This window comes from Scyliorhinus torazame, chromosome 22 (genome assembly GCF_047496885.1).
Source record: "Scyliorhinus torazame isolate Kashiwa2021f chromosome 22, sScyTor2.1, whole genome shotgun sequence".
In the NCBI taxonomy this organism is placed as follows: Eukaryota; Metazoa; Chordata; class Chondrichthyes; order Carcharhiniformes; family Scyliorhinidae; genus Scyliorhinus; species Scyliorhinus torazame.
In genome coordinates, this window is record NC_092728.1 from 35,621,540 (window position 1) to 35,691,298 (window position 69,759).

The 69,759-nt window shown below is 60.9% G+C and overlaps 1 protein-coding gene across 1 annotated transcript; it reads left to right on the forward strand.

The window, feature by feature from the left end:
- The first annotated feature begins 19,687 nt into the window (after positions 1-19,687).
- Positions 19,688-36,421, forward strand: LOC140399004 (uncharacterized). The gene is made up of 2 exons (XM_072488046.1): positions 19,688-20,802; positions 35,115-36,421. Exon 2 carries the CDS (start codon positions 35,125-35,127, stop codon positions 36,205-36,207), a length of 1,083 nt encoding a protein of 360 aa, XP_072344147.1. The 5' UTR covers positions 19,688-20,802; positions 35,115-35,124; the 3' UTR covers positions 36,208-36,421.
- Positions 36,422-69,759: the final 33,338 nt, after the last annotated feature.

Genomic DNA, 69,759 nt, shown 5'->3' on the forward strand with positions numbered 1-69,759 from the left:
GGTTAAGAGGAGACTTAATAGAGGCATACAAAATGATCAGAGGGTTAGATAGGGTGGACAGTGAGAGCCTTCTCCCGCGGATGGAAATGGCTAGCACGAGGGGACATAGCCTTAAACTGAGGGGTAATAGATATAGGACAAAGGTCAGAGGTAGGTTCTTTACGCAAAGAGTAGTGAGGCCGTGGAATGCCCTACCTGCTACAGTAGTGAACTCGCCAACATTGAGGGCATTTAAAAGTTTATTGGATAAACATATGGATGATAATGGTATAGTGTAAGTTAGATGGCTTTTGTTTCGGTGCAACATAGTGGGCCGAAGGGCCTGTACTGCGCTGTATTGTTCTATGTTCTAACATGGCACTGTTCACACCCGCTTACCCAATCATCAATGTTATGTAATCCCGTAGTGCCGCAGTGGTAAGGTGATGTGGAATTGTTGCCGGGAACGCGGTGCGGGGGGGGGGGGGGGTTGGTGTGCGGTGCCCGTGTGCAGGGCTGACGGTGCAAGTGGCAGTGTTCAGCGAATCCCACCCCCCACAGTGCGTGAACCGTGCGGCCACCAACGCGTCGCGTGCCCGCTGTCCCCGGCGGTGCCGTCGCGCAGCCTCCTGGGCGTAACGAGAAGCCGGGCAGTGTCTGCGTCCTACGCCCCTCCCCCCACCATGATGCGCCCCATCCTCCGCATCCTCCTCTTCCCCATCCCCCTCGTTTGCGTTGGCTCCGGTGCCGTCGGGTCCTCCCTCCGGCTCCTCCACCAGGTCATCTCCCCTCTGCATGGCAATGTTGTGCAGCGCACAGCAGACCACAACTATGCGACCGACCCTGTCGGGCCCCCTCCTGATCGGTCCAGGCATCTGAAGCGCATCTTCAGCAGCCCGAAGCACCGCTCACCGCACCCCTGGTTGCTGCATGTGCCTCGTTGTATAGGCTCTCCGCATTGGTGTGAGGCCTCCGAATTGGCGTCAGCAGCCATGACCTCAATGGATAGCCCTTGTCGCCCAGCAACCAGCCCCTCAGCCAGGGGGGGGCATCCATCGAACATTGCGGGGATGAATGACTTTGCTAGAATGTAGGCATCATGCACACTGCCGGGGTACTTTGCACACACGTGCATGATCTTCATGTGGGGGTCGCACACCACCTGAATGTTCATGGAGTACGCGCCCTTCCTGTTCATGAACACGTCCCTGCTGTCTGCAGGTGGGCACATGGGGACCATCGGTATCCCGGCCACCTTGGCGAATCCACGTGCCCGTGCTTCCTGCTGTGCTCGGTCCTCGGGGAATTGAATGTACCTGTCCGCGATGGCGTACAAGGCGTTGGTGATGGCCCTGATGCACCTGTGGACCGATGCCTGTGAGATCCCGGATAGGTCCCCGCTCGGCGCCTGGAAGGAACCGGTAGCGTAAAGGTTTAGGGCCACCGTCACCTTGGCGGAGACTGGTATCGCGTGTCCTCCTCCCGTTCCACGTGGTGCGAGGTGCACCACGAGCTGGCATATATGTGCGACCGTCTCTCTGCTGAACCGTAGTCTCCTCCAGCATGTGATGTCCGTTAGGGCCTCGAACGACATTCTGTCACGGTACACCCTCGGCCTTGCTGGCCGCCTGTGGCGCCCTGGCACCACCATCAGTGGATCCTCCTGCTCCACCTCCTCCTCCTGCTCCCCCCCAAGCACTTCTTCTGCATTCCTCGCCGTCTGGCGGTCAATGTTCCCCTCGGCATCCCCCTGTACATTCGGGTCCTGAGCGCCTGCGGCCTGCGCGGCGACGACGGGCCACTCCGCGGCCATCCCATCTGCTTGCATGGGATACCTGTGTGCCCTGGTCGCGCTGCAGACATGCAGCCAGCCTAACACCTGGTCACTGTCTGCGCCCATCTGTCACTTCACACCGTACTGCACACCAGTGTGCCACTCGCCTGTGCCCATCAGCCACACGCACCCTGCGGCCGTGTCCTCGTCACCGTCCTGCCATATCAGGTCGGCTGACATGTGCCATCCGCGGATGGACGATACCATCCAGACTCTCCCTCACCCCCTCCCACCTGCACACTCTCCCTCTCCCCTCCCACCTGCACACTCTCCCTCATCCCCCCCACCTGCACACTCTCCCTCCCCCCTCCCACCTGCACACTCTCCCCCCCACCTGCACATTCTCCCTCTCCCCCCCCACCTGCACACTCTCCCTCATCCCCCACCTGCACACTCTCCCCCCCTCCCGCACACTCTCCTCCCCCCCCACCTGCACACTCTCCCTCTCCCCCCCACCACCTGCATACTCTCCCTCATCCCCCCCACCTGCACACTCTCCCTCCCCCTGCACTCTCCCTCCCCCCTGCATACTCTCCCCCCCACCTGCATACTCTCCCTCTCCCCCCCCACCTGCACACTCTCTCTCTCCCCCCCCCACCTGCACACTCTCCCTCTCCCCCCCCCCCATCTGCACACTCTCTCTCTCCCCCCCCACCTGCACACTCTCCCTCACCCCCCCCACCTGCACACTCTCCCTCTCCCCCCCCCCCCCCATCTGCACACTCTCTCTCTCCCCCCCCCCACCTGCACACTCTCCCTCACCCCCCCCCCCCCCACCTGCACACTCTCCCTTCCCCCCCCCCCACCTGCACACTCTCCCGCACCCCCCCCTTTGGCCGCAGCCTTCTCAGGGAAGCCGACCCGGGCTCCGGGCACTGCGCTATAGTCCGCTCACCTCCTCCCTGCTCAGCAATAGCAGGTGTGAACGGTGACGGCGTGAACTGGGGTCACGCCGTCGGGACTTCGGCCCATCCGGGCCTGAGAATAGCAGGGGTGCCGGAGAATCGCCGTTTTGGGTGTCTCGGGGGATTCTCCGGCCTGCGGCCCGTGAAACTCGACCGGGCCATTCCCGCCGCTTGGGAGAATCGCGGGAGGGCGTCAGACCGGCGTCGTGGGAAATGTTGGCGGCTCAGGCGATTCTCCCAACCGGCGTGGGAGTGGAGAATCGCGCCCAGGGTTAGAACAGGGACAGGAATGGTTGTTGGAAGTTCCGGGGTATAGATGTTTCAGTAAGAGCAGGGAAGATGGTAAAAGAGGTGGAGAAGTAGCATTGTTAATCAAGGATAGTGTAACGGCTGCAGAAAGGCATTTCGAGGGGGATCTACCTACTGAGGTAATATGGGCCGAAGTTAGAAATAGGAAAGGAGCGGTCACATTGTTAGGAGTTTTCTATCGGCCCCCAAAATAGTAATAAAGATGTGGAGGAAGAAATTGCAAAACAGATTATGGATAGGTGTGGAGGTCGCAGAGTAGTTGTCATGGGTGACTTTAACTTTCCAAATATTGATTGGAACCTCTATAGATCAAACAGTTCTGATGGGGCAGTTTTTGTACAGAGTGTGCAGGAGAGTTTCCCGACACAATATGTGGATAGGCCGACAAGAGGTGGGGCCACATTGGATTTGGTACTGGATAATGAACCGGGCCAAGTGTTAGATTTGTTTGTGGGAGAGCACTTTGGAGATAGTGAACACAATTCGGTGTCTTTCACTATTGCAATGAAGAGGGATAGGGCCATACGGCAGAGCAAGGTTTATAATTGGGGGAGGGGAAATTATGATGCGATTATGCAAGTATTAGGGAGCATAAGATGGGAACAGAAACTGTCAGGGAAAGGCACAAATGAAAAGTTGAGCTTGTTCAAGGAAAAAATACTGCGTGTCCTTGATAGGTATGTCAGGCAGGGAGGAAATGGCCGTGTGAGGGAACCATGGTACACAAAAGAGGTTGAATGTCTTGTCAAGAGGAAAAAGGAAGCGTATGTAAGGATGAGAAAACAAAGTTCAGTTGGGTCGCTTGAGGTTTACAAGGTAGCAAGGAATGAGCTAAAAAAAGGGCTTAGGAGAGCTAGGAGGGGGCATGAGAAGCCCTTGGTGGGTCGGATCAAAGAAAACCCCAAGGCTTTTAACTCTTATGTTAAAAATAAAAGAATGACCAGGGTGAGGTTAGGGCCAGTCAAGGACAGTAGTGGGAACTTGTGCATGGCGTCAGAAGAGATAGGAGAGGCGTTGAATTAATAGATGTGCAGGTTAGGTGGATTGGCCATGATAAATTGCCCTTAGCGTCCAAAATTGCCCTTAGTGTTGGCTGGGGTTACTGGGTTATGGGGAGAGGGTGGAGGTGTTGACCTTGGGTAGGGTGCTCTTTCCAAGAGCCGGTGCAGACTCAATGGGCCGAATGGCCTCCTTCTGCACTGTAAATTCTATGATAATCTATGAATACTTTTCTTCAGTGTTCACCAAGGAGACGGGCCATGTTTTTGAGGATGAGAGTGTGATACAGGCGGGTAGGCTGGAGGAGGTAGATGTTCCGAGAAAGGATGTATTAGCAATTTTGAAAAACCTTAGGGTCGACAAGTCCCCTGGGCCAGATGGGATATATCCTAGGGTTCTTTGGGAGGCAAGGGATGAGATTGCAGAGCCTTTGTCTATGATCTTTGGGTCCTCATTGTTCACAGGGATAGTGCCAGAGGAGTGGAGAGTGGCGAATGTGGTTCCTCTGTTCAAGAAAGGGAATAGGAATGATCCTGGTAATTATAAGCCGGTTAGTCTTACTTCGGTGGTCAGTAAGTTAATGGAAAAGGTCCTGAAGGATAGGATTTATGACCATTTGGAAAGATGCAGCTTAATCCGGGATAGTCAACACGGATTTGTGAAGGGTAAGTCTTGCCTCACAAATTTGATTGAATTCTTTGAGGAGGTAACTAAGTGTGTAGATGAAGGTCGAGCAGTTGATGCCGTATACATGGATTTTAGTAAGGCGTTTGATCGGTTTCCCATGGTCGGCTCATGAAGAAAGTAAAGAGGTGTGGGATAGAGGGAAATTTGGCCAATTGGATAAGTAACTGGCTATCACATAGAAGACAGAGAGTGGTGGTGGATGGAAAATTTTCAGACTGGAGACCAGTGGTGTACCACAGGGATCAGTACTGGGTCCTCTGCTATTTGTGATTTTTATCAATGACTTGGAGGAGGGGGCTGAAGGGTGGGTCAGTAAATGTGCTGATGACACCAAGATTGGTGGAGTAGCGGATGAAGTGGAGGGCTATTGTAGGCTGCAAAGAGACATTGACAGGATGCAGAGCTGGGCCGGAAAATGGCAGATGGAATTAAACCCTGATAAGTGCGAGGTGATTCATTTTGGTGAGAAAAATTTGAATGCGGATTACAAGGTCAACGGCAGGGTTCTGAGGAATGTGGAGGAACAGAGAGATCTTGGGGTTCATGTCCATGGATCTCTGAAAGTTGCCACTCAAGTGGACAGAGCCGTGAAGAAGGCCTATAGTGTGTTAGCATTTATTGACAGGGTGCTTGAGTTTAAGAGCCGTGGGGTTATGCTGCAACTGTACATGACCCTGGTGAGACCACATTTGGAGTATTGTGTGCAGTTCTGTTCACCTCACTATAGGAAGGATGTGGAAGCATTGGAAAGGGTGCAAAGGAGATTTACCAGGATGCTGCCTAGTTTGGAGGATAGGTCTTATGAGGAAAGGTTGAGGGAGCTCGGGGTTTTCTCTTTGGAGCGGAGGAGGATGAGAGGCGATCTCTACATCCCTTCTTGAACAAGGGGACATTTGCTATCCTCCAGTCTTCTGGCACTATTCCTGTAGACAAAGATGACTTAAAGATCAAGGCCAAAGGCTCAGCAATCTCCTCCCTAGCTCCCCAGAGAATCCTAGGATAAATCCCATCCAGCCCAGGTGACTTATCTATTTTCACACTTTCCAGAATTGCTAACACCTCCTCCTTATGAACCTCAAGCCCTTCTAGCCTAGTAGCCTGAATCTCAGTAGTCTCCTCGACAACATTGTCTTTTTCCTGTGTGACTACTGACGAAAAATATTCATTTAGCACCTCTCCTATCTCCTCGGACTCCAAGCACAACTTCCCAATACTGTCCTTGACTGGCCCTACTCTTACCCTAGTCATTCTTTTATTCCTGACAGTTCAGTATTTAGGATTTCAGCTTCAGCAAGGGCAGCGGAGGCTTGGGTCTGAAAGAATACAGGCTATAGCAAGTGTTCCAACTCCGCATACAAAAAGGGAGGCCCTCACCTTCCTCGGCATGGTGGGCTATTCAGGCAGTGAATACCAGACTTTAGGGAGATGGACACGGTACTGCGCATGGCTACCCTACAGGATGCCCCTTCAGTTTTTACCTGGATCCCAGAGAGGGAGCAAGCATTTCGTAATTTGAAACAAGCCATGATTAGCGCCCCTGCCTTGGGACTTTCTAATTTAAGCAAACCCTTTACTCTTTATTTGAATGAAGCAAGGGGATTTGCAACAGGGGTCCTGGTGCAAGAGCATTGAGGAGGGAAAAGACCCCTTGCCTATTACTCGGTGGCCCTATGTGCTGTTATAAAGGGTATGCCAAATTGCTTAAGAACGGCCATAGAAGAAAAAAAATCCGTTTTGCTGCTGCTTAATTCATCTGCAACATAGCATTTTACTGCGGCTCGACGCACTGGGTACGAGGTAATCCTTCTCTCTAAGACTAACTTTGTCTACAAGCGAGCACCAGCTGTCAACCCTGCTACACTCTTACCCGCGCCCTTGGATGAAGAACATTTGTTTCATCATGACTGTGTACAATTGGTTGAAGCCACCACAACCCCTCGCCCTGATTTATTGAGTCACCCACTTGAAAATCCAAACATCATTTTTCCTAGCCGGCTATGCAATAGTAACTCCATTCGAGAAAGTGGAAACTTTTGCTCTGCCTTCGGGAACGTCTGCTCAAGCGGCCGAATAGTTTGCCCTTACTAAAGCATGTATTCTAGCTGAAAATAAAAGTCAATATTTATACTGATTCCCGATCCGCTTTTGGGGTAGTCCATGATTTTGGCCAATTATGGAAAAGCAGGGGATTCATAACTTCCTCCGGCCAACCTATTAAACATGCTAAATTGGTTTTACATTTACTAGATGCTGTTCAGCCCAGCAAGCTAGCTGTTTTAAAGTGAGAAGCGCATACTACTGCAACCCCTTGACCTGATTTATTGAGTCTCCCACTAGAAAATCCAGACATCATGGGCGTCATTCTCCGACCCCCCGCCGGGTCGGAGAATGGCCGTTGGCCGCCGTGAATCCCGCCCCCGCCGAAGTCTCCGAAGGGAGAAAAGTCGGCGGGGCGTTAATGGCGCCGCTGCCGCGGAGAATGTCACGGGTCTGCGCAAGGCAGCCGATTTTCGGCCTGCCGATATTCTCCCTTCCGGATGGGCCGAAGTCCCGTCGACGTGATGACCGTTCACGTCGACGTGAATCAAACCTCCTTTTCATCGGCGTGACCCGGTGCTCCAGGCTCACGCCGACCAGCGAGGAGGTGAGTGACGGCCTGGGGGGTTGGCTCTGGGCAGGAAATGGCGTGGCCGCAGACTGATTGCGTGAGGAGAGGTGTGTCTCGGCTTGTGTGTGTGTGCGGCGGGGGGGGGGGGGGTGGTTAGAGTAGGCTGGGCTCCGGGGGAGTGCCGGGAGGGGGTCCGTGCCGGGGTGGAGGTTGGGGGGGGTCCGTGCCGGGGTGGAGGTTGGGAGGGGGGGTCCGTGCCGGGGTGGAGGTTGGGAGGGGGGGTCCGTGCTGGGGTGGAGGTTGGGGGGGGGGGGGGTCCGTGCTGGGGTGGAGGTTGGGAGGGGGGGTCCGTGCTGGGGTGGAGGTTGGGGGGGTCCGTGCTGGGGTGGAGGTTGGGGACGGGGTCCGTGCCGGGGTGGAGGTTGGGAGGGGGGTCCGTGCTGGGGTGGAGGTTGGGGAGGGGGTCCGTGCCGGGGTGGGTGATGGGAGGGCAAATGAGTTGGTCCACCTGGCCAGGTGCCAGCCTCCAACAGTTGGACCCATGCGGTCCATGCCACCTGGCTGGGGGGGAGGAGGGGATATGGGCAATGATGACATGTCGTCGTTCCCCTCCCCCCCACCAGGCCGTCATGTTTTCAGACCATCCAGCGATGTTGGCCGCCGTGGTGGGCAGCCGCTCATGTCTATGTTGCCCTGGATGAGGAGGAGGAGCGTGCCAGAGAGGCGGCGCAGGCTGCCGCAGAGGGGCAGGCGGCAGCCGCCCAGGCTGGAGGGACACCTGACCGACAGGACGAGGAGGGGGAGGACATCGCGGCCCCACGGCAACGGAGGCACCCGAGGGCGCCCCGTGTGTACCGGCCCCGGCAGTCATACCAGGACCTCACGGACCGGGAATGCAGGAGGAGACTCCGGATGAGCCGGGAAACCGTGGCACACATCTGCCACCTGCTGGCACACCTGTCACCGCGTGGCACTGGCGGGGGACACCCTCTCCCCGTGTCCGGCAAGGTTACGGTGGCCCTGAACTTTTATGCAACGGGGGTCATTCCAGGCACCGAGTGGGGACCTGTCCGGCATATCGCAGACATCGGTGCATCCGGGCAGTGACAGATGCCCTTTATGCCATGGCGCACCGCTACATCCGCTTCCCCGTGGACCGGGCCAGCCAAGATGCCCGGGCCGTGGGCTTCTCTGCCGTTGCCGGGTTCCCCATGGTCCAGGGCGCGATCGATGGGATGCACGTCGCCGTGCGGCCACCTGCAGAGAACAGGGCCGTGTTCACTAATAGGAAGGGGACCTATTCAATGAACGTACAGGTGGTCTGCGACCACCGCATGATGATCCTGCACGTCTGAGGCCCGTCACCCAGGCAGTGTACACGACTCATTCGTGTTGTCGCGGTCATCCATCCCCGGCATGTACGAGGGACGCCATCCCCGGCTGAGGGGCTGGTTGCTGGGCGACAGGGGGCTACCCATTGCGATCGTGGCTGATGACGCCTATACGGAGGCCACGCAATGAGGCGGAGAACCGCTACAATGATGCCCATGTAGCGACAAGGGGAGTGATCGAGAGGTGCTTTGGCGTGCTGAAGATGCGTTTCAGGTGCCTGGACCTCTCTGGGGGCGCCCTCCAGTATCGGTCAGATAGGGGTCGGCCGCATCATTGTGGTGTGCTGCGTCCTGCACAACATAGCCCAGCAGAGGGGCGATGTGCCGCAGGCAGAGGAGGGCGGAGTGGAGGAGCAGCAGGAAGAGGCCCAGTCCTCCCCAGATGAGGGGGATGGGGGCAATGGTCAGGGCAGACGGGGTAGACACAGGCGGGTGGCTGTCCACCGTTACCGGCTGGCCCAGCGGGCACGGGACAGACTGATAGACGCCCGCTTCACTGACTAGATGGCGTGGGAATCGGGTAGTATGGCCACAGACCGCACACCATGACAACAGCTGACCACCCACACCCCCCATCCACCCAGCACCCTCACCCCCCCTCCCCAACCCCACCCGCATGCACACCCCCCCCCCCCCCCCCCAATTGCCGATCCACCGGCGGCACAACGGGCCGGGCTCACCCAGTTGCGGGTGGACACGTGTCTATCGCAGGCCATGGAGGATGATGACAACCCGCCTCCGATGAGCTCCTGGCTCTACATCGTTGGACTATGTCTGACCCATGGCCACAGTACCACCATCCACCCGGACCATCCCTGCATGCGGCTGTGACACTGCAGCGCACGGTCCCGTCCTCTGCCCGGGGGATGTTGATGGCGGCCCAGGGGGAAAGACTCACCTGGGGCTGAGGTAAGACCACCCGTTACACACACACTTGTGCTCAACGTACATGACACGCCCGCACACTTTGGACAGAGCACAAAGGCAGCTTCGATAGTGTAACATTGACTTTAATAACCAAAGGAGTTCATGCACGTGCCCTAGCCCCTAAAACTCATCTGTGCCCTGCACCCGTGCCAACTTACTCAGTGTCTAATTGTTTGGCCTTACGGGCCCTTTGACTACGTCTACGTGGTTCCCCAGACGGTACAGCAGAACTGGAGGTGGACTCCTGTGATTCCTGCCCTCTGACACTGGATCCCTTTGGCGGCCGTTTCCTGGGGCGTCCTGGCCTAGATGGGCCAGGCTGCGGCCCGGGCGACTGGGGATGGCGAGCTGCCAGCCTGTCCTGCCCGTTGCCCACCCGATGCACCTGGGACGGAAGGGGGGGAGTCCGAGGTGTCGCGGGTGTACCGGGACCTCCCCTACAGAGGGAGCCGGGACGGACCACACCACCTCCTCCTCCCTCGGGGTGCCCGATGGCCCCCAGGCCTCTACATGGGTGGGGGATGCGAACGGACTGGCCATCCGACGCGCCCCCGACATCTGGCGCTGCCAGTCCTGGAGGCCCGTGCTGGTATCGACAGGGGTCTGCAGGTTTGCAGCCATGGAGCCCAGGGGGGTTGTCGAACCCTGTCTGTGACAGTGCGACGCCGGCTCGCACATGGCCACTGGCGCGATGCCCTCAGCGATGGCCTGCTGAGACTGGGCCATGGCCTGCAGAGACTGGGCCATGGCCTGCAGAGACTGGGCTATGGCCTGCTGAGACTGGGCCATGGCCTGCTGAGACTGGCTATGGTGTTGAGCGCCTCTGCCATCTGGCGCTGGCTCATGGCCTCCTGTGAGAGGGCAGCCATTTCCTGGGCCACAGACGCCGCCTGCACGGAAGGCCCCAGGCCTCGCAAACCGTTCCCCATGTCTGACACCGTCGCACCCATTGCCCTCCACCGCGGACGCCACCCGTGCGGTGTCAGCCTGGGTGGCACGCATGACCGGGACCACTCCCAGCTCCTGGACGCGGGTGGACTCCTCCACCTGCGACCGCAGCCGCCGCAAGCCACCCGTCACCCTATTCGCTCGTCTCCGTTGTCGGTGGTTGCATCGGATCTATGTGTGGGTGTGGTAAACTGCAGGAACCCGGGATCCATCTGGGCGGCAGATGTTCGCTTGGCCTGGGCTGCCCTCCGACCGCCCGGTCCCTCTGCTGCTCCTACCTCCACCTGCTGTACCGGGGCGGCTGTGTTGTGCGCACCAGTGAGTGTACCAGATGCCTCATCACTAAAGTGCCAACCGTGGTGAGTGTTTCTGCGATGGTGGAGGGTGTTGGTGACAGCAGTGGCGTTGTGTCGTGCTCTTCGTCCCACTCTGAGTCCATGGCACTTTGGGTGGGGGTTCGTCTCCACCCATCCACTCTGAGTCACTGTCCGGTATTTCGTCTTCCCGGGTAGGGGTGTCCTGGGTAGTGCTGTCCGGGTAGTGCTGTTCCGGGTAGGGGTGTCCTGGGTAGTGGTGTCCTGGGTAGGGGTGTCCTGGATAGTGGTGTCCTGGGTAGTGGTGTCCTGGCTCGGATGTGAGGGGGCCTGTGGCTGCCCCCCCTCATCGCTGGGTGGTCGCTCCCGCACGTGACGGGGGTGTCGTCTCCCTGTTGCTCCAGGTCTCTCCGTCTCCCGTGGTGTGCGAGGGGCATCCTGCGGGCGTCGCATGCTGGAGGGTCCGGGTCTCTCCGTCTCCCGTGGTCTCCGAGGGCATCCTGCAGGCGTCGCATGCTGAGGGTCCGGGTCTCTCCGTCTCCCGTGGTCTCCGAGGGGCATCCTGTGGGCGTCGCATGCTGGAGGGTGCGGGTCTCTCCGTCTCCTGTGGTCTCCGAGGGGCATCCTGCGGGCGGTGTGCATCTGCGGGGATGGGTGCCTGGACGTTTGGTCCTGCGATACACAATGAAGCATGCATGGTTAGACATCAGGCAGTGATCAGGTGATACGGGGGAGGGGGATATAGGGGAGGGGGAATATGGGGCGGGCTGTTGGTGGCTCACTTGCTCGTGGGGCCCCGACCTCTGCATCAGCAACCTCCCGGTCCTCAGGTCCGCCAGCCAGTTCCAGGGCCCTTTCCTCGTGTACGGTCAGTGGCCTCTCATCAGCGGGCCCTCCTCCAGTCCTCACATGCTCCCTATTGTTGTGTGCGCGCTTCTCCTGTGGGGGGGGGGGGGGGGGGGTGGTGGCAGGGGTAAAAGGCAACAGTGTTAGGCAGGTATATGAATGCACACCATCGGTTGCGCGTGCATTGCAGAGGTTAAGGTTAGGGCTGGATTCACTTGGGGATATGGGGGGAGGGGGGGATATGGGGGAGGGGGGATATGGGGAGGGGGGGATATGGGGGAGGCTCACCCTGCCTGCTCTGACGAGGTCGTTCACCTTCTTGTGGCACTGGGTGCCTGTCCGTGGTGTCAGGGCCACAGCGGTGATGGCCTCTGCCACTTCCCTCCACAGACGCCGGCTGTGGCGTGGGGCAACTCTGCGGCCGTGCCCGGGATACAGGGCGTCCCCTCCTCTGCTCCACCGCGTCCAGGAGCGCCTCCACATCGCGTGACTCGAACCTCGGGGCTGAGCGACGGCCAGCCATCCAGTCGGGTGTTGCGGTCGGGTGGGGGGGAGCTGCGTGGCCTTATGAGCCGTCACGCCGTGCAGCGCGTATGACGCTGCACGACGTGAACCATTGCGCAAGCGCGGATCCCGTCACGTCGCTGCTAGCCCATTTCGGGCCGGAGACTATCGGCCCATTTTTATGACGTGACGCAAGTGGGATTTGCGCCGTTTTTTGCGCCGATCGGCAGACTTTCCGCCGATAACGGAGAATTTCGCCCCATCTTTTTCACCAATGGGTCAGCAAACCGACCAAATGATATGGCCCTCCTGGCCGGCTATGCAATAGTAACTTCATTCTAAGATAGTGGAAGCTTTTGCTCTGTCTTCGGGAACATCTGGTCATGCGGCTGAATAGTTTGCCCTTACTAAAGCATGTATTCTAGCTACAAATAAAACAGTCAATATTTATATGATTCCCGATCCGCTTTTGGGGTAGTACATGATTTTGGCCAATTATGTAAAAACAGGGGCTTCATAACTGCCTCTGGCCAACCTATTAAACATGCTAAATTGGTTTTAAATTTACTAGATGCTGTTCAGCTGCCCAGCAAGATAGCCGTTTTAAAGTGTGAAGCGCATACTACCGCAGACGATGAAGTCTCATGCGACAATAGATTTGCTGATAAAATAGCAAAGGAATTGGCTCTCAAACAGCAGCCACAACTGCAAGCGGCTGCAGTTGAACTTCCATCCACCATAACAGAACCAAAGTTAAAACAGGCACAGGAGCAAGCCTCCCTACAGGAGCATCGCTCTTGGCTAAAAGCAGGTTGCTATCAAGACAATTTTGATAGGTGGATAAGGGCTTTGAAAATAGACCAATTGAAAATGAGAGTATGAAGCTATCAGAGAAATTATACTTTTGGAGGAGTTTAAAAATTCAATTCCTGATGTAGTGAGAACTCATGTGGAAGAACAGAGGGTTGAAGCTGCGAGATTAGCAGCAGAAATGGCAGATGATTATGAATTAGTTCATAAATCAAAGCTTGGTTTCCGACATCAGTTTCAGCCTGTGAGGGATAGAAACTGGGGACATGAGAAATACTCAAGTGGTAAAGGTAAAGGTGATCTGATGGGAGATAATAAGGAGAGTGGACCTCAGATTAAAAAAGAAATCCAGGAGGGTGGAAAAGAAATGAAAAGTTTCAAATGTTTTCACTGTAATAAACTAGGCCATGTAAAGTCAGTGTTGGTGGTTGAAGAAAAGCACTGGAAAGGCTGATGTGGTAAAACAGGATAAGACTGTGGGGTTTGTTAAAGTGGTAAAGGAAAACCCAGGTGAAGCGAAGGAGGTGCAAAAGATTGTACAGATTGATCAAGAGTTGATTGATAAGAAGGTGCCAGATCTTTTGAAATAATTTACTTGTGTGGGTAAAGTTTACTCATGTGTATCAGGAGGAGCAGGTAATGAAGTCACAATTTTAAGAGATACGGGAGCTAGTCAATCTTTGATGGTTGGAGATGAGGAGTTATGTAGTCTGCGAAGAATGTTGCCAGAAAAGGTGGTAATATGTGGAATTCAGAGTGAGAGGAGTAGTGTTCCATTATCTTTGGTAAGGTTGGAAAGTCCAGCGAAGAGTGGTGAAGTGGTAGTAGGAGTAATAGAGAAATTATCTGGTCCAGGAATACAGTTTATCTTGGGTAATGATATAGCTGGATCGCAGGTGGGAGTGATGCCTACTGTGGTTGATAAGCCAGTGGACAATCAGGCAACTGAAGTGTTGAAGGATGAATATCCTGGGATTGTGATACCAATGGGTATTAACAGTGACAGGGGAACTCATTTCACTAGCAAATTGACCAAAGCCCGAACAGAAGCCATGGGATTTGATTGGAAATTGCATATCCCATATCAGCCACAATCCTCAGGAACGGTGGAAAGGGCAGATGGAATAATTAAAACTGCAGTTACAAAAGTGTGTCAACAAAATGGGCTGCTATGGCCAGATGCCATACCCATAGTAATGTATGCCCTGAGAAATCGTAATACAGGTTTAAACCCGTATGAGAAAATAATTGGAAAGTCCCACGACAACTGGAACTAAACCCCCAATGACTCCAGCGGCAGTAGCCATAATGTGGGCCGATGAGACATCACTAAAGTATGCCCAGGCCATGTGTGAAACCGTTGAAAAAAAACAAAAACATGAAAAGGTGCAAAAGGCTCAGATGCATCCAAAAGAGGGAAGTACACACCCTTTAAACCTGGAGATCAAGTGTATGTGAAAGCACTAAACAAAGATTATTTTTCTCCGAGGTGGAATGGACCCTACCAAGTGCTGCTAACAACCCGAATAGCCGTTAAAGTAAAAGAGAAGCTAGATGGGATCCACGCAACTCGTGTAAACTACATCATAAGGAACTTTGAAAGTACTAGTGAGACGCTAACCTGAAGAGAATGACGGCGTTGATGTTTTTATATTATCATATTAATCCAACATCATGTAGAGGGTAAATTGCATACTGACACCTTAATATACATGTCTCACTTATACGCAGAGAGGGTAAATAAATCTATTTGTTGGGTTTGTACACAAATTCCCAGATGCTTGGAGGAGGGCTTCCCTGTGCGACCTATCCCATTCGCCAGTAAAGAGGTAGCAGAATGGTCTCTAAGACAAAATAGTACAGGACGTGGAGAAGATACACAGAATATGTTCGATTGGAGATTAGCTGGATACGATATGAATAGGTTTGAGGAATGGTGGGGGCCTAGGTTTAATGTAACACGTCAAACGGCCTGTTTGATCCTTCCCAATTACACTGGAGTCCCAAAGAACAAAGAAATGTACAGCACAGGAACAGGCCCTTCGGCCCTCCAAGCCCGTGCCGACCATGCTGCCCGACTAAACTACAATCTTCTACACTTCCTGGGTCTGTATCCCTCTATTCCCATCCTATTCATGTATTTGTCAAGATGCCCCTTAAATGTCACTATCGTCCCTGCTTCCACCACCTCCTCCGGTAGCGAGTTCCAGGCACCCACTACCCTCTGCGTAAAAAACTTGCCTCGTACATCTACTCTAAACCTTGCCCCTCTCACCTTAAACCTATGCCCCCATGTAATTGACTCCTCTACCCCGGGGAAAAGCCTCTGACTATGCCCCTTATAATTTTGTAGACCTCTATCAGGTCGCCCCTCAACCTCCTTCGTTCCAGTGAGGGTAGCATATGCTTTAGGAAACAAAACATATGGGACCTACCCAGTCGGCACAAGTCAGTGCGACCAGACCTTGAATTGGCAACCCCCTATGTTTCACCTTACAGCTAAAGGACTATTCGTCTTTGGTTGGTCAGGAGTTGAAAATCAAACTAGTGGAGGCTCCTGGGAAGGGGATCCGATTAGACTAATGATGACTGATAGTAAAGGAAACCTGACCGCATATAATGGCACGTATTTTATCTGTGGCCATACCAGATAATTGGGAAGGCTCCTGCTATTTGGGATAGGTAGTCCCTTATGTACATCACGTCCAACAACTAAAGGACCACCCCCATCACAGGATGACACGCAGTGTTATGACATGGGCACAAATGCTGTGAATCATGATACCACTATTAGGAATAGCCACTAATGCATACGAACTACGCAAATTAAGAGACATCCTTGAGCAGGTAGCTAATGACACTGCGGAAGCTGTTCATCAAATAGAGACTGAGATGGTTGCTATAAGAGCAGTTGCCCTACAGAATAGGATGGCCCTTGATTTCTTGTTAGCAGAGAAGGGAGGTACTTCTGCCCTGATTGGCAGTGACTGCTGCACATACATCCCTGATAACTCAGGGAAAATTGATAACCTGGTGGATCACATTCGTCGAGAGGTTGCACAGTTGCATGTGGATGAGGGATGGGACTTTGGCTTTGGGTGGTTGGGAACATTAGGACAGAGGATTGTGATTTGGATTATAATCATTATTGTAAACCTGATTGTCGTATGGTTACTGTTTAAATGTTGCTCGGGATGTTGTCAGGGCATGGGGGCGCGGATGTCAGCTTTGCCTCCATGGTCCCAGCCACTTAACGAACAGGTGTCTATCATACGGCCATTCCCCGTACATTATAACCCACCCTTTGCTGCTGAGGACACTGTGATGTACTAACAATGTGTTGATCATATGATCAACAAGGAGGGAATTGTAGAAGGAACTTTAGTTGGCGGATTAGTTGCCTTAATACCCTGTATTCCTCATCAACTGGCTGCTTGACTATATTTCATGGCAATAGGCACTTGGCAAAGCATGATGGATATATTAGCTTTATTTCAGTCAAGAAGTTCTGCATGTAATAGGCAGAAGGTCAGACTATGTAAACAAGTGCAAAGCTGCACATTTTGCTGAGAGTAGACAATTATTATTGTTCTTAGGCTGGGAATTCAAGGCCTGTTGTTTAAATCTGCGCACCTTTCTGTGTCTGGGCTTATCAAAGGAATGCCTCGTTTTTTCTAAATATTGCTTATTAAACCATATAAAGTACTGCTATACTCTTGTAAGGTGGGGACAATTAGAAGGACGGTGGTCACTCTAACTCCCTCCATGAACTTCATGTTATAATAAAAGACCTTTTGCGAAACCTCGAAGTGCTGGCTATTTTTTTCCCACAACAGCCAGTCTCCCTCTGAAAACCGTATGTAGCTCTCATTTTGGCAGGGTGGGGTCTGATAGAGCCGGTACTTGGATCAACGCTGAAAATAAATTCCCCCCACAACCCGACAGTCACGGAGGAACTACCCCCGCCCCCGCACTCCACAAGCGTTGGGGTGCCCCCCCACCCACACATAAGGGACCCCCCCCCACCCCCACCCATTGGGCTCAACTGAGTGCCCACTTCTGGCACTGCCACCTGGGACTGACAGAGATCGTAATCCGACATCTCATTTGCACAAATCTTGCTTTTGGCCACTTGCAGGATTTAGCGCCCATTACGGGATTTGCAGCCGCGAAATCGCAGCCCCGGGGATCAAAGAACAATCCCAGCTTTCACCCATACCCTCCACCAGCTTTCACTCATACCCTTCACCAGCTTTCACCCATACCCTCCACCAGCTTTCACCCATACCCTCCACCAGCTTTCACCCATACCCTCCGCCAGCTTTCACCCATACCCTCCACCAGCTTTCACCCATACCCTCCACCAGCTTTCACCCATACCCTCCACCAGCTTTCACCCATACTCTCCACCAGCTATCACCCATACCCTCCACCAGCTTTCACCCATACCCTCCACCAGCTTTCACCCATACCCTCCACCAGCTTTCACCCATACTCTCCACCAGCTTTCACCCATACTCTCCACCAGCTTTCACCCATACACTCCACCAGCTTTCACCCATACCCTCCGCCAGCTTTCACCCATACACTCCACCAGCTTTCACCCATACCCTCCGCCAGCTTTCACCCATACCCTCCACCAGCTTTCACCCATACCCTCCTCCAGCTTTCACCCATACCCTCCTCCAGCTTTCACCCAAACCCTCCAACAGCTTTCACCCATACCCTCCACCAGCTATCACCCATACCCTCCACCAGCTTTCACCCATACCCTCCACCAGCTTTCACCCATACCCTCCTCCAGCTTTCACCCAAACCCTCCACCAGCTTTCACCCATACCCTCCACCAGCTTTCACCCAAACCCTCCACCAGCTTTCACCCATACCCTCCACCAGCTTTCACCCAAACCCTCCACCAGCTTTCACCCATACCCTTCACCAGCTTTCACCCAAACCCTCCACCAGCTTTCACCCAAACCCTCCACCAGCTTTCACCCATACCCTCCGCCAGCTTTCACCCATACCCTCCACCAGCTTTCACCCATACCCTCCACCAGCTTTCACCCATACCCTCCTCCAGCTTTCACCCAAACCCTCCAACAGCTTTCACCCATACCCTCCACCAGCTATCACCCATACCCTCCACCAGCTTTCACCCATACCCTCCACCAGCTTTCACCCATACCCTCCTCCAGCTTTCACCCAAACCCTCCACCAGCTTTCACCCATACCCTCCACCAGCTTTCACCCAAACCCTCCACCAGCTTTCACCCATACCCTCCACCAGCTTTCACCCAAACCCTCCACCAGCTTTCACCCATACCCTTCACCAGCTTTCACCCAAACCCTCCACCAGCTTTCACCCAAACCCTCCACCAGCTTTCACCCATACCCTCCACCAGCTTTCACCCATACCCTCCACCAGCTTTCACCCATACCCTCCACCAGCTTTCACCCATATCCTCCAGCTTTCAACCAAACCCTCCACCAGCTATCACCCATACCCTCCGCCAGCTTTCACCCATACCCTCCGCCAGCTTTCACCCATAACCTCCGCCAGCTTTCACCCATACCCTCCGCCAGCTTTCACCCATCCCCGCTCCAGCGCCGATCCCGCCCCAGCAACCGATCCCCCCTCCAGCGCTGATCCCGCCTCATTTCTGCTCCAGCACCCATCCGGCCCCAGTGCCGATCCCACCCCATCCCGGCTCCATGCCGATCCCGCCCCATCCCCGCTCCAGCGCCGATCCCGCCCAACCCACCCACGCTTCTGCGTCAATCCCGCCTCATCCCCGATCCTGCCCCAATCCCGCTCCAGCACCGATCACGCCCAATGCACTCTCCAGCACCGATCCCGCCCAATCCCCGCTCCAGCGCCGATCCCGCCCCATCCCCGCTCCTGCACCCATCTCGCCCCATCCCCCTCCAGCGCTAATCACGCCCCATCCTCGCTCCAGCGCCAATCACGCCCCATCCCCGCTCCAGCGCCGATCCCGCCCCATCCCCACTCCAGCGCTGATCCCGCCCCATCCCCACTCCAGCGCTGATCCCGCCCCATCCCCGCTCCAGCACCGATCCCACCCCACCCCCACTCCAGTGCCAATCCCGCCCCATCCACGCTCCAGCGCCAATCCCGCCCCATCCCCGATCCCGCCCCATCCCCACTACAGCGCCAATCCCGCCCCATCCCCGCTCCAGCGCCGATCCCGCCCCATCCCCACTCCAGCGCCAATCCTGCCCCATCCCCGCTCCAGCGCCAATCCCGCCCCATCCCCGCTCCAGCACCGATCCCGCCCAATCCACCCACGCTCCAGCGCCAATCCCGCCCCATCCCCGATCCTGCCCCAATCCCGCTCCAGCGCCGATCGCGCCCAAAGCACGCTCCAGCACCGATCCCGCCCAATCCCCGCTCCAGCGCCGATCCCGCCCCATCCCCACTCCTGCACCCATTTCGCCCCATCCCCGCTCCAACGTCGAACCCGCCCGCTTTGGGACCGCGCGGCGACGGCTGTGACGTCACTATGTTGATGGACGGGGCTTTAGCCAATAAGAAGCGCCGGACGGGCTCGATCGCTGGAGCGGCGGCTCCGGAGGCTTAGCCAATGGCAGCGCAGAAGGAGGCGGGAGCGAGAATCTGCCTCCCTTTGTCCGGGGGAACCGGAGTCAGAGTAGGAAAAACTGCAGCAACCTGGAATATCCTTAAATATATAAACCTAGCCTGGAATATCCTGAAATAGACACAACCTACCTGGAATATCCTGGAATCGAGACATCCCATCCTGGAATAGACATATACCAGCTTGGAATCTCCAGGAATATCCTGTAATAGATACAGCACCTGGAATATCTTGAAATACACATACCAGTCTGGAATATCCTGGAATAGACAGATTACAGCGTGGAATCTCCTGCAATAGATACAGCACACGTGGAATATCCTGGAATAGACACATACCACTCTGGAATATCCTGGAATAGATACAGCACACCTGGAATATCCTGGAATAGACACATCCCAGCCTGAGATAGACATATACCAGCTTGGAATATCCTGGAATAGATACAGCACACCTGGAATATCCTGGAATCGACACATCCCAGCGTGGAATATCCAGGTTTAGACACAACCCAGCATGGAATATCCTGGAATACACACATATCAACCTGGAATATCCTGTATTAGATACAGCCCAGCCTGGAATATCCCAGAATAGACACAACCCTTCCTAAATTATCCTGGCAAAGGCACATTCCAGCCTGGTATATCTTGGAATAGACACATCCCAGCCTGGAATACCCTGAAGTGGACACAACCCAGCCTGGAAAATCGTGGAATAGACACATCCTAGCCTGGAATGTCCTGAAATAGACACATCCCATCCTGGAATATCCTGAAATAGACAAGTCTAAACCTGGAATATCCTGAAATAGACACACCTGAGCCTGGAATATTCTGGAATATTGAGACCTGAACCTGCAATATATCCACCGCTACCTGGAGTAGGCAGCAATGGACCAACCCAGCCTGGAATAGGTCGACCCTTGCCTGAAATATCTTGGAATGGATGCAATCTATTAATCCAGCACCATCTCTAACTCAGCTTCAATTCATCTTCAATTTGAATTTGGATTCATTCCGTCGCCAGCTGTAACCCATCCAGTTGCACAGTTGATTTATTGACCGGAGATTTCAGTTCACAGTGTGGACCCAATCCTGAAGCTTTGTGCTTGGAACAAAGCTGTGAGTGAAATTATTTCCTTTTACTCTTTGGCCTGGACTTGGAATTTTACACAACACCCTCTGGGATCTTAAAGGGGCAGGCTGCATCCTTCCTTGGGCTATAAGTGATTACTAGATTTTTGAGTGAAGTGACAAAGTGATTTGAGGAGTCACTTCAAATTCCATTTTCTATCTTCTAGGTCATCTGACCAAAACAAATTCACTGATTAAAATGGATGAACTAAACCACAAATCAGTAGAAGTAGGAGCAAGAGTATGCCATTCAGCCCCTAAGTCCTTCTCCACTATTTGGCACGGTGACACAGTGGTTAGCACCACTGCCTCACAGCACCAGGGACCCGGGTTTAATTCCGGCTTCGGGTGACTGTCTGTGTGGAGTTTGCACGTTCTCCCCGTATCTGCGTGGGTTTCCTTCGGGTGCTCTAGGTTTCCTCTCACATTCCAAAGGTGGATTGTCCGTATCTTTTGATTAAAACAGTAAAACAATATACAAGGCCAAACGGTACAAACAGTAATTTTGTGTTGGAGAAACAGGGTACCCTCCCCTCAGCACCAATGTACAGGGAGCGGGGGTCGGAAACTCTGATTATTAAAACATATTAAATTGTCCTTTAGTGTCCAAAGATGTGCATTTTAGGTGGATTGGCCATGCTAAATTGTCCCTTAATGTTCAAACGGTTAGGTGGGGGAGTGGGTCTGGGTAGGGTGCTCTTTCAGAGGGTAAGTGCAGACTCGATGGGCCAAAGAGGCTCCTGCATTGTCGGGATCTAATGGGAATATAATTTCTAACATAAACTGATGCTCTGAGGGGAGAAAATCCCATGGGTGGAATTTTCCCTAAATTCAGCAAAAGCTGATGGCGGGATGGGAGAAGTGACATTGAGCATGATGACCACGGGGGCAGGATTTCATGTCATATTGTGCAGCACTTAGAAAAAAAAACGTGAGGCCAGGGGATTGACACCGGCTCGGTGGTGGGCAGCCTCTGATTCGCCCGCCTTGCCGTTTCCTCAGCACTCCATTTAAAGTCTGCCCCAATGCTCGGCAGCCACCACTCCTTGGGCGATGGCAATAGATGGCAGCAAGGGAGGCTGACCCCAAGGCAGACTGCTGAGGTGTGGAGTGACGCCCTCTAACCTTGCACAGAGTGGAGACCACCGAGCTGGGACACCAACCTATCCTGGGAGGCGGTGGCCAACATGGTCAGTGCCAACTCCCTGCATAAGAGGACTGGCATCCAGTGACCAAAAAGAATAATCTTCCTGCCAGGGTGAGTCTCTCTTCTCATCACTCTCATCATCTCCGTTTTCCACGACAGAGCCGAGGATGGCCAGTCGGGTTGTGCGGAAAACGCATTTTCCCTTGTTATAAGTGAGGTTGAGAGCTTGGGCGATTTGGAGAAACTTCTGACGGTTGGCGTCGTGGTCCTGCTGATCGTGGCAGCAGATGGCAGCACGGTAGAATTGTGGGGTCAGCACGGTAGAATTGTGGAGAGCACAATTGCTTCAGAGCTCCAGGGTCCCAGGTTCGATTCCGGTTTGGGTCACTGTGCAGAGTCTGCACATCCTCCCCGTGTGTGGTGTATAATCATCTGGAAAGGAATAATTTGATTAGACATAGTCAACACGGTTTTGTGAAGGGTAGGTCGTGCCTCACAAACCTTATTGAGTTCTTTGAGAAGGTGACCAAACAGGTGGATGAGGGATGTGGTGTATATGGATTTCAGTAAAGCGTTTGATAAGGTTCCCCACAGTAGGCTACTGCAGAAAATACGGAAGCATGGGATTCAGGGAGATTTAGCAGTTTGGATCAGAAATTGGCTAGCTGGAAGAAGACAAAGGGTGGTGGTTGATGGGAAGTGTTCAGACTGGAGTCTAGTTACTAGTGGTGTACCACAAGGATCTGTTTTGGGGCCACTGCTGTTTGTCATTATTATAAATGACCTGGAGGAGGGTGCAGAAGGATGGGTGAGTAAATTTGCAGATGACACTAAAGTCGGTGGAGTTGTGGACAGTGCGGAAGGATGTTATAAGTTACAGAGGGACATAGATAAGCTGCAGTGCTGGGCTGTGATGTGGCAAATGGAGTTTAATGCAGAAAAGTGTGAGGTGATTCATTTTGGAAGGAATGACAGGAAGACAGAGTACTGGGCTAATGGTAAGATTCTTGGCAGTGTGGATGAGCAGAGAGATCTCGGTGTCCATGTACATAGATCCCTGAAAGTTGTCACTCAGGTTGAGAGGGTTGTTAAGAAGGCGTACGGTGTGTTAGCTTTTATTGGTAGAGGGATTGAGTTTCGGAGCCATGATTGCAGCTGTACAAAACTGGTGCGGCCACATTTGGAGTATTGCGTGCAATTCTGGTCGCCGCATTATAGGAAGGATTTGGAAGCATTGGAAAGGGTGCAGAAGAGATTTACCAGAATGTTCCCTGGTATGGAGGGAAGATCTTATGAGGAAAGGCTGAGGGATTTGAGGCTGTTTTCGTTAGAGAGAAGAAGGTTAAGAGGTGACTTAATTGAGGCATACAAGATGATCAGAGGATTGGATAGGATGGACAGTGAGAGCCTTTTCCCTCGGATGGTGATGTCTAGCACGAGGGGACATATCTTTAAATTGAGGGGTGATATAAGACAGATGTCAGAGGTAGGTTCTTTACTCAGTAGTAAGGATTGCTGGAGGTCAGGATTCTGCTGAGGCCCAGTCAGGTGATAAGCTTCAGGACTCGGTCATACCTCAGGAGCTCCAAAGGCAAAGTGGGGAACATCAGGAAGGGAAATCAGATTCACTCCGCCTTCTATCAAAGAAGATGATGCTACCCTCTGACACAACCTGGTTAATATAGCAAGAGTGGCGCAAGACCTCTCTCCTTAGCACAGGGCTAAATCGCTGACTTTGAAAGCAGACCAAGGCAGGCCAGCACCATGGTTCAATTCCCGTACCAGCCTCCCCGAACAGGTGCTGGAATGTGGCGACTAGGGGCTTTTCACAGTAACTTCATTTGATGCCTACTTGTGACAATAAGTGATTTTCATTTCATTTCCTGCACTGCAGCAGGACACGCACTACATTGTTCAGGTAGTTATGGGGATCCACTTGTGCCAACACCAGATGCCAGTTGGGCTTCCTATGCTCACACCAGCTGCCCCTCTATCCCAAGGAGGAAGCCAGGGGCACTAGAGCATAAGGAGGAGGAACAGCTGGTCCACAGCCAGGGGCCATCCACCCAGGTGACTCTCGGAGAGTTCCGTCTATCTTCCTGTGACCGCCTCAGCTCCAGCTGTACAGGCTGAGGAGAGTGACGCTGCCACACATCAGGACCCCGAAAGTAGGCCGTGCCCTCCAGGACTCAGCCCTCCAAAGAACGCATGCCAAGTCCAACCTGAGCTATCATCTCAGGCGCAGGCATTGTCCTAAGCTCCACTCCAAGGCCCAGTCAATGGCACCTCAGCAGGCATCTGAAGGGTCGGAGCGCTCTCCTCAGCCTGTGTTCCCTTGCTCACTATCAAAGAGGATGCAGGTGCTTGCCCAGTCAGCTAATGGTGCAGGGAAACCATGGCAGTCACCGAATGTGGAGGCTAACACGCCAGAACGGCAATTAGTGGCACTTACACATCATCAGTGGTGATTTAGTGGGCATAATTGAGTGAGCAGTCAGACTTAAGGTATGTGAGTTGAGTTGTAGCGGAACGATCCCATCTGCAACTGAGTGTTCCTTATTGACATGCCTTGCCATTAGACTGGCCCTTGTCAGTAATGAGCCTGCAGACCCCCACTCCCCCTTCTGTCCCCAATCCCCCCTCCCCCCACAACCCCAACAACATTTGAGTGGATCCGTAAGTCCATAATGACTGGCCACCCTCACACCACAATGGCCCACACTTCCTTCTGAGTATCCGGGCCCTGCAAGAAAGCCACGGCCCAGGAGCAGAAGGCAGCCTCAGGAACGGTGATTTTAACACTTGGCTGCCTTCCCCCTTCTTTTTATTTAAAACGTATTTTATTCAAACTTATATCAAAGTAGTTACAGCAAATAAACACCCTGGAAAACATTCTTCCCAATAATCAACTATACAGTTTGTACAGATGTTCCTCCTTTTTCATCCCCCCCCCTCGCCGTGACGAACAGCTCCTCAAACAAGGTCACAAACATCCCCCACCTTTTCTCAAACTCCCCTGCTGAGCCCCTTAACTCATACTTTATCTTCTCTAACCGCAGGAAGTCATAAAGGTCACCCAACCATGCTGCTACCCCCGGTGGCAATGCCGACCGCCACTCCAGCAAAATTCGCCGCCGTGCAATCAGAGAGGCGAAGGACAAGACATCGGCCTTCCTCCTCTCCATGAGCTCCGGCTTCTCTGAAACCCCAAATATCGCCAACAAAGGGTCCGGGTCCACCTCCTCCTCCACTGTCCTGGCTCAGACACTCCCGCCCAGAATCTTCCCAATTTTTCACAACCCCAAAACATGTGCGCACGATTCGCTGGCCCCCCCCCCCGCCCACACCTCTCACACTCATCTGCTACTCCCTGAAAGTACCCACTCATTCTTGTTCGAGTCATATGCACCCTGTGCACCACCTTAAACTATATCAGGCTCATCCTTGCACAAGAGGAGGTCCAGTTTATCCTTCGCAGTGCCTCACTGCACACTCCCCAATTGATCTCCATTCCCAACTCCGCTTCCCATTTCTCCTTGATCTTCACCACCCGCTCGCCTCCCTGCTCCCCCAGCTACTTATATATGTACCCAATTCTTCCCTCCCCTTCCACATCCGGAAGCAGCAGTCGCTCCAGCAGGGTGTATCCCGGCAATCTAGGGAACCCCTTCCAGACCTTTCGTGCAAAGTCCCTAACCTGTAGATACCTGAACTCACTACCCGTCGGCAGCTCTACCCTCTCCCTTAGCTCCTCCAGACTGGCGAACCCTTCCTCCAAATACCAATCCTTCACCTTGACCAGCCCCACTTCCCTCCACCTGTATACACTATCCAGGGATAATGAGGGGACAGAGGGAGCACGGGTGTCGCTCTATGCCGATGACCGCTTGCTGTATGTTTTGGTTCCGTTGGAGAGTATGGGAAGGATTATGGGCCTGTTGGGGAGGTTTGGAGGGTTCTCGGGATACAAGCTGAATGTAGGGAAAAGCGAGGTATTCCCGGTGAATGAGCTGGCACAGCGGGCTAATTTAGGGGGGGGATGCCATTTACAGTAGCGAGGGATAGCGGGCTCCCTGAATACTACCCGGAGCCATTGGCAATGCTGCCGTCACCATAGCCCTCAAACTAGACCCCTCACAAGATTCCTCCTCCATCCTAACCCACTCTACCCCTTCTCCTTCCCACCACCGCCGCACCTTGTCCACATTCGCCGCCCAATAATAATGAAGCAGGTTTGGCAACGCAAAACCCCCCTGCTGCCTCTGCCTCTGTAGCAGGGTCCTCCCCACCCTCGGCACCTTCCCCGCCCATACAAAGTCAGAGATGATTGTGTCCACTTTCCGAAAAAAGGCCTTTGGTATAAAGATCGGGAGAGCCTGAGAGATAAACAAGAACCTCGGCAGAATATTCATTTTCACCACTTGGACCCTCCCCACCAATGTTAAGTGCAGTGTATCCCACCTCTTAAGATCCTCCCTGGCCTCCTCCACCAGCTTTAAGTTCCACTTATGGAGCCCTGTCCATTCCCTCGCTACCTGAATCCCCTGCCTTCCCCCTTCTAGTCCCAACTATTCACCCCTCAACAGCAGTACCTAGTCTCCTCTTGTTCTGAAGTGGTTTGCCTGACAACTACATGTCCTTCCGCACTACCTCCGGGTCTCTCCTCTGGTACCCTCTGGTCTCTCCTCCGGTACCCATGAGTCTCTCCCCTGGTATGCCCGAGTCTTTCCCCCGGTACCCTCAAGCCCCCCCACCCCCACTCCCGAGTATCTCCCACGGTACCCTGGTACGCACGAGTCTCTCCCGATACCCACGAGTCTCTCTCCGGTGCCCATGAGTCTCTCCCCCGGTACCCATGAGACTCTCCCCCGGTACCCCTGAGTCTCTTCCCGGTTCCCATGACTCTCTCCCCAATACCCCCGAGTCTCTTCCCAGTACCCCCGAGTCTCTCCCCGATACCCCCAAGTCTCTTCCCGGTACCCCTCAGTCTCTTCCCGGTATCCCTGAGTCTCTCCCTGGTACCCCCGAGTCTCATCCCGATACCCCGAGTCTCTTCCCGGTACCCCGAGTCTCTCCCCGATGCCCCCGAGTCTCTCCTCGATACCCCCGAGTCTCTCACCGCTACCCCCGAGTCTCTTTCCGGTACCCACGAGTCTCTCCCCGATACCCCCGCGTCTCTCCCCGATACCCCCGAGTCTCTTCCCGGTACCCCCGAATCTCTCCCCGATACCCCCGAGTCTCTCCTCCGGTACCCATGAATCTTCCCGATACCCCCGAGTCTCTCCCCAGTACCCATTAATCTTCCAGGTACCCCCGAGTCTCTCCCCGATACCCCCAAATCTCTTCCAGGTACCCCCGAGTCTCTCCCTGGTACCCATGAATCTTCCCGGTACCCCCGAGTCTCTCCCCGATACCCCCAAGTCTCTCCCCAATACCCCCGAGTCTCTCCCCAATACCCCCGAGGCTCTCCCCGATACCCCCGAGTCTCTCCCCACTACCCCCGAGTCTCTCCCCAATACCCCCGAGTCTCTTCCCGGTACCCCCGAGTCTCTCCCAGATACCCCCGAGTCTCTCCCCGATACCCCCGAGTCTCTCCCTGATACCCCCAAGTCTCTCCCCGATACCCCCGAGTCTCCCCCCGATACCCCCGAGTCTCTTCCTGGTACCCACGAGTCTCCCCCCGATACCCTTGAGTCTCTCCTCCGGTACCGATAAGTCTCTCCCCTGATACGGCGGGAGAGTAGTTAGCACTGCTACCTCACTGCTGCGCCAGGTACCCGGGTTCAATTCTGGCTCGGGTGACTGTGTGGAGTTTGCATGTTTATCCGTGTCTGCGTGGGTTTCCTCTGGGTGCTGCGGTTTCCTCCCACAGTCCAAAGATGTGCAGATTAGGTGGATTGGCCATGCTAAATTGCCCCTTAGTGTCCAAAAAAGGTTAGGTGGGGTTACTGGGTTACAGAGATAGGGTTGGGCCATGGGCCTAGGTAGGGCATTCTTTCCAAGGGTCGGTGCAGATGCGATGGGCCAAATGGCCTTCCTCTGCATCTGCATTGCAGAGATTCTATGATTTTACGCTACCCGCGAATCTCTCCCCCGGTACCCGCAAGTCTCTCCCTGGTACTCAAGAGACCACCCCCCCCCCTCCCCCCCCCCCCCCCCCCCCCGTACCCATGAGGCTCTCTCCCAACATCCACAAATCTCTCTCCAGTACCTGAGAGCCTCTCTTGGTACTTGAGCGGATTTCCCTGGTACCCAGAGGCGTCTCTTGGTATTCCTGAGTCCATCCCCACTGCCCGTCTCCCCTGAGAAAAAACGAGCTTTCCACTCAGCTCCAAACCTCCCTTGGAGGTCAACTCATTAAGCGCAGGGCAGCACGGTGGCGCAGTGGGTTAGCCCTGCTGTCTCACAGCGCCGAGGTCCCAGGTTCGATCCCGGCTCTGGGTCACTGCCCGTGTGGTAATTGCACATTCTCCCCGTGTTTGCGTGGGTTTCACCCCCAGAACCCAAAGATGTGCAGGGTAGGTGGATTGGCCGCGCTAAATTGCCCCTTAATTGGAAAAAATAAATTGGGTACTCTGAATTTTTAAAAAAACTCATCAAGCGCACGTCTTTTGAAAGCTGTCGTGATTTGCCCTGTCTTGATGTCTCACCTCTGGTAAACAGGTGTCCCTTAGGCCATAACCTCTGGCAGCAGGCATCACTCGAGCCATACCCTCTGGCAACGGTGTCCTCAAGTAACATCCTCTGGAAACACGCATCCCTAAAGCCGTACTCTCTAGCAATTGGTATCCTTCAAGCCATACCCTTGGAAACAGGCATGCTTCAAGCCATACCCTCTGTCAACAGGTTGCCCTCAAGCCATACCCTTTGGCAACAGGTGGCGCTCAAGCCATACACTCTGGCAAGTGGTTTCCCTCAAGCCATACAGGCTGCTAACCTGTTCCCAGTAAGACGAATGATGCAAAAAGACAGAAGAATGTGTGCTTTCTCCGCCTGCGGTCTTTGCACCTGGGGAGGAGGAGAGTTTATCTAATTTGTCAACCCCAGTATTATGTGAGCTCTTATATTGTAAAAGCAAAATACTGCATATTCTAGAAATCTGAAATAAAAACAGAAACTGCTGGACAGGCTCCGCAGGTCTGGCAGTATCTGTGGAGAGAAAAAAACAGAGCCTGCGGTCACCTTCAGAGAGAACGGTGGAAGATCCAGAGAGACTGGGGAAACGCGACGTCATGAGGCTCACATCTACAAAGGGCAGGAACCTCATTTAAATACACTTGAATTAATTTTGGTATTATTAACAGGCCCTCAGGCACATGATCACCCCCTCATTAAATATTCATACCTCAATAATGGGAGGTTTACAACAGCTTTTTAAAAACGTGAACCAGTCGAGGGTATACCCCGGGGGCGCAAAGGTAAGCAAAGCCCCTTACGGGGTGGAGGTACATTGCCGAGCAGTACCAACCTGGAAGTCCCACCTTATGCCAGGGAGCAGTGCCAGGGTGGGCCCTTGTGTTAGCCTCATGGGAAGGGGTGGGGTCCATTTATGTGTGGTGGGGCGATGGGAGAGTGGGCAGGAAGACAGGCATGGGGAGGCCACAGAGGGGGGAAATCGCCAGTGATACTTCCACGGCGGGAAGAGGGAGACTCAGTGGGTGTTGGGGGAGGGGGGGAGGTGGGGTGATGGGTGGGAGAGTGAAACATCTGTGCTGATCAGAACCCCTTCAAAAATGCTGCCCTGATCTCTGTGGAGCTGGGTGCCGGCTCTGTCGGGCCCCGCCTTGCCAGACTGACGGTGTAAACCACGCCCACTGATTTTTTTTCCTTTAAAGAGGCTCAAGGTCCGGAGAGAAAACTGGTCTGTGCAACTGGAGAGTAACATGACGGTTTTCAGTCTGAGCCTGGCACTTTGGAAAAATATGGTATGATTCCGCCCAACACCAAGCTCTTGTGCAGCAATCTTTAATGAGACACCTAGGGCGGAATTCTCTGGCCCCCCCCCGCCGGGTCGGAGAATCGGCGCGGCGCGAATCGTGCCACGACGCCGGGACGCAATTCTCTGCAGCGCGGAGAACTGGCGCCATCGGCGTGGTCGGTGCGGCGCTGGTCAGGGTATGCGCCGACTCTCCGGCCCAGGCCGGAGATCTGATTCTCCAGCCTGGATGGGCCGAGCGGCCGTCAACAAAAAGCCGAGTCCCGCCGGCGCCGTTCTAACATCCTCTGAGCCAGTGGGAACTCGGCGTTGAAGGGTCCGGGGGCGGCCTGTGAGGGGGAGGGGAGGGTCCGACCCCGGGGCGGGGGCCTCTGTAGTGGCCTGGCCTGAGATCAGGCCCACCGATCGGCGGACCGGCCTCTCTGCCCCCCAATCTCGGGGCCGGCGCGGGGAAGGCCACTGCGCATGTACTAGTTGGCGCCGGCCCAACTGCGCATGCGCAGACCCCGCGGCGCCGGGTTCAGGCTGGGTCCTAGTCCGCTGTGGGTCCCGCAACGGGCGCCGACGCCGGAGTAAAACACTCCCGTTTTTACTCCGGCGTCAGCACTTAGCCGGCCGTTGGGAGAATCCCGCCCCTTATCAATATAGGAATCCGAGAACATTTCCAGAGCCTGAGACCAGCATGTATGCAGGCAGTGTGTCCAGCTGTACCTCTTGGAAGCTTGGGTTTCTGAGCTGGAACGGTGGCTGGAGACACTGTGGAGCATCTGCAAGTCTTAGAGCATCGTGGATTGCATGTTTAGAGAGGTGGTCACACTACAACTGAAGGGACTTGAGAAGGAAGGGAATGGGTGACCACCAGGCAATCCAGAGAAACAGGCAGGTAGTTCAGGAGTTCCCTGGGGTCTCACTCACAAACCAGTCTTCCATCTTGGGGCTGATGAGGCTGGTTCCTCCAGGGAATGTAGACAAGCTTCTGGCACCACAAGAAGCCTGTCTTTACAGGAGGGGAGAAAGAGAGGAAGGGCAATAGTAATAGGGGTTTCTACAGTCAGGGGAACAGATAGGCGCTACTGTGGCCATCAACGTGATTCCAGGATGGTGTGTTGCCTCCCTGGTGCCTCCGAACGGCTGCAGGGCATCCTGAAGGGGAAGGGTGAAAAGGCAGAGGTCATGGTACATGTTGGTACCAGTGACATAAGTAGGAAGAGCGATGAGGACTTGCATCAACATTTAATGGACTAAAAAGCAGGACCTCTCGGGTTGTAATCTCTGGATTACTCCCAGTGTCACGTGCTAGCGAGTTCAGAAATAGTAAAATAATGCAGATGAATGTGTGGCTTAAGAGTTGGTGCAGGAGGGAGGGCTTTAGTTTCCTGAACCACTGGGACAGTTTCTGGGACCTGTACAAGCGGGACACACCTGAACCAGAGCAGGACTAAATCCTTGCTGGTGGGTTTGCTAGTGCTGTTGGGAGGAGTTTAATCTAATTCAGCAAGGGAAGCAGAATGTTAGCAGAATAGGAACACAGCATAGCACAACAAAACAATCAAGTCAGAGGGAATACAGCAGTAGGTAGTGCCAGAAAGATTCAGGTAAAATGGATGAGTTAACATCCAGGATTGACATGTGGAATTGTGATAGAGTAACCATCATGGAAACGTGGTTGAGGGAGGGGCAGGATTGGCAGCTCAACATCCTGGGATATAAAATCGTCAGGCGAGACAAAGGATGTGCAGTTCTGGACCTAATTCTGGGGTATTAAGCTGGACAGGTGATGGTGTGTTGGTGGGGGGAGCATTTTGGTTATAGCGACCAGAGCATGGTACAATTTACATTTGTTATGGACAAAGAAATACGCAAGTTGCTGTAATGTTCTTTGATTGGGCTGATGTTGAATCTTGATATTGTAGTTTGAACAAAATGTTAGGCTTTGTTTTATGCACAAAGTTATTTATATTAACACTACCCTAACAAAATACTAAAATGTCTAAGATGAATACAGTAATACAGTTGGAAATAATGGTCTAACACTAACTTACACTAAGATACTGCAGAGCTACTCTAATATGCGACTGCTACCAACTCCTTACTAACACCTTCCCTCTACATACAGGATGGTCTACACCTGGACCAGAGGGGTACCAATATCCTGGGGGGGGGAAATTTGCTAATGCTCTTCAGGAGGGTTTAAACTAGTTCAGCAGGGGCTTGGGAACCTGAATTGTAGCTCCAGAATACAGGAGGTTGAGAGTAGTGAGATCATGAGTAAGGTTTCAAAGTTGCAGGAGTGTACCGGCAGGCAGAAAGGTGGTTTAAAGTGTCTTCTTCAATGCCAGGAGCATCCGGAATAAGGTGGGTGAACTTGCGGCATGGGTTGGTACATGAGAGCGGGTAAATGGAGTTGAAATCAGCCATGATTGAATGGTGGAGTGGTCTTGATGGGTCGAATGGCCTTACTTCCGCTCCTATGTCTTATGGTCTTATGGGACTTCGATGTTGTGGCCTTTCGGAGACATGGATAGAGCAGGGACAGGAATGGTTGTTGCAGGTGCCGGGGTTTAAATATTTCAGTAAGCTCAGGGAAGGTGGTAAAAGAGGGGGAGGGGTGGCATTGTTAGTCAAGGACAGTATTACGGTGGCAGAAAGGACGATTGATGAGGACTCGTCTACTGAGATAGTATGGGCTGAGGTTAGAAACAGGAAAGGAGAGGTCACCCTGTTAGGGGTTTTCTATAGGCCTCCAAAAAGTTCCAGAGATGTAGAGGAAAGGATTGCAAAGATGCTTCTGGATAGGAGCGAAAGCAACAGGGTAGTTGTTATGAGGGACTTTGACTTTCCAAATATTGACTGGAAACGCTATAGTTCGAGTACTTTAGATGGGTCCGTTTTTGTCCAATGTGTGCAGGAGGGTTTCCTGACACAGTATGTAGATAGGCCAACGAGAGGCGAGGCCATTTTGGATTTGGTACTGGGTAATGAACCAGGACAGGTGTTAGATTTGGAGGTAGGTGAGCACTTTGGTGATAGTGACCACAATTCGATTACGTTTACTTTAGTGATGGAAAGGGATAGGTATATACCGCAGGGCAAGAGTTATATCTGGGGGAAAGGCAATTATGATGCGATGAGGGAAGACTTAGGATGCATCGGATGGATAGGAAAACTGCAGGGGATGGGCACAGTGGAAATGTGGAGCTTGTTCAAGGAACAGCTACTGCATGTCCTTGATAAGTATGTACCTGTCAGGCAGGGAGGAAGTGATCAAGCAAGGGAACCCTGGTTTACTAACGCAGTCAAAACACTTGTCAAGAGGAAGAAGGAGGTTTATGTAAAGATGAGACATGAAGGTTCAGTTAGGGCGCTTGAGAGTTACAAGTTAGCTAGGAAGGACCTACAGAGAGAGCTAAGAAGAGCCAGGAGGGGACATGAGAAGTCTTTGGCACGTAGGATCAAGGATAACCCTAAATCTTTCTATAGATATGTCAGGAATAAAAGAATGACTAGGGTAAGAGTAGGGCCAGTCAAGGACAGTAGCGGGAAGTTGTGCGTGGAGTCCGAGGAGATAGGAGAGGTGCTAAATGAATATTTTTCGTCGGTATTCACACAGGAAAAAGATAGTGTTGTCGAGGAGAATGCTGAGATTCAGGCTACTAGACTAGAAGAGTTTGAGGTTCATAAGGAGGAGGTGTTAGCAATTCTGGAAAGTGTGAAAACAGATAAGTCCCCTGGGCCGGATGGGATTTATCCTAGGATTCTCTGAGAAGCTAGGGAGGAGATTGCTGAGCCTTTGGCTTTGATCTTTAAGTCATCTTTGTCTACAGGAATAGTGCCAGAATATGGGAGGATAGCAAATGTCCCTTGTTCAAGAAGGGAAGTAGCGACAACCCCGGTAACTATAGACCAGTGATCCTTACTTCTGTTGTGGGCAAAATCTTGGAAAGGTTTATAAGAGATAGGATGTATAATCATCTGGAAAGGAATAATTTGATTAGAGATAGTCAACACGGTTTTGTGAAGGGAAGGTCGTGCCTCACAAACCTTATTGAGTTCTTTGAGAAGGTGGCCAAACAGGTGGATGAGGGTAAAGCAGTTGATGTGGTATATATGGATTTCAGTAAAGCATTTGATAAGGTTCCCCATGGTAGGCTACTGCAGAAAATACGGAGGCATGGGATTCAGGGTGATTTAGCAGTTTGGATCAGAAATTGGCTAGCTGGAAGAAGACAAGGGGTGGTGGTTGATGGGAAATGTTCAGACTGGAGTCCAGTTACTAGTGGTGTACCACAAGGATCTGTTTTGGGGTCACTGCTGGTTGTCATTTTTATAAATGACTTGGAGGAGGGTGTAGAAGGATGGGTGAGTAAATTTGCAGATGACACTAAAGTCGGTGGAGTTGTGGACAGTGCGGAAGGATGTTACAAGTTACAGAGGGACATACGGCAGCACGGTAGCCTTGTGGATAGCACAATTGCTTCACAACTCCAGGGTCCCAGGTTCGATTCCGGCTTGGGTCTCTGTCTGTGCGGAGTCTGCACGTCCTCCCCGTGTGTGCGTGGGTTTCCTCCGGTGCTCCGGTTTCCTCCCACAGTCCAAAGATGTGCAGGTTAGGTGGATTGGCCATGATCACTGCCCACTTCTTTGCCCATTCTCGTAGCCTTTCCAAGTCCTCCTGCGGCCCCCTTGCTTCCTCAGTCCTACCTGTCCCTCTATAGATCTTTGTATCATCTGCAAACTTAGCAACAGTGCCTTCAGTTCCTCCTTCCAGATCATTAATGTATATTGTGAAACGTTGTGGTCCGAGCACAGACCCCTGAGGCACACCACTAGTTACCGGCTGCCATCCTGAAAAAGGCCTCTTGGAGAAAAATCAAAAATCCACCGCTGCCCATCCTTATCTTTGAACACCTCCATCAAACATCTTCTGAATTCTCCCTGCTCCCACCTGCTCACCCCAGAACTGAGATTCCTGAAACCGAGGAGTATCCGGATAGACCTCTTCTGCAGTCTCGCCGACAATCCACTGTGATTGTCCCTGGGGACCAGTCACGGGACAATAATCATACGGAAACTGGGCAGTCTAGATTTAGAAGAGGGGGGGGGGGCGGGCAGCGCTGGGAAAGAGGGATGAAGGAGGGGTTGGACCCTTGGAGACACTAGCACAGAATGATCCCCCTCCCATCTACCTGTCCTAACCTTTGTAAACTCGTTTTACAGGCCGTTGGAAATGGACCATTTACAGCCCTCCGGGAGCTCAGGAGATTTGCGAGAGGAACTGAAGGAGCCACACGGTGCGTTGGGATTTGACAAGCGCAGGCCTCTGGCAGTGGGTGAGACACGCAGTATGGAACGGGCATACCAGTGCGGGGACTGCGGGAAGGGTTTTGCCCGGCCATCCTACCTCGAGATACACCGGCGGAGTCACACTGGGGAGCGACCATTTACCTGCGCGGTGTGTGGGAAAGCATTCAGTCAGTCCTCCAACCTGCAGACTCACCAGCGGGTTCACAGTGGTGAGCGATCGCTGCCTTGCTCCGTGTGCGGAGAGCCCCTGGGCCGCACTCCTGGCAGGCCCCTCTACGCCCAAGGCTGCTGCTCCCAGTGTGGGCAGGGGCCACTGAGTCACCCCCCGATCGTAGCGAGGCCATTTCCTTGCTCGCAGTGCGAGAAGCGCTTTACCAGCCTGTCCCACCTCAAGACCCACCAGCGAAGCCACACCGGTGAGAGGCCTTTCACCTGCTCCCAGTGTGGGAAGGGCTTTGCCTGTTCTTCACACCTGCTGAAGCACCAGCGGAGCCACACTGGCGAGAGGCCATTTGCCTGCTCCCAGTGCCCCAAGCGTTTCGCCTGCCCATCCTACCTGGAGATTCACCGGCGGCTACACACCGGTGAGCGGCCCTTTCAGTGCTCCGTGTGTGGCAAGCGGTTTGCCTGCTCCTCCAACCTGCTGACCCACCGGCGGGTCCACACCGGTGAGGGCCCCTTCATCTGTACCCACTGTGGCCGGGGGTTCAAGTACATGTCCAAGCTGCTAGCACACCAGCCCACCCATGGTGCTGAGCGGCCATTCACCTGCTCCGAGTGCGGCAAGCAGTTCAACTACCCATCCCAGTTGGAGACCCACCGTCGGGTTCACACTGGGGAGAGACCATTCACATGCCCGCAGTGCGGGAGGGGCTTCACCCGCTCCTACCACCTGCGGGTACACCAGCGAGTGCACACCGGGGAGAGACCCTACAAATGCTCGCAATGTGAGAAGGCCTTCACCTGCTCCTCCTACTTATTGAAGCATCAGAGTGCTCATTCCTGACTCTGCGGGACCATAGCTGCCTCCTGTCGCTGGCCAGGCCTTTTTCTGTGATATTCTGTTGTTGGGTTCAGAGGATGGCCAAGCGGGGAGGATAGGGGGTTGGAAGTGGGTATCATTTTTACTGCTGATGTTATGGCCTCCCGTAACTAGGCTGGAGTTCAACCATGTGCACATATATATGTATAAATGTCAAATAAACCATCATCATTGCAAACATTGTGTGCGTCCAGTTTCATTATGAAGTTTTCTGGTCAGGTTTTGCTGGGTCTGCAGTGGCTGCATCAATTGCTGTATCTGGTTAGACGGCCGGGACTCTCTGTTACGGGTCCTTCCTCCTACAGCTGCTGGCGGGGTCGGAGACATTTGGCTGCGCTGTTCACTCTCTTCTCCTGCCGCTTGTCAATGGAATTTACCATTGGAGCCATCCCACGCCGCCGGGAAACCACGGATGTGCTGTTGACGGGACCAGAGAATTCTGCTGCCAGCGAATGGTCGTAGAATACCACACCTTATTTCATAGCCAGGCATGGCAGCAAATTATCAGAGCCATGAGGGAAAGGCTGGACTGGTTTAGGTCGCTGAGGGTGGGGAGGTATCAGACAGGAATAGCTCAGAATAGCTCAGGAATAGCCCAGCGGGGGTGGCGGCACGGCGGTGTGTACACCGGGCGGAGTGGGAGGCGGGTGTGCACGGAGTGGGGAGGGGTGTGTGCACGGAGCGGGGTGGGGGCTCGGGGGTGTGTACACGGGGCAGAGTGGGGGGTGTGGGTGTCCACAGAGTGGGGAGGGGTGTGTACACGGGGCGGAGTGGAGGGTGTGGTTGTGCACGGAGCGGGGTGGTGAGGCGGGTGTGCACGGATCGGAGTGTGGAGGCGGGTGTGCACGGAGCGGAGTGTGGAGGCGGGTGTGCACGGAGTGGGGTGGGGAGGCGCGTGTGCACGGAGCGGGGTGGGGATGTGGGTGTGCACGGAGTGGGGAGGGGAGGCGGGTGTGCACGGAGCGGGGTGGGGAGGTGGGTGTGCACGGAGCGGAGTGTGGAGGCGGGTGTGCACGGAGTGGGGTGGGGAGGCGCGTGTGCACGGAGCGGGGTGGGGAGGTGGGTGTGCACGGAGCGGGGTGGGGGGGCGGGTGTGCACGGAGCGGGGTGGGGAGGCAGGTGTGCACGGAGCGGGGTGGGGAGGCGGGTGTGCACGGAGCGGGGAGGGGAGGCGTGTGTGCACGGAGCGGGGTGGGGAGGCGTGTGTGCACGGAACGAGGTGGGGAGGCGTGTGTGCACGGAGCGGTGTCGGGAGGAGGGTGTGCACAGAGCGGAGTGGGGGGTGTGGGTGTGCACGGAGTGGGGTGGGAGGCGGGTGTGCACGGAGCGGGGTGGGGAGGTGGGTGTGCACGGAGCGGGGTGGGGAGGTGGGTGTGCACGGAGTGGGGTGGGGAGGTGGGCGTGCACGGAGCGGGGTGGGGAGGCGGGTGTGCACAAAGAGGAGTGGGGGGTGTGGGTGTGCACGGAGTGGGGTGGGAGGCGGGTGTGCACGGAGCGGGGTGGGGAGGTGGGTGTGCACGGAGTGGGGTGGGAGGTGGATGTGCACGGAGCGGGGTGGGAAGGCGGGTGTGCACGGAACGGGGTGTGGAGGCGGTTGTGCACAGAGCGGAGTGGGGAGGTGAGTGTGCACGGAGCGGGGTGGGAAGGCGGGTGTGCACGGAGCGGAGTGGGAAGGTGGGTGTGCACAGAGCGGCGAGGGGTGGTGGGTGTGCACAGAGGAGAGAGGGGGGTGTGGGTGTACACAGGGCGGTGTGGGGAGGGGTGTGTGCACGGAGCGGAGTGGGGAGGGGTATGTGCACGGAGCCTGGTGGGGAGGCGGGTGTGCACGGTGTGCAGAGGGGTGTGTGCACGGAGCCGGGTGGGGGCTCGGGGGTGTGTATACGGGGCGTTCTACATGGACGGGGGTGGGGAGGCGGGTGTGCACGGAGCGGGGCGGGGAGGCGGGTGTGCACGGAGCAGGGTGGGGAGGCGGGTGTGCACGGAGCGGGGTGTGGAGGCGGGTGTGCACGGAGCGGGGTGTGGAGGCGGGTGTGCACGGAGCGGGGTGGGGAGGCGGGTGTGCACGGAGCAGGGTGGGGAGGCGGGTGTGCACGGAGCAGGGTGGGGAGGCGGGTGTGCACGGAGCGGGGTGTGGAGGCGGGTGTGCACGGTGCGGGGAGGGGAGGTGGGTGTGAACGGAGCGGGGTGTGGAGGTGGGTGTGCACGGAGCGGGGTGGGGTGGCAGGTGTGCACGGAGCGGGGTGGGGAGGTGGGTGTGCACGGAGCGGGGAGGGAAGGTGGGTGTGCAGAGAGGGGAGAGGGGGGTGTGGGTGTACACAGGGCGGTGTGGGCAGGGGTGTGTGCACGGAGCGGAGTGGGGAGGGGTATGTGCACGGAGCCTGGTGGGGAGGCGGGTGTGCACGGTGTGCGGAGGGGTGTGTGCACGGAGCCGGGTGGGGGCTCGGGGGTGTGTATACGGGGCGTTCTACATGGACGGGGGTGGGGAGGCGGGTGTGCACGGAGCGGGGCGGGGAGGCGGGTGTGCACGGAGCAGGGTGGGGAGGCGGGTGTGCACGGAGCGGGGTGTGGAGGCAGGTGTGCACGGAGCGGGGTGGGGAGGCGGGTGTGCACGGAGCGGGGAGGGGAGGCGTGTGTGCACGGAGCGGGGTGGGGAGGCGTGTGTGCACGGAACGAGGTGGGGAGGCGTGTGTGCACGGAGCGGTGTCGGGAGGAGGGTGTGCACAGAGCGGAGTGGGGGGTGTGGGTGTGCACGGAGTGGGGTGGGAGGCGGGTGTGCACGGACCGGGGTGGGGAGGTGGGTGTGCACGGAGCGGGGTGGGGAGGTGGGTGTGCACGGAGTGGGGTGGGGAGGTGGGCGTGCACGGAGCGGGGTGGGGAGGCGGGTGTGCACAAAGAGGAGTGGGGGGTGTGGGTGTGCACGGAGTGGGGTGGGAGGCGGGTGTGCACGGAGCGGGGTGGGGAGGTGGGTGTGCACGGAGCGGGGTGGGAAGGCGGGTGTGCACGGAACGGGGTGTGGAGGCGGTTGTGCACAGAGCGGAGTGGGGAGGTGAGTGTGCACGGAGCGGGGTGGGAAGGCGGGTGTGCACGGAGCGGAGTGGGGAGGTGGGTGTGCACAGAGCGGCGAGGGGTGGTGGGTGTGCACAGAGGAGAGAGGGGGGTGTGGGTGTACACAGGGCGGTGTGGGGAGGGGTGTGTGCACGGAGCGGAGTGGGGAGGGGTATGTGCACGGAGCCTGGTGGGGAGGCGGGTGTGCACGGTGTGCGGAGGGGTGTGTGCACGGAGCCGGGTGGGGGCTCGGGGGTGTGTATACGGGGCGTTCTACATGGACGGGGGTGGGGAGGCGGGTGTGCACGGAGCGGGGCGGGGAGGCGGGTGTGCACGGAGCAGGGTGGGGAGGCGGGTGTGCACGGAGCGGGGTGTGGAGGCGGGTGTGCACGGAGCGGGGTGTGGAGGCGGGTGTGCACGGAGCGGGGTGGGGAGGCGGGTGTGCACGGAGCAGGGTGGGGAGGCGGGTGTGCACGGAGCAGGGTGGGGAGGCGGGTGTGCACGGAGCGGGGTGTGGAGGCGGGTGTGCACGGTGCGGGGAGGGGAGGTGGGTGTGAACGGAGCGGGGTGTGGAGGTGGGTGTGCACGGAGCGGGGTGGGGTGGCAGGTGTGCACGGAGCGGGGTGGGGAGGTGGGTGTGCACGGAGCGGGGAGGGAAGGTGGGTGTGAACGGAGCGGGGTGTGGAGGTGGGTGTGCACGGAGCGGGGTGGGGAGGCGGGTGTGCACGGAGCGGGGTGGGGAGGCGGGTGTGCACGGAGCGGGGTGGGGAGGTGGGTGTGCACGGAGCGGGGTGGGTTGGCGGGTGTGCACGGAGCGGGGTGTGGAGGCGGGTGTGAACAGAGCGTGGTGGGGAGGCGGGTGTGCACGGAGTGGGGTGGGGAGGCGGGTGTGCACGGAGCGGGGTGGGGAGGCGGGTGTGAACGGCAAAGGGTGGGGAGGCGGGTGTGCACGGAGCGGGCTGGGGAGGCGTGTGTGCACGGAGCGGGGTGAGAAGGCGGGTGTGCACGGAGCGGGGTGTGGAGGTGGGTGTGCACGGAGCGGGGTGAGAAGGCGGGTGTGCACGGAGCGGGGTGGGGAGGCGGGTGTGAACGGCAAAGGGTGGGGAGGCGGGTGTGCACGGAGCGGGGTGAGAAGGCGGGTGTGCACGGAGCGGGGTGGGGAGGCGGGTGTGCACGGAGCGGGGTGGGGAGGTGGGTGTGCACGGAGCGGGGTGGTGAGGTGGGTGTGCACGGATCGGGGAGGGGAGGCGGGTGTGCACGGAGCGGGGAAGGGAGGCGGGTGTGCACGGAGCGGGGAGGGGAGGCGGGTGTGCACGGAGCGGGGGTGGCGGCGCGGTGGTGTGTACACCGGGGCGGAGTGGGGGGTGTGCACAAAGTGGGGAGGGGAATGTACACGGGGCTGAGTGGGGGGTGTGGGTGTGCACGGAGCGTGGTGGGGAGGCGTGTGTGCATGGTGCAGGGACGGGAGGCGGGTGTGCACGGAGCGGGGTGAGGAGTTGGGTGTGCACAGAGCGTGGTGGGGGGGCGGGTGTGCACAGAGCGGAGTGGGGGGTGTGGGTGTGCACAGAGCGGGGTGGGCAGGAAGGTGTGCACGGAGCGGGGTGGGGAGGCGTGTGTGCACGGTGCGGGGAGGGGAGGCGGGTGTGCACGGAGCGGGGTGGGAAGGTGGGTGTGCACGGAGCGGGGTGGGGGGGCGGGTGTGCACAGAGCGGGGTGGGGAGGTGTGTGTGCATGGTGCGGGGAGGGGAGGCGGGTGTGCACGGAGCGGGGTGGGGAGGCGTGTGTGCATGGTGCGGGGAGGGGAGGCGGGTGTGCACGGAGCGGGGTGGGGAGTCGTGTGTGCATGGTGCGGGGAGGGGAGGCGGGTGTGCACGGAGCGGGGTGAGGAGGTGGGTGTGCACGGAGCGGGGTGGGGGGGCGGGTGTGCACAGAGCGGAGTGGGGGGTGTGTGTGTGCACAGAGCAGGATGAGCAGGAAGGTGTGCACGGAGCGGGGTGGGGAGGCGTGTGTGCACGGAGCGGGGTGGGGAGGCGTGTGTGCACGGAACGAGGTGGGGAGGCGTGTGTGCACGGAGCGGTGTCGGGAGGAGGGTGTGCACAGAGCGGAGTGGGGGGTGTGGGTGTGCACGGAGTGGGGTGGGAGGCGGGTGTGCACGGACCGGGGTGGGGAGGTGGGTGTGCACGGAGCGGGGTGGGGAGGTGGGTGTGCACGGAGTGGGGTGGGGAGGTGGGCGTGCACGGAGCGGGGTGGGGAGGCGGGTGTGCACAAAGAGGAGTGGGGGGTGTGGGTGTGCACGGAGTGGGGTGGGAGGCGGGTGTGCACGGAGCGGGGTGGGGAGGTGGGTGTGCACGGAGCGGGGTGGCGAGGTGGATGTGCACGGAGCGGGGTGGGAAGGCGGGTGTGCACGGAACGGGGTGTGGAGGCGGTTGTGCACAGAGCGGAGTGGGGAGGTGAGTGTGCACGGAGCGGGGTGGGAAGGCGGGTGTGCACGGAGCGGAGTGGGGAGGTGGGTGTGCACAGAGCGGCGAGGGGTGGTGGGTGTGCACAGAGGAGAGAGGGGGGTGTGGGTGTACACAGGGCGGTGTGAGGAGGGGTGTGTGCACGGAGCGGAGTGGGGAGGGGTATGTGCACGGAGCCTGGTGGGGAGGCGGGTGTGCACGGTGTGCGGAGGGGTGTGTGCACGGAGCCGGGTGGGGGCTCGGGGGTGTGTATACGGGGCGTTCTACATGGACGGGGGTGGGGAGGCGGGTGTGCACGGAGCGGGGCGGGGAGGCGGGTGTGCACGGAGCAGGGTGGGGAGGCGGGTGTGCACGGAGCGGGGTGTGGAGGCGGGTGTGCACGGAGCGGGGTGTGGAGGCGGGTGTGCACGGAGCGGGGTGGGGAGGCGGGTGTGCACGGAGCAGGGTGGGGAGGCGGGTGTGCACGGAGCAGGGTGGGGAGGCGGGTGTGCACGGAGCGGGGTGTGGAGGCGGGTGTGCACGGTGCGGGGAGGGGAGGTGGGTGTGAACGGAGCGGGGTGTGGAGGTGGGTGTGCACGGAGCGGGGTGGGGTGGCAGGTGTGCACGGAGCGGGGTGGGGAGGTGGGTGTGCACGGAGCGGGGAGGGAAGGTGGGTGTGAACGGAGCGGGGTGTGGAGGTGGGTGTGCACGGAGCGGGGTGGGGAGGCGGGTGTGCACGGAGCGGGGTGGGGAGGCGGGTGTGCACGGAGCGGGGTGGGGAGGTGGGTGTGCACGGAGCGGGGTGGGTTGGCGGGTGTGCACGGAGCGGGGTGTGGAGGCGGGTGTGAACAGAGCGTGGTGGGGAGGCGGGTGTGCACGGAGTGGGGTGGGGAGGCGGGTGTGCACGGAGCGGGGTGGGGAGGCGGGTGTGAACGGCAAAGGGTGGGGAGGCGGGTGTGCACGGAGCGGGCTGGGGAGGCGTGTGTGCACGGAGCGGGGTGAGAAGGCGGGTGTGCACGGAGCGGGGTGTGGAGGTGGGTGTGCACGGAGCGGGGTGAGAAGGCGGGTGTGCACGGAGCGGGGTGGGGAGGCGGGTGTGAACGGCAAAGGGTGGGGAGGCGGGTGTGCACGGAGCGGGGTGAGAAGGCGGGTGTGCACGGAGCGGGGTGGGGAGGCGGGTGTGCACGGAGCGGGGTGGGGAGGTGGGTGTGCACGGAGCGGGGTGGTGAGGTGGGTGTGCACGGATCGGGGAGGGGAGGCGGGTGTGCACGGAGCGGGGAAGGGAGGCGGGTGTGCACGGAGCGGGGAGGGGAGGCGGGTGTGCACGGAGCGGGGTGGCGGCGCGGTGGTGTGTACACCGGGGCGGAGTGGGGGGTGTGCACAAAGTGGGGAGGGGAATGTACACGGGGCTGAGTGGGGGGTGTGGGTGTGCACGGAGCGTGGTGGGGAGGCGTGTGTGCATGGTGCAGGGACGGGAGGCGGGTGTGCACGGAGCGGGGTGAGGAGTTGGGTGTGCACAGAGCGTGGTGGGGGGGCGGGTGTGCACAGAGCGGAGTGGGGGGTGTGGGTGTGCACAGAGCGGGGTGGGCAGGAAGGTGTGCACGGAGCGGGGTGGGGAGGCGTGTGTGCACGGTGCGGGGAGGGGAGGCGGGTGTGCACGGAGCGGGGTGGGAAGGTGGGTGTGCACGGAGCGGGGTGGGGGGGCGGGTGTGCACAGAGCGGGGTGGGGAGGTGTGTGTGCATGGTGCGGGGAGGGGAGGCGGGTGTGCACGGAGCGGGGTGGGGAGGCGTGTGTGCATGGTGCGGGGAGGGGAGGCGGGTGTGCACGGAGCGGGGTGGGGAGTCGTGTGTGCATGGTGCGGGGAGGGGAGGCGGGTGTGCACGGAGCGGGGTGAGGAGGTGGGTGTGCACGGAGCGGGGTGGGGGGGCGGGTGTGCACAGAGCGGAGTGGGGGGTGTGTGTGTGCACAGAGCAGGATGAGCAGGAAGGTGTGCACGGAGCGGGGTGGGGAGGCGTGTGTGCACGGTGTGGGGAGGGGAGGCGGGTGTGCATGGAGCGGGGTGGAGAGGTGGGTGTGCACGGAGTGGGGTGGGGGGGCGGGTTTGCACAGAGCGGAGTGGGGGGTATGGGTGTGCACGGTGCGGGGTGGGGAGATGGGTGTGCACGGAGCGGGGTGGGGGCTCGGGGGTGTGTACACGGGGCGGAGTGGGGGGTGTGGGTGTCCACAGAGTGAGGAGGGATGTGTATATGGGGCGGAGTGGGGGTGTGGTTGTGCACGGAGCAGGGTGGGGAGGCGGGTGTGCACGGAACGGAGTGGGGAGGTGGGTGTGCACAGAGCGGAGTGGGGAGGGGTGTGTGCACGGAGCGGGGTAGGGGCTCGGGGGTGTGTACACGGGGCGGAGTGGGGAGTGTGGGTGTCCACAGAGTGAGGAGGGATGTGTATATGGGGCGGAGTGGGGGTGTGGTTGTGCACGGAGCAGGGTGGGGAGGCGGGTGTGCACGGAGCGGGGTGGGGAGGCGGGTGTGCACGGAGCGGAATGGGGAGGCGGGTGTGCACGGACGGGGGTGTGGAGGCGGGTGTGCACGGAGCGGGGCGGGGAGGTGGGTGTGCACGGAGCAGGGTGGGAAGGCGGGTGTGCACGGAGCGGAGTGGGTTGGCGGGTGTGCACGGAGTGGGGTGGGAGGCGGGTGTGCACGGAGCGGGGTGGGGAGGTGGGTGTGCACGGAGCGGGGTGGGAAGACGGGTGTTCACGGAGCGGAGTGGGGAGGTGGGTGTGCACAGAGCGCAGTGGGGAGGTGGGTGTGCACAGAGGGGAGAGGGGGTGTGGGTGTGCACGGTGTGGGGAAGGGTGTGTGCACGGAGCGGAGTGGGGTGTGTGGGTGTACACAGGGCGGAGTGGGGAAGGGTGTGTGCACGGAGCGGGGTGGGAAGGCGGGTGTGCACGGAGCGGGGTGGGGAGGTGGGCGTGTACGGAGCGGGGTGGGGAGGCGGGTGTGCACAGAGCGGAGTGGGTTGGCGGGTGTGCACGGAGTGGGGTGGGAGGCGGGTGTGCACGGAGCGGGGACGGAAGGCGGGTGTGCACGGAGCGGAGTGGGGAGGTGGGTGTGCACAGAGCGGAGTGGGGAGGTGGGTGTGCACAGAGCGGAGTGGGGAGTTGGGTGTGCACAGAGGGGAGAGGGGGGTGTGGGTGTGCACGGTGTGGGGAAGGGTGTGTGCACGGAGCGGAGTGGGGTGTGTGGGTGTACACAGGGCGGAGTGGGGAGGGGTGTGTGCACGGAGCGGGGTGGGGAGGCGGGTGTGAACGGAGCGGAGTGGGGAGGCGGGTGTGCACGAAGCTGGGTGGGGAGGCGGTTGTGCACGGAGCGGGGTGGGGAGGCGGGTGTGAACGGAGCGGAGTGGGGAGGCGGGTGTGCACGAAGCTGGGTGGGGAGGCGGTTGTGCACGGTGCGGGGTGGGGAGGTGTGTGTGCACGGAGCGGGGTGGGAAGGCGGGTGTGAACGGAGCGGAGTGTGGAGGCGGGTGTGCACGGAGCGGGGTGGGGAGGCGGTTGTGCACGGAGCGGGTTGGGAAGGCGGGTGTGCACAGAGCGGAGTGGGGAGGCGTGTGTGCACGGAGTGGGTTGGGGAGGCGTGTGTGCATGGTGCGGGGAGGGGAGGCGGGTGTGCACGGAGCGGGGTGGGGAGTCGTGTGTGCATGGTGTGGGGAGGGGAGCCGGGTGTGCACGGAGCGGGGTGAGGAGGTGGGTGTGCACGGAGCGGGGTGGGGGGGCGGGTGTGCACAGAGCGGAGTGGGGGGTGTGTGTGTGCACAGAGCGGGGTGAGCAGGAAGGAGTGCACGGAGCGGGGTGGGGAGGCGTGTGTGCACGGTGTGGGGAGGGGAGGCGGGTGTGCACGGAGCGGGGTGGGCAGGTGGGTGTTCACGGAGCGGGGTGGGGGGCGGGTTTGCACAGAGCGGAGTGGGGGGTGTGGGTGTGCACGGTGCGGGGTGGGGAGATGGGTGTGCACGGAGCGGGGTGGAGGCTCGGGGGTGTGTACACAGGGCGGAGTGGGGGGTGTGGGTGTCCACAGAGTGAGGAGGGATGTGTATATGGGGCGGAGTGGGGGTGTGGTTGTGCACGGAGCAGGGTGGGGAGGCGGGTGTGCACGGAACGGAGTGGGGAGGTGGGTGTGCACAGAGCGGAGTGGGGAGGGGTGTGTGCACGAAGCGGGGTAGGGGCTCGGGGGTGTGTACACGGGGCCGAGTGGGGAGTGTGGGTGTCCACAGAGTGAGGAGGGATGTGTATATGGGGCGGAGTGGGGGTGTGGTTGTGCACGGAGCAGGGTGGGGAGGCGGGTGTGCACGGAGCGGGGTGGGGAGGCGGGTGTGCACGGAGCGGAATGGGGAGGCGGGTGTGCACGGACGGGGGTGTGGAGGCGGGTGTGCACGGAGCGGGGCGGGGAGGTGGGTGTGCACGGAGCAGGGTGGGAAGGCGGGTGTGCACGGAGCGGAGTGGGTTGGCGGGTGTGCACGGAGTGGGGTGGGAGGCGGGTGTGCACGGAGCGGGGTGGGGAGGTGGGTGTGCACGGAGCGGGGTGGGAAGACGGGTGTGCACGGAGCGGAGTGGGGAGGTGGGTGTGCACAGAGCGCAGTGGGGTGGTGGGTGTGCACAGAGGGGAGAGGGGGTGTGGGTGTGCACGGTGTGGGGAAGGGTGTGTGCACGGAGCGGAGTGGGGTGTGTGGGTGTACACAGGGCGGAGTGGGGAAGGGTGTGTGCACGGAGCCGGGTGGGAAGGCGGGTGTGCACGGAGCGGGGTGGGGAGGTGGGCGTGTACGGAGCGGGGTGGGGAGGCGGGTGTGCACAGAGCGGAGTGGGTTGGCGGGTGTGCACGGAGTGGGGTGGGAGGCGGGTGTGCACGGAGCGGGGTCGGAAGGCGGGTGTGCACGGAGCGGAGTGGGGAGGTGGGTGTGCACAGAGCGGAGTGGGGAGGTGGGTGTGCACAGAGCGGAGTGGGGAGGTGGGTGTGCACAGAGGGGAGAGGGGGGTGTGGGTGTGCACGGTGTGGGGAAGGGTGTGTGCACGGAGCGGAGTGGGGTGTGTGGGTGTACACAGGGCGGAGTGGGGAGGGGTGTGTGCACGGAGCGGGGTGGGGAGGCGGATGTGAACGGAGCGGAGTGGGGAGGCGGGTGTGCACGAAGCTGGGTGGGGAGGCGGTTGTGCACGGAGCGGGGTGGGGAGGTGTGTGTGCACGGAGAGGGGTGGGAAGGCGGGTGTGAACGGAGCGGAGTGTGGAGGCGGGTGTGCACGGAGCGGTGTGGGGAGGCGGTTGTGCACGGAGCGGGGTGGGGAGGTGTGTGTGCATGGTGCGGGGAGGGGAGGCGGGTGTGCACGGAGCGGGGTGGGGAGTCGTGTGTGCATGGTGTGGGGAGGGGAGGCGGGTGTGCACGGAGCGGGGTGAGGAGGTGGGTGTGCACGGAGCGGGGTGGGGGGGCGGGTGTGCACAGAGCGGAGTGGGGGGTGTGTGTGTGCACAGAGCGGGGTGAGCAGGAAGGAGTGCACGGAGCGGGGTGGGGAGGCGTGTGTGCACGGTGTGGGGAGGGGAGGCGGGTGTGCACGGAGCGGGGTGGGGAGGTGGGTGTTCACGGAGCGGGGTGGGGGGCGGGTTTGCACAGAGCGGAGTGGGGGGTGTGGGTGTGCACGGTGCTGGGTGGGGAGATGGGTGTGCACGGAGCGGGGTGGGGACTCGGGGGTGTGTACACGGGGCGGAGTGGGGGGTGTGGGTGTCCACAGAGTGAGGAGGGATGTTTATATGGGGCGGAGTGGGGGTGTGGTTGTGCACGGAGCAGGGTGGGGAGGCGGGTGTGCACGGTGTGGGGTGGGGAGGCGGGTGTGCACGGAGCGGAATGGGGAGGCGGGTGTGCACGGACGGGGGTGTGGAGGCGGGTGTGCACGGAGCGGGGTGGGGAGGTGGGTGTGCACGGAGCGGGGTGGGAAGGCGGGTGTGCACGGAGCGGAGTGGGTTGGCGGGTGTGCACGGAGTGGGGTGGGAGGCGGGTGTGCACGGAGCGGGGTGGGGAGGTGGGTGTGCAAGGAGCGGGGTGGGAATACGGGTGTGCACGGAGCGGAGTGGGGAGGTGGGTGTGCACAGGGCGCAGTGGGGAGGTGGGTGTGCACAGAGGGGAGAGGGGGGTGTGGGTGTGCACGGTGTGGGGAAGGGTGTGTGCACGGAGCGGAGTGGGGTGTGTGGTTGTACACAGGGCGGAGTGGGGAGGGGTGTGTGCACGGAGCGGGGTGGGAAGGCGGGTGTGCACGGAGCGGGGTGGAGAGGTGGGCGTGCACGGAGCGGGGTGGGGAGGCGGGTGTGCACAGAGCGGAGTGGGTTGGCGGGTGTGCACGGAGTGGGGTGGGAGGCGGGTGTGGACGGAGCGGGGTGGGGAGGTGTGTGTGCACGGAGCGGGGTGGGAAGGCGGGTGTGAACGGAGCGGAGTGGGGAGGCGGGTGTGCACGGAGCGGGGTGGGGAGGAGGGTGTGCACGGAGCGGGGTGGGGAGGCGGGTGTGCACGGAGCGGGGTGGGGAGGCGGCTGTGCACGGATCGGGGTGGGGAGACGGGTGTGCACGGAGCGGGGTGGGGAGGCGTGTGTGCACGGAGCGGGTTGGGGAGGCGTGTGTGCACGGAGCGCGGTGGGGAGGCGGGTGTGCACGGAGCGGGGTGGGGAGGCGGGTGTGCACGGAGCGGGGTGGGGAGGCGGGTATGCACGGAGCGGGGTGGGGAGAGGGGTGTGCACGGAGCGGGGTGGGGAGGTGCATGTGCACGGAGCGGTGTCGGGAGGAGGGTGTGCACGGAGTGGGGTGGGGAGGTGGGCGTGCACGAAGCGGGGTGGGGAGGCGGGTGTGCACAGAGCGGAGTGGGGGGTGTGGGTGTGCACGGAGTGGGGTGGGAGGCGGGTGTGCACGGAGCGGGGTGGGGAGGTGGGTGTGCACGGAGCGGGGTGGGAAGGCGGGTGTGCACGGAGCGGGGTGTGGAGGCGGTTGTGCCAGAGCGGAGTGGGGAGGTGGGTGTGCACAGAGCGGAGTGGGGAGGTGGGTGTGCATGGAGCGGAGTGGGGAAGTGGGTGTGCACAGAGCGGAGTGGGGAGGTGGATGTGCACAGAGGGGAGAGGGTGGTGTGGGTGTACACAGGGCGGAGTGGGGAGGGGTGTGTTCACGGAGCGGAGTGGGGAGGGGTGTGTGCACGGAGCGGGGTGGGGAGGCGGGTGTGCACGGAGCCGGGTGGGGGCTCGGGGGTGTGTATACGGGGCGGAGTGGGGGGTGTGGCTCTGACGGACGGGGGTGGGGAGGCGGGTGTGCACGGGGCGGGGAGGTGGGTGTGCACGGAGCGGGGTGGGGAGGCGGGTGTGCACGGAGCGGGGTGGAGAGGCGGGTGTGCACGGAGCGGGGTGGGGTGGCGGGTGTGCACGGAGCGGGGTGGGGAGGCGGGTGTGCACGGAGCGGGGTGGGGAGGCGGGTGTGCACGGAGCGGGGTGGGGAGGTGGGTGTGCACGGAGCGGGGAGGGGAGGCTGGTGTGCACGGTGCGGGGTGGGGAGGCGGGTGTGCACGGAGAGGGTAGAGGTGTGCGCACGGAGCGGGGTGGCGGCGCGGCGGTGTGTACACCGGGCGGAGTGGCGGGTGTGGGTGTGCACAAAGTGGGGAGGTGTATGTACACGGGGCGGAGTGGGGGGTGTGGGTGTGCACAAAGTGGGGAGGTGTATGTACACGGGGCGGAGTGGGGGGTGTGGGTGTGCACGGAGCGTGGTGGGGAGGCGTGCGTGCATGGTGCAGGGAGGGGAGGCGGGTGTGCACGGAGCGGGGTGAGGAGGTGGGTGTGCACAGAGCGGGGTGGGGGGGCGGGTGTGCACAGAGCGGAGTGGGGGGTGTGGGTGTGCACAGAGCGGGGTGTGCAGGAAGGTGTGCACGGAGCGGGGTGGGGAGGCGTGTGTGCACGGAGCGGGGTGGGGAGGTGGGTGTGCACGGAGCGGGGTGGGGGGGCGGGTGTGCACAGAGCGGGGTGGGGAGGTCTGTGTGCATGGTGCGGGGAGGGGCGGCGGGTGTGCACGGAGCGGGGTGGGGAGGCATGTGTGCATGGTGCGGGGAGGGGAGGCGAGTGTGCACGGAGCGGGGTGGGGAGGCGTGTGTGCATGGTGCGGGGAGGGGAGGCGGGTGTGCACGGAGCGGGTTGAGGAGGTGGGTGTGCACGGAGCGGGGTGGGGGGGCGGGTGTGCACAGAGCGGAGTGGGGGGTGTGGGTGTGCACAGAGCGGGGTGAGCAGGAAGGTGTGCACGGAGCGGCGTGGGGAGGCGTGTGTGCACGGTGCGGGGAGGGGAGGCGGGTGTGCATGGAGCGGGGTGGGGAGGTGGGTGTGCACGGAGCGGGGTGGGGGGGCGTGTGTGCAAAAGCGAAGGGGGGGTGTGGGTGTGCACGGTGCGGGGTGGGGAGATGGGTGTGCACGGACCGGGGTGGGAAGGCGGATGTGCACGGAGCGGAGTGGGGAGGTGGGTGTGCACAGAGCGGAGTGGGGAGGTGGGTGTGCACAGAGCGGAGTGGGGAGGGGTGTGTGCACGGGGCGGGGTGGGGGATCGGGGGTGTATACACGGGGCGGAGTGGGGGGTGTGGGTGTCCACAGAGTGAGGAGGGATGTGTATATGGGGCGGAATGGGGGTGTGGTTGTGCACGGAGCAGGGTGGGGAGGCGGGTGTGCACGGAGCGGAATGGGGAGGCGGGTGTGCACGGAGCGGGGCGGGGAAGTGGGTGTGCACGGAGTGGGGTGGGGAGGCGGGTGTGCACGGAGCGGGGTGGGGAGGTAGGTGTGCACGGAGCGGGGTGGGGAGGCGGGTGTGCACGGAGCGGGGTGGGGAGGCAGGTGTGCACGGAGCGGGGTGAGGAGGCGGGTGTGCACAGAGCGGAGTGGGGGGTGTGGGTGTGCACGGAGTGGGGTGGGAGGCGGGTGTGCACGGAGCGGGGTGGGGAGGTGGCTGTGCACGGAGCGAGTTGGGAGGCGGGTGTGCACGGAGCGGGGTGGGGAGGTGGGTGTGTACAGAGCGGAGTGGGGACGTGGGTGCGCACAGAGGGGAGAGGGGGGTGTGGGTGTGCACGGTGTGGGGAAGGGTGTGTGCATGGAGCGGAGTGGGGGGTGTGGGTGTACACGGAGCGGGGTGGGGAGGCGGGTGTGCACGGAGCGGGGTGGGGAGGCGGGTGTGCACGGAGCGGGGTGGGGAGGCGGGTGTGCACAGAGCGGGGTGGGGAGGCGGGTGTGCACGGAGCGGGGTGGGGAGGCGGGTGTGCACGGAGTGGGTAGAGGTGTGCGCACGGAGCGGGGTGGGGGCGCGGCGGTGTGTACACCGGGCGGAGTGGGGGGTGTGGGTGTGCACAAAGTGGGGAGGGGTATGTACACGGGGCGGAGTGGGGGGTGTGGGTGTGCACGGAGCGTGGTGGGGAGGCGTGTGTGCATGGTGCAGGGAGGGGAGGCGGGTGTGCACGGAGCGGGGTGAGGAGGTGGGTGTGCACAGAGCGGGGTGGGGGGGCGGGTGTGCACAGAGCGGAGTGGGGGGTGTGGGTGTGCACAGAGCGGGGTGTGCAGGAAGGTGTGCACAGAGCGGGGTGGGGAGACGTGTGTGCACGGTGCGGGGAGGGGAGGCGAGTGTGCACGGAGCGGGGTGGGGAGGTGGGTGTGCACGGAGCGGGGTGGGGGGGCGGGTGTGCACGGAGCGGGGTGGGGTGGCGGGTGTGCACGGAGCGGGGTGGGGAGGTGGGTGTGCACTGAGCGGAGTGGGGAGGCGCGTGTGCATGGTGCGGGGAGGGGAGGCGGGTGTGCACGGAGCGGGGTGGGGAGGCGTGTGTGCATGGTGCGGGGAGGGGAGGCGGGTGTGCACGGAGCAGGGTGGGGAGGCGTGTGTGCATGGTGCGGGGAGGGGAGGCTGGTGTGCACGGAGCGGGGTGAGGAGGTGGGTGTGCACGGAGCGGGGTGCAGGGGCTGGTGTGCACAGAGCGGAGTGGGGGGTGTGGGTGTGCACACAGCGGGGTGAGCAGGAAGGTGTGCATGGAGCGGGGTGGGGAGGCGTGTGTGCACGGTGCGGGGAGGGGAGGCGGGTGTGCACGGAGAAAGGTGGGGAGGTGGGTGTGCACGGAGCGGGGTTGGGGGGCGGGTGTGCACAGAGCGGAGTGGGGGTTGTGGGTGTGCACGGTGCGGGGTGGGAAGGCGGGTGTGCATGGAGCGGAGTGGGGAGGTGGGTATGCACAGAGCGGAGTGGGGAGGTGGGTGTGCACAGACCGGAGTGGGGAGGGGTGTGTGCACGGAGCAGGGTGGGGGCTCGGGGGTGAGTACACGGGGCGGAGTGTGGGGTGTGGGTGTCCACAGAGTGAGGAGGGATGTGTATATGGGGCGGAGTGGGGGTGTGGTTGTGCACGGAGCGGGGTGGGGAGGTGGGTGTGCACGGAGCGGGGTTGGGGGGGCGGGTGTGCACAGAGCGGAGTGGGGGTTGTGGGTGTGCACGGTGCGGGGTGGGGAGATGGGTGTGCACGGAGCGGGGTGGGAAGGCGGGTGTGCATGGAGCGGAGTGGGGAGGTGGGTGTGCACAGAGCGGAGTGGGGAGGTGGGTGTACACAGACCGGAGTGGGGAGCGGTGTGTGCACGGAGTGGGGTGGGGGCTCGGGGGTGAGTACACGGGGCGGAGTGTGGGGTGTGGGTGTCCACAGAGTGAGGAGGGATGTGTATATGGGGCGGAGTGGGGGTGTGGTTGTGCACGGAGCAGGGTCAGGAGGCGGTTGTGCACGGAGCGGGGTGGGGAGGCGTGTGTGCACGGTGCGGGGAGGGGAGGCGGGTGTGCACGGAGAAAGGTGGGGAGGTGGGTGTGCACGGAGCGGGGTTGGGGGGCGGGTGTGCACAGAGCGGAGTGGGGGTTGTGGGTGTGCACGGTGCGGGGTGGGAAGGCGGGTGTGCATGGAGCGGAGTGGGGAGGTGGGTGTGCACAGAGCGGAGTGGGGAGGTGGGTGTGCACAGACCGGAGTGGGGAGGGGTGTGTGCACGGAGCGGGGTGGGGGCTCGGGGGTGAGTACACGGGGCGGAGTGTGGGGTGTGGGTGTCCACAGAGTGAGGAGGGATGTGTATATGGGGCGGAGTGGGGGTGTGGTTGTGCACGGAGCGGGGTGGGGAGGTGGGTGTGCACGGAGCGGGGTTGGGGGGCGGGTGTGCACAGAGCGGAGTGGGGGTTGTGGGTGTGCACGGTGCGGGGTGGGGAGATGGGTGTGCACGGAGCGGGGTGGGAAGGCGGGTGTGCATGGAGCGGAGTGGGGAGGTGGGTGTGCACAGAGCGGAGTGGGGAGGTGGCTGTACACAGACCGGAGTGGGGAGCGGTGTGTGCACGGAGTGGGGTGGGGGCTCGGGGGTGAGTACACGGGGCGGAGTGTGGGGTGTGGGTGTCCACAGAGTGAGGAGGGATGTGTATATGGGGCGGAGTGGGGGTGTGGTTGTGCATGGAGCAGGGTGGGGAGGCGGGTGTGCACGGAGCGGGGTGGGGAGGCGGGTGTGCACGGAGCGGGGTGGGGAGGCGGGTGTGCACGGAGCGGGGTGGGGAGGCGGGTGTGCACGGAGCGGGGTGGGGAGGCGGGTGTGCACGGAGCGGGGTGGGGAGGCGGGTGTGCACGGAGCGGGGTGGGGAGGCGGGTGTGCACGGAGCGGGGGTGGGGAGGCGGGTGTGCACGGAGCGGGGTCAGGAGGCGGGTGTGCACGGAGCGGGGTGGGGAGGCGGGCGTGCACGGAGCGGGGTGGGGAGGCGGGTGTGCACGGAGCGGGGTGGGGTGGCAGGTGTGCACAGAGCGGGGTGGGGAGGCGGGTGTGCACGGAGCGGGGTGGGGAGGCTGGTGTGCACAGAGCGGGGTGGGGAGGCGGGTGTGCACAGAGTGGAGTGGGGGGTGTGGGTGTGCAGGGAGTGGGGTGGGAGGCGGGTGTGCACGGAGCGGGGTGGGGAGGTGGGTGTGCACGGAGGGGAGAGGGTGGTGTGGGTGTACACAGGGCTGAGTGGGGAGGGGTGTGTTCACGGAGCGGAGTGGGGAGGGGTGTGTGCACGGAGCGGGGTGGGGAGGCGGGTGTGCACGGAGCCGGGTGGGGGCTCGGGGGTGTGTATACGGGGCGGAGTGGGGGGTGTGGTTCTGCACGGACGGGGGTGGGGAGGCGGGTGTGCATGGAGCGGGGCGGAGAGGTGGGTGTGCACGGAGCGGGGTGGGGAGGCGGGTGTGCACGGAGCGGGGTGGGGAGGCGGGTGTGCACGGAGCGGGGTGGGGTGGCGGGTGTGCACGGAGCGGGGTGGGGAGGCGGGGGTGCACGGAGCGGGGTGGGGAGGCGGGTGTGCACGGAGCGGGGTGGGGAGGTGGGTGTGCACGGAGCGGGGAGGGGAGGCTGGTGTGCACGGTGCGGGGTGGGGAGGCGGGTGTGCACGGAGTGGGTAGAGGTGTGCGCACGGAGCGGGGTGGCGGCGCGGCGGTGTGTACACCGGGCGGAGTGGCGGGTGTGGGTGTGCACAAAGTGGGGAGGTGTATGTACACGGGGCGGAGTGGGGGGTGTGGGTGTGCACGGAGCGTGGTGGGGAGGCGTGCGTGCATGGTGCAGGGAGGGGAGGCGGGTGTGCACGGAGCGGGGTGAGGAGGTGGGTGTGCACAGAGCGGGGTGGGGGGGCGGGTGTGCACAGAGCGGAGTGGGGGGTGTGGGTGTGCACAGAGCGGGGTGTGCAGGAAGGTGTGCACGGAGCGGGGTGGGGAGGCGTGTGTGCACGGTGCGGGGAGGGGAGGCGGGTGTGCACGGAGCGGGGTGGGGAGGTGGGTGTGCACGGAGCGGGGTGGGGGGGCGGGTGTGCACAGAGCGGGGTGGGGAGGTGTGTGTGCATGGTGCGGGGAGGGGCGGCGGGTGTGCACGGAGCGGGGTGGGGAGGCGTGTGTGCATGGTGCGGGGAGGGGAGGCGGGTGTGCACGGAGCGGGGTGGGGAGGCGTGTGTGCATGGTGCGGGGAGGGGAGGCGGGTGTGCACGGAGCGGGGTGAGGAGGTGGGTGTGCACGGAGCGGGGTGGGGGGGGCGGGTGTGCACAGAGCGGAGTGGGGGGTGTGGGTGTGCACAGAGCGGGGTGAGCAGGAAGGTGTGCACGGAGCGGCGTGGGGAGGCGTGTGTGCACGGTGCGGGGAGGGGAGGCGGGTGTGCACGGAGCGGGGTGGGGAGGTGGGTGTGCACGGAGCGGGGTGGAGGGGCGGGTGTGCACAAAGCGAAGGGGGGGTGTGGGTGTGCACGGTGCGGCGTGGGGAGATGGGTGTGCATGGACCGGGGTGGGAAGGCGGGTGTGCACGGAGCGGAGTGGGGAGGTGGGTGTGCACAGAGCGGAGTGGGGAGGTGGGTGTGCACAGAGCGGAGTGGGGAGGGGTGTGTGCACGGGGCGGGGTGGGGGCTCGGGGGTGTATACACGGGGCGGAGTGGGGGGTGTGGGTGTCCACAGAGTGAGGAGGGATGTGTATATGGGGCATAGTGGGGGTGTGGTTGTGCACGGAGCAGGGTGGGGAGGCGGGTGTGCACGGAGCGGAATGGGGAGGCGGGTGTGCACGGAGCGGGGCGGGGAAGTGGGTGTGCACGGAGTGGGGTGGGGAGGCGGGTGTGCACGGAGCGGGGTGGGGAGGTAGGTGTGCACGGAGCGGGGTGGGGAGGCGGGTGTGCACGGAGCGGGGTGGGGAGGCGGGTGTGCACGGAGCGGGGTGAGGAGGCGGGTGTGCACAGAGCATAGTGGGGGGTGTGGGTTTGCACGGAGTGGGGTGGGAGGCGGGTGTGCACGGAGCGGGGTGGGGAGGTGGGTGTGTACAGAGCAGAGTGGGGAGGTGGGTGTGCACAGAGGGGAGAGGGGGGTGTGGGTGTGCACGGTGTGGGGAAGGGTGTGTGCACGGAGCGGAGTGGGGGGTGTGGGTGTACACGGAGCGGGGTGGGGAGGCGGGTGTGCACGGAGCGAGGAGGGGAGGTGGGTGTGCACGGAGCGGGGTGGGGAGGCGGGTGTGCACGGAGCGGGGTGGGGAGGCGGGTGTGCACGGAGCGGGGTGGGGAGGCGGGTGTGCACGGAGTGGGTAGAGGTGTGCGCACGGAGCGTGGTGGCGGCACGGCGGTGTGTACACCGGGCGGAGTGGGGGTTGTGGGTGTGCACAAAGTGGGGAGGGGTATGTACACGGGGCGGAGTGGGGGGTGTGGGTGTGTACGGAGCGTGGTGGGGAGGTGTGTGTGCATGGTGCAGGGAGGGGAGGCGGGTGTGCACGGAGCGGGGTGAGGAGGTGGGTGTGCACAGAGCGGGATGGGGGGGCGGGTGTGCACAGAGCGGAGTGGGGGGTGTGGGTGTGCACAGAGCGGTGTGTGCAGGAAGGTCTGCACAGAGCGGGGTGGGGAGGCGTGTGTGCACGGTGCGGGGAGGGGAGGCGAGTGTGCACGGTGCGGGGTGGGGAGGTGGGTGTGCACGGAGCGGGGTGGGGGGGCGGGTGTGCACGGAGCGGGGTGGGGTGGCGGGTGTGCACAGAGCGGGGTGGGGAGGTGGGTGTGCACTGAGCGGAGTGGGGAGGCGTGTGTGCATGGTGCGGGGAGGGGAGGCGGGTGTGCACGGAGCGGGGTGGGGAGGCGTGTGTGCATGGTGCGGGGAGGGGAGGCGGGTGTGCACGGAGCAGGGTGGGGAGGCGTGTGTGCATGGTGCGGGGAGGGGAGGCTGGTGTGCACGGAGCGGGGTGAGGAGGTGGGTGTGCACGGAGCGGGGTGCGGGGGCTGGTGTGCACAGAGCGGAGTGGGGGGTGTGGGTGTGCACACAGCGGGGTGAGCAGGAAGGTGTGCATGGAGCGGGGTGGGGAGGCGTGTGTGCACGGTGCGGGGAGGGGAGCCGGGTGTGCACGGAGAAAGGTGGGGAGGTGGGTGTGCACGGAGCGGGGTTGGGGGGCGGGTGTGCACAGAGCGGAGTGGGGGTTGTGGGTGTGCACGGTGCGGGGTGGGGAGATGGGTGTGCACGGAGCGGGGTGGGAAGGCGGGTGTGCACAGAGCGGAGTGGGGAGGTGGGTGTGCACAGAGCGGAGTGGGGAGGTGGGTGTGCACAGACCGGAGTGGGGAGGGGTGTGTGCACGGAGCGGGGTGGGGGCTCGGGGGTGAGTACACGGGGCGGAGTGTGGTGTGTGGGTGTCCACAGAGTGAGGAGGGATGTGTATATGGGGCGGAGTGGGGGTGTGGTTGTGCACGGAGCAGGGTGGGGAGGCGGGTGTGCACGGAGGGGGGTGGGGAGGTGGGTGTGCACGGAGCGGGGTGGGGAGGCGGGTGTGCACGGAGCGGGGTGGGGAGGCGGGTGTGCACGGAGCGGGGTGGGGAGGCGGGTGTGCACGGAGCGGGGTGGGGAGGCGGGTGTGCACGGAGCGGGGTGGGGAAGCGGGTGTGCACAGAGGGGAGAGGGGGTTGTGGGTGTGCACGGTGTGGGGAAGGGTGTGTGCATGGAGCGGAGTGGGGGGTGTGGGTGTACACGGAGCGGGGTGGGGAGGCGGGTGTGCACGGAGCGGGGTGGGGAGGCGGGTGTGCACGGAGCGGGGAGGGGAGGCGGGTGTGCACGGAGCGGGGTGGGGAGGCGGGTGTGCACAGAGCGGGGTGGGGAGGCTGGTGTGCACGGTGCGGGGTGGGGAGGCGGGTGTGCACGGAGCGGGGTGGGGTGGCAGGTGTGCACAGAGCGGGGTGGGGAGGCGGGTGTGCACGGAGCGGGGTGGGGAGGCTGGTGTGCACAGAGCGGGGTGGGGAGGCGGGTGTGCACAGAGTGGAGTGGGGGGTGTGGGTGTGCAGGGAGTGGGGTGGGAGGCGGGTGTGCACGGAGCGGGGTGGGGAGGTGGGTGTGCATGGAGGGGAGAGGGTGGTGTGGGTGTACACAGGGCTGAGTGGGGAGGGGTGTGTTCACGGAGCGGAGTGGGGAGGGGTGTGTGCACGGAGCGGGGTGGGGAGGCGGGTGTGCATGGAGCCGGGTGGGGGCTCGGGGGTGTGTATACGGGGCGGAGTGGGGGGTGTGGTTCTGCACGGACGGGGTGGGGAGGCGGGTGTGCATGGAGCGGGGCGGAGAGGTGGGTGTGCACGGAGCGGGGTGGGGAGGCGGGTGTGCACGGAGCGGGGTGGGGAGGCGGGTGTGCACGGAGCGGGGTGGGGTGGCGGGTGTGCACGGAGCGGGGTGGGGAGGCGGGGGTGCACGGAGCGGGGTGGGGAGGCGGGTGTGCACGGAGCGGGGTGGGGAGGTGGGTGTGCACGGAGCGGGGAGGGGAGGCTGGTGTGCACGGTGCGGGGTGGGGAGGCGGGTGTGCACGGAGTGGGTAGAGGTGTGCGCACGGAGCGGGGTGGCGGCGCGGCGGTGTGTACACCGGGCGGAGTGGCGGGTGTGGGTGTGCACAAAGTGGGGAGGTGTATGTACACGGGGCGGAGTGGGGGGTGTGGGTGTGCACGGAGCGTGGTGGGGAGGCGTGCGTGCATGGTGCAGGGAGGGGAGGCGGGTGTGCACGGAGCGGGGTGAGGAGGTGGGTGTGCACAGAGCGGGGTGGGGGGGCGGGTGTGCCAATAGCGGAGTGGGGGGTGTGGGTGTGCACAGAGCGGGGTGTGCAGGAAGGTGTGCACGGAGCGGGGTGGGGAGGCGTGTGTGCACGGTGCGGGGAGGGGAGGCGGGTGTGCACGGAGCGGGGTGGGGAGGTGGGTGTGCACGGAGCGGGGTGGGGGTGCGGGTGTGCACAGAGCGGGGAGGGGAGGTGTGTGTGCATGGTGCGGGGAGGGGCGGCGGGTGTGCACGGAGCGGGGTGGGGAGGCGTGTGTGCATGGTGCGGGGAGGGGAGGCGGGTGTGCACGGAGCGGGGTGGGGAGGCGTGTGTGCATGGTGCGGGGAGGGGAGGCGGGTGTGCACGGAGCGGGGTGAGGAGGTGGGTGTGCACGGAGCGGGGTGGGGGGGCGGGTGTGCACAGAGTGGAGTGGGGGGTGTGGGTGTGCACAGAGCGGGGTGAGCAGGAAGGTGTGCACGGAGCGGCGTGGGGAGGCGTGTGTGCACGGTGCGGGGAGGGGAGGCGGGTGTGCACGGAGCGGGGTGGGGAGGTGGGTGTGCACGGAGCGGGGTGGAGGGGCGGGTGTGCACAAAGCGAAGGGGGGGTGTGGCTGTGCACGGTGCGGCGTGGGGAGATGGGTGTGCATGGACCGGGGTGGGAAGGCGGGTGTGCACGGAGCGGAGTGGGGAGGTCGGTGTGCACAGAGCGGAGTGGGGAGGTGGGTGTGCACAGAGCGGAGTGGGGAGGGGTGTGTGCACGGGGCGGGGTGGGGGCTCGGCGGTGTATACACGGGGCGGAGTGGGGGGTGTGGGTGTCCACAGAGTGAGGAGGGATGTGTATATGGGGCGGAGTGGGGGTGTGGTTGTGCACGGAGCAGGGTGGGGAGGCGGGTGTGCACGGAGCGGAATGGGGAGGCGGGTGTGCACGGAGCGGGGCGGGGAAGTGGGTGTGCACGGAGTGGGGTGGGGAGGCGGGTGTGCACGGAGCGGGGTGGGGAGGTAGGTGTGCACGGAGCGGGGTGGGGAGGCGGGTGTGCACGGAGCGGGGTGGGGAGGCGGGTGTGCACGGAGCGGGGTGAGGAGGCGGGTGTGCACAGAGCATAGTGGGGGGTGTGGGTGTGCACGGAGTGGGGTGGGAGGCGGATGTGCACGGAGCGGGGTGGGGAGGTGGGTGTGTACAGAGCAGAGTGGGGAGGTGGGTGTGCACAGAGGGGAGAGGGGGGTGTGGGTGTGCACGGTGTGGGGAAGGGTGTGTGCACGGAGCGGAGTGGGGGGTGTGGGTGTACACGGAGCGGGGTGGGGAGGCGGGTGTGCACGGAGCGAGGAGGGGAGGTGGGTGTGCACGGAGCGGGGTGGGGAGGCGGGTGTGCACGGAGCGGGGTGTGGAGGCGGGTGTGCACGGAGCGGGGTGGGGAGGCGGGTGTGCACGGAGTGGGTAGAGGTGTGCGCACGGAGCGTGGTGGCGGCGCGGCGGTGTGTACACCGGGCGGAGTGGGGGTTGTGGGTGTGCACAAAGTGGGGAGGGGTATGTACACGGGGCGGAGTGGGGGGTGTGGGTGTGCACGGAGCGTGGTGGGGAGGTGTGTGTGCATGGTGCAGGGAGGGGAGGCGGGTGTGCACGGAGCGGGGTGGTGGGGCGGGTGTGCACAGAGCGGAGTGGGGGGTGTGGGTGTGCACAGAGCGGGGTGTGCAGGAAGGTGTGCACAGAGCGGGGTGGGGAGGCGTGTGTGCACGGTGCGGGGAGGGGAGGCGAGTGTGCACGGAGCGGGGTGGGGAGGTGGGTGTGCACGGAGCGGGGTGGGCGGGCGGGTGTGCACGGAGCGGGGTGGGGTGGCGGGTGTGCACAGAGCGGGGTGGGGAGGTGGGTGTGCACTGAGCGGAGTGGGGAGGCGTGTGTGCATGGTGCGGGGAGGGGAGGCGGGTGTGCACGGAGCGGGGTGGGGAGGCGTGTGTGCATGGTGCGGGGAGGGGAGGCGGGTGTGCACGGAGCAGGGTGGGGAGGCGTGTGTGCATGGTGCGGGGAGGGGAGGCTGGTGTGCACGGAGCGGGGTGAGGAGGTGGGTGTGCACGGAGCGGGGTGCGGGTGCTGGTGTGCACAGAGCGGAGTGGTGGGTGTGGGTGTGCACACAGCGGGGTGAGCAGGAAGGTGTGCATGGAGCGGGGTGGGGAGGCGTGTGTGCACGGTGCGGGGAGGGGAGGCGGGTGTGCACGGAGAAAGGTGGGGAGGTGGGTGTGCACGGAGCGGGGTTGGGGGGCGGGTGTGCACAGAGCGGAGTGGGGGTTGTGGGTGTGCACGGTGCGGGGTGGGGAGATGGGTGTGCACGGAGCGGGGTGGGAAGGCGGGTGTGCACAGAGCGGAGTGGGGAGGTGGGTGTGCACAGAGCGGAGTGGGGAGGTGGGTGTGCACAGACCGGAGTGGGGAGGGGTGTGTGCACGGAGCGGGGTGGGGGCTCGGGGGTGAGTACACGGGGCGGAGTGTGGGGTGTGGGTGTCCACAGAGTGAGGAGGGATGTGTATATGGGGCGGAGTGGGGGTGTGGTTGTGCACGGAGCAGGGTGGGAGGCGGGTGTGCACGGAGGGGGGTGGGGAGGTGGGTGTGCACGGAGCGGGGTGGGGAGGCGGGTGTGCACGGAGCGGGGTGGGGAGGCGGGTGTGCACGGAGCGGGGTGGGGAGGCGGGTGTGCACGGAGCGGGGTGGGGAGGCGGGTGTGCACGGAGCGGGGTGGGGAAGCGGGTGTGCACAGAGGGGAGAGGGGGTTGTGGGTGTGCACGGTGTGGGGAAGGGTGTGTGCATGGAGCGGAGTGGGGGGTGTGGGTGTACACGGAGCGGGGTGGGGAGGCGGGTGTGCACGGAGCGGGGTGGGGAGGCGGGTGTGCACGGAGCGGGGAGGGGAGGCGGGTGTGCACGGAGCGGGGTGGGGAGGCGGGTGTGCACAGAGCGGGGTGGGGAGGCTGGTGTGCACGGTGCGGGGTGGGGAGGCGGGTGTGCACGGAGTGGGTAGAGGTGTGCGCACGGAGCGTGGTGGCGGCGCGGCGGTGTGTACACCGGGCGGAGTGGGGGGTGTGGGTGTGCACAAAGTGGGGTGGGGTATGTACACGGGGCGGAGTGGGGTGTGTGGGTGTGCACGGAGCGTGGTGGGGAGGCGTGCGTGCATGGTGCAGGGAGGGGAGGCGGTTGTGCACGGAGCGGGGTCAGGAGGTGGGTGTGCACAGAGCGGGGTGGGGGGGCGGGTGTGCACAGAGCGGAGTGGGGGGTGTGGGTGTGCACAGAGCGGGGTGTGCAGGAATGTGTGCACAGAGCGGGGTGGGGAGGCGTGTGTGCACGGTGCAGGGAGGGGAGGCGAGTGTGCACCGAGCGGGGTGGGGAGGTGGGTGTGCACGGAGCGGGGTGGGGGGGCGGGTGTGCACGGAGCGGGGTGGGGGGGCGGGTGTGCACAGAGCGGGGTGGGGAGGTGTGTGTGCATGGTGCGGAGAGGGGAGGCGGGTGTGCACGGAGCGGGGTGGGGAGGCGTGTGTGCATGGTGCGGGGAGGGGAGGCGGGTGTGCACGGAGCAGGGTGGGGAGGCGTGTGTGCATGGTACGGGGAGGGGAGGCTGGTGTGCACAGAGCGGAGTGGGGGGTGTGGGTGTGCACACAGCGGGGTGAGCAGGAAGGTGTGCATGGAGCGGGGTGGGAGGCGTGTGTGCACGGTGCGGGGTGGGGAGGCGGGTGTGCACGGAGCGGGGTGGGGATGTGGGTGTGCACGGAGTGGGGTTGGGGGGCGGGTGTGCACAGAGCGGAGTGGGCGTTGTGGGTGTGCACGGTGCGGGGTGGGGAGATGGGTGTGCACGGAGCGGAGTGGGAGGTGGGTGTACACAGACCGGAGTGGGGAGGGGTGTGTGCACGGAGTGGGGTGGGGGCTCGGGGGTGAGTACACGGGGCGGAGTGTGGGGTGTGGGTGTCCACAGAGTGAGGAGGGATGTGTATATGGGGCGGAGTGGGGGTGTGGTTGTGCATGGAGCAGGGTGGGGAGGCGGGTGTGCACGGAGCGGGGTGGGGAGGTGGGTGTGCACGGAGCGGGGTGGGGAGGCGGGTGTGCACGGAGCGGGGTGGGGAGGCGGGTGTGCACGGAGCGGGGTGGGGAGGCGGGTGTGCACGGAGCGGGGTGGGGAGGCGGGTGTGCACGGAGCGGGGTGGGGAGGCGGGTGTGCACGGAGCGGGGTGGGGAGGCGGGTGTGCACGGAGCGGGGTCAGGAGGTGGGTGTGCACGGAGCGGGGTGGGGAGGCGGGCGTGCACGGAGCGGGGTGGGGAGGCGGGTGTGCACGGAGCGGGGTGGGGAGGCAGGTGTGCACAGAGCGGGGTGGGGAGGCGGGTGTGCACGGAGCGGGGTGGGGAGGCTGGTGTGCACAGAGCGGGGTGGGGAGGCGGGTGTGCACAGAGCGGAGTGGGGGGTGTGGGTGTGCAGGGAGTGGGGTGGGAGGCGGGTGTGCACGGAGCGGGGTGGGGAGGTGGGTGTGCACGGAGCGGGGTGGGAGGCGGGTGTGCACGGAGCGGGGTGGGGAGGTGGGTGTGCACAGAGCGGAGTGGGGAGGTGGGTGTGCACAGAGGGGAGAGGGGGTTGTGGGTGTGCACGGTGTGGGGAAGGATGTGTGCACGGAGCGGAGTGGGGGGTGTGGGTGTACACGGAGCGTGGTGGGGAGGCGGGTGTGAACAGAGCGTGGTGGGGAGGCGGGTGTGCACGGAGCCGGGTGGGGAGGCGGGTGTGCACGGAGCGGGGTGGGGAGGCGGGTGTGCACGGAGCGGGGTGGGGAGGCGGGTGCGCACGGAGCGGGGTGGGGAGGCTGGTGTGCACGGAGCGGGGTGGGAAACCGGGTGTGCACGGAGCGGGGTGTGGAGGTGGGTGTGCACGGAGCGGGGTGGGGAGGCGGGTGTGCACGGAGTGGGGTGGGGAGGTGGGTGTGCACGGAGCGGGGTGGGGAGGCGGGTGTGCACGGAGCGGGGTGGGGATGTGGGTGTGCACGGAGTGGGGAGGGGAGGCGGCTGCGCACGGAGCGGGGTGGCGGCGCGGCGGTGTGTACACCGGGCGGAGTGGGGGGTGTGGGTATGCACAAAGTGGGGAGGGGTATGTACACGGGGTGGAGTGGGGGGTGTGGGTGTGCACGGAGCGTGGTGGGGAGGCGTGTGTGCACGGTGCGGGGAGGGGAGTCGGGTGTGCATGGAAATGAGTGGGGAGGTGGGTGTGCACGGAGTGTGGTGGGAGATTGGTGTGCACGGAGCGGGGTGGGGAGGCGGGTGTGCACGGAGCGAGGTGGGGAGGCGGGTGAGCGCAGAGCGGGGTGGGGAGGCGGGTGTGCACGGAGCGGGGTGGGGAGGCGGGTGTGCACGGAGCGGGGTGGGGAGGCGGGTGTGCACGGAGCGGGGTGGGGAGGCGGGTGAGCGCAGAGCGGGGTGGGGAGGCGGGTGTGCACGGAGCGGGTTGGGGAGGCGGGTGTGCACGGAGCGGGGAGGGGAGGCGGGTGTGCACGGAGCGGGGTGGGGATGCGGGTGTGAACGGAGCGGGGAGGGGAGGCGGGTGTGCACGGAGCGGGGTAGGGAGGCGGGTGTGAACGGAGCGGGGTGGGGAGGCGTGTGTGCACGGAGCGGGTTGGGGAGGCGGGTGTGCACGGACGGGTGTGGGGTGGCGGGTGTGCACGGAGCGGCGTGGGGAGGGCGATGTGCACAGAGCGGGGTGGGGAGGCGGGTGTGCACGGAGCGGGGTGGGGAGGCGGGTGTGCACGGAGCGGGGTGGGGAGGCGGGTGTGCACGGAGCGGGGTGGGGAGGCGGGTGTGCACGGAGCGGGGTGGGGAGGCGGGTGTGCACGGAGCGGGGTGGGGAGGCGTGTGTGCACGGAGCGGGGTGGGAAGGCGGGTGTGCACGGAGCGGGGTGGGGAGGCGGGTGTGCACGGAGCGGGGTGGGGACGCAGGTGTGCACGGAGCGGGGTGGGGAGGCGGGTGTGCACGGAGCGGGGTGGGGAGGTGGGTGTGCACGGAGCGGGATGGGGAGGCGGGTTTGCACGGAGCAGGGTGGGGAGGCGGTTGTGCACGGAGCGGGGTGGGGAGGCGGGTGTGCACGGAGCGGGGTGGGTTGGCGGGTGTGCACGGAGCGGGGTCGGGAGGCGGGCTTGCACGCAGTGGGGTGGGGAGGCAGTTGTGCACGGAGTGGGGAATGGCGTGTGCATGAAACGGAGTGGTGGGTGTGGGTGTACACAGGGCGGAGTGGGGAGGGGTGTGTTCACGGAGCGGAGTGGGGAGGGGTGTGTGCACGGAGCGGTGTGGGGTGCGGGGGTGTGTACGCAGGGCGAAGCGGGGGGTGTGGGTGTGCACAGAGTGGGGAGGGGTGTGTACAAGTGGCCGAGTGGTGAGGCGGGTGTGCACGGAGTGGGGTGGGGTGTGTTCACGGAGCGGAGTGGAGAGGGGTGTGTGCACGGAGCGGGTTGGGGGCGTGGGGGTTTGTACGCAGGGCGGAACGGGTGGTGTGGGTGTGCACAGAGTGGGGAGTGGTGTGTACACGGGACGGAGTGGGGTGTGTGGGTGTGCACGGAGTGGGGAGGGGTGTGTGCACGGAGCGGAGTGGGGGTTGTGGGTGTGTACACGGGGCGGAGTGGTGAGGCGGGTGTACACAGGGCAGGGAGGGATGTGCTGCTATGACACTCTGGGCAAGTGCACGGTCGATTCCAGCCCCACAGACCGCGGAGTCCCAACACAAGTGAATATACCAATAAGTTGTACACAGTTTCTGAGACCTTTGGCCCTGAACTGATCCAATGACTTACAGACTTGAGATTTGTAAGTGAAACACAACTGCTGTTTATTTTTAACAAAGTTAGAGTTAAGACATGCATTCCCTATAATAGAATAACGGCCAGTTAATTTAGTACTTTGTAGCATCCCACCCTCTACCTGAACACGCATAAGACACACACACATAGAAGGGGACGTGGAAAATAATAACAAGATTAATATGAAATGGAAAATGTGTAGCCCTGTGTCGGACTTTGAAATCGTTGCAGCAGTGGGTTGTCCTTCCGGATGTGGATTGATTGTAACCACCAGGTGCGTTAGCATTCAGTCAGAAGCAACAGCCTGCCGAGTTTCCTCTGAGGAATCACTTTAATTTTTATTAACCTGGGCCTTCACTCAGAAGAACAGCCTCTGGCCTGTCTATTTCATAATTGTTTCGAACTCCACCAGAATGACCATCAGCTTTCTGAGATAAGAACAGAGTTCCCCAGACAAGATTTTTAAAAGAGTTTTCAAACAACAAACCGTGCCTTCAGCTGGTGGCTTGTTTGGATTTCCTTAAGATTTTCTTTGTCTCCCGCAAACCCAGTTCTCAGCCTGGACTTGCTCTGCCTTGGTTTCTATACTCACCAGATTGTCCTCCTGCTTTACTGAGGAGAAAACCAAGGCTCCAACCAGGTGCTTGACAGAGTTTTACCCTTTCAGAGAGACAGAAACACGAAGAGACTCCTTCAGCTCTGAGATCAAAATAAAACTAAAAACAAGATGAGTCAGAGCAGGGATCCCCTGTGGTTGTTCCTCTCGACAATAAGTATACCGCTGTGGATACTGTTGGGGGGGATTACCCAGCAGGGGAAGGCTGCAGTGACCGGGTCTCTGGCACGAGGTCCGGCTCTGGGGCTCAGAAGGGGGAAGATTAGGAGATCACTAGTTATAGGGGACTCAATAGTTAGAGGTACAGACAGGCGGTTCTGTGGGCACAGGCGAGCCTCTCGGGTGGTTTGATGCCTCCCGGGTGCCAGGGTCCATGACGTCTCGGATCCTTAAGGGGGAGGGGGAGCACATTGGTACCAACGACATAGGTAGGAAAAGGGGTATGGATGTAATAAACGAGTTTAGGGAGTTAGGCTGGAAGTTAAAAGCCAGGACAGACAGAGTTGTCATCTCTGGTTTGTTGCCAGTGCCACGTGATAGCAAGGCTAGAAATAGGGAGAGAGTGCAGTTGAACACGTGGCTGCAGGAATGGTGTAGGAGGGAGGGCTTCAGGTATTTGGATAATTGGAACGCATTTTGGGGAAGGTGGGACCTGTACAAGCAAGACGGTTTGCATCTGAACCAGAGGGGCACCAATATCCTGGGAGGGAGGTTTTCTAGTACTCTTTGGGAGGGTTTAAACTAATTTGGCAGAGGAATGGGAACCGGATTTGTAGTCCAGCAACTAAGGTAGCCAATGTTCAGGACGCCAAAGCGTGTAGTGAGGCAGTGGGGAAGGGAACACTGACAAAGGAGAGTACTTGCAGGCACGGAGATGGGTTGAAGTGTGTATACTTCAACGCAAGAAGCATCAGGAATAAGGTGGGTGAACTTAAGGCATGAATCGGTACTTGGGACTGCGATGTGGTGGCCATCACGGAAACTTGGATAGAAGTAGGGCAGAAATGGTTGTTGGAGGTACCTGGTTATAGATGTTTCAATAAGATTAGGGAGGGTGGTAAAAGAGGGGGGGGGGTGGCATTATTAATTAGAGATAGTATAACAGCTGCAGAAAGGCAGTTCGAGGAGTATCAGCCTACTGAGGTAGTATGGGCTGAAGTCAGAAATAGGAAAGGAGCAGTCACCTTGTTGAGAGTTTTCTATAGGTTCCCCAATAGCAGCAGAGATGTGGAGGAACAGATTGAGAACCAGATTTTGGAAAGGTGCAGAAGTCACAGGGTAGTAGTCATGGGTGACTTCAACTTCCTAAATATTGAGTGGAAACTCTTTAGATCAAATAGTTTGGATAAGGTGGTGTTTGTGCAGTGTGTCCAGGAAGCTTTTCTAACACAGTATGTAGATTGTCCGACCAGAGGGTAGGCCATATTGGATTTGGTATTTGGTAATGAACCAGGGCAAGTGATAGATTTGTTAGTGGGGGAGCATTTTGGAGATAGTGACCACAATTCTGTGACTTTCACTTTAGTAATGGAGAGGGATAGATGCGTGCAACACGGCAAGGTTTACAATTGGGGGAAGTGTAAATACGATGTTGTCAGACAAGAATTGAAGTGCATAAGTTGGGAACATAGGCTGTCAGGGAAGGACACAAGTGAAATGTGGAAATTATTCAAGGAACAGATACTATATGTCCTTGATATGTATGTCCCTGTCAGGCAGGGAAGAGATGGTCGAGTGAGGGAACCACGGTTGACAAGAGAGGTTGAATGTCTTGTTAAGAGGAAGAAGGATACTTATGTAAGGCTGAGGAAACAAGGTTCAGACAGGGCACTGGAGGGATACAAGATAGCCAGGAGGGAACTGAAGAAAGGGATTAGGAGAGCTAAGAGAGGGCATGAAAAATCTTTGACGGGGAGGATCAAGGAAAACCCCAAGGCCTTTTACACATAAGTGAGAAATATGAGAATGACTAGAGCGAGGGTAGGTCCGATCAAGGACAGTAGCGGGAGATTGAGTATTGAGTCTGAAGAGATAGGAGAGGTCTTGAACGAGTACTTTTCTTCAGTATTTACGAATGAGAGGGGCCATATTGTTGGAGAGGATAGTGTGAAACAGGCTGGTAAGCTCGAGGAGATATTGTTAGCAAGGAAGATGTGTTGGGCATTGACCATCAATTCATGCGAGACAGAAAGTTGAAGTGAACAGTAGCTTTAATCGACTAGAACAGTGCCTGCCTGCGACTGCTGTGCTAGTGAGAGCCGCCTACGGGCAGCTGCTCTTTATACCTCCCCTCAAGGGGGCGGGGCAGGGGCGGAGCCCACAAGGGCACCAACAGGATACATTCCGTGTAGTACAGTACAATGGTCCATAGGTGGAGCCCACATGGGCAACAGCGTGATACAATGTAATACAGTGGTGAATGGTTAGTACAATACGTTTATCACATTCACCCCCTGTTAAAAAATTGGAGTCCGGCGGGGGTGAAGGGCTCACAGGTTCAGTCTGTCCGGCGCCTTGATTGTGCACTGCGATCACCGGAGCTCTGGTATCGCAGCAGGCCCGGGTGTCGTAATTCGACGGTGCGGGCATCGGTGGTGAACTCGTTGGTACAGGCACAGGCATGGACTCCGGGAGCGTGTCTTCAGGAGCATCATTCCTGTGGGTCGGGGAAGGGGGGAGGGAGTATAGGAGGGGGTGTGGAGGCCATGTACTGACGCAGTTCGTCGCTCATAAACGAGGAGCCCCGGTCACTGTGGACATAAGTGAGGAAACCGAACAAGGTGAAGATACTATGCAGGGCCTTAATGACAGTGGCCGCGGTCATGTCAGGGCAGGGGATGCAAAGGGTAAGCGTCAGAACTCGTCAACGATGTTGAGGAAATACGTGTTGCGGTTGGTAGAGGGGAGGGGCCCTTTGAAGTCGATACTGTGGCCAGGATGCCTTCACCAGGTGGGCCTTATCCGGTCGATAGAAGTGCGGCTTACACTCTGCGCAGAATTGGCAGTCCCTGGTCATGGCCCTGACCTCCTCGGTGGAGTAGGGCAGGTTGCGGGCTTTGATGGAGTGGAGTAGCCGGGTGACCCCGGGTGGCAGAGGTCATTGTGGATGGCACGGAGTCGGTCACCTTGCGCGCTGGAGCACGTGCCGCGGGACAGGGCATCTGGGGGCTCATTGAGCTTCCCAGGAAGATACACTACATCATTATTATAGGTGGAGAGTTCGATTCTCCATCTCAAGAAAATATCGTTCTTGATCTTGCCCCGCTGCGTATTATCGAACATGAAGGCTACCAACCATTGGTGGGTGACGAGGGTGAACCTCTTACCAGCGAGGTAGTGTCTCCAGTCCCGTACAGCTTCCACAATGGCTTGGGTTCTTTTTTGACTGAAGAGTGTCGAATTTCGGAGGCGTTGAGGGTACAGGAAAAAAATGCTACTGGCCTGCCCGCCTGCTTGAGGGTGGCGGCGAGGGCGACCTGTGACACGTCGCTCTCCACCTGGAAGGGGACGGACTCGTCCACCGCACGCATCGCGGCCTTGGCAATATCTGCCTTGATGCGGCTGAAGGCCTGGCGGGCCTCAGCCGCCAGTGGGAAGATGGCAGCTTTGATCAGTGGGCGGGCTTTGTCCGCTTAGTTGGGGACCCACTGGGCGTAATAGGAAAAGAACCCAAGGCACCATTTCAAGGCCTTGGGGCAGCGGGGAAGAGGGAGTTGCAGGAGGGGGCACATACGGTCGGGGTCGGGCCCTAGAACTCCGTTTTCCACGACGTAGCCGAGGATGGCTAGTCTGGTTGTGCGGAAAACCTTGTTCGGTTTCCCCACTTACGTCCACAGTGACTGGGGCACCTTGTTTATGAGCGACAAACTGCGTCAGTATCTGCTCGGTAAGGGCATCGCCTCGAGCAGGACTACCAGTTGCAACCCCCGGGGAAACAGACAGGTGGAGAGGGAGGACGCGACGGTATGGAAGGCCGTCTTCCTGGCCCTACGGTCTAGGAATCTCCCAGTTTCCCACTGGCAGGAGGTCCTCCCTGACGCACTCCACTCTATTAGGTCCCTCCT

What these genes read in the sequence shown, in the direction of transcription:
- LOC140399004 (XM_072488046.1), top strand. Translation starts at nt 35,125, where the DNA reads ATGGACCATTTACAGCCCTCCGGGAGCTCAGGAGATTTGCGAGAGGAA.